This window comes from Hyperolius riggenbachi, chromosome 5 (genome assembly GCF_040937935.1).
Source record: "Hyperolius riggenbachi isolate aHypRig1 chromosome 5, aHypRig1.pri, whole genome shotgun sequence".
NCBI classification, from domain to species: Eukaryota; Metazoa; Chordata; class Amphibia; order Anura; family Hyperoliidae; genus Hyperolius; species Hyperolius riggenbachi.
Window position 1 is genome coordinate 435734851 of NC_090650.1, and position 72089 is coordinate 435806939.

The window sequence follows — 72089 nt, forward strand, 5'->3', positions numbered from 1 at the left end:
AAGGCAATGGGATTGGCTTACAGTGATGACAGGGTCACGAGCCAATGAAATTAGTGGTCTGAAGTGTTCTGCGCAGGAGCGCATCCACAGAACACTCCGGACCACGTCAGCGGAGGCGCAGTAGATGCTGACCTTGCAATCTGTAACGGAGGGGACCCTGTGCCACCGGCGGGGAGCGGAGCTGCTGCGAGGGACATAGCGGCTGCCAGGTGCTGCAGGAAGCCCCCGGTAAGTAATTTTTATTATTATTATTTTTCTCAGAGCTTCACTTTAAAGAACAACTATCAATAAGCAAGTCTTCTAAAACTACAATGTACAAGTAATGTCTAAGTATTTTTTAATAGCTGTGCAAGCATGTTCCTACTTTTCATGTTCAAAATCGGAGCTAAAATCTGTACTTTGGTTTCTGTAGAATTTAGGTTACCCAGCAAGCTCATGGTGAACCAGAACTCCCAGGAGTGTGTAAGGGGCCAAAAACCTACTTACTAAAATGCTATGCAAAACAGAAGTTTGTTTTCCAAAAACAGAAGGTATTTGTGATAATTCAGGTTGGAGTGAGCTCTGAGGTCTCCCACAATGCACCACTGCTGAATATGCAAATTATCCCTTTGTTGTACTTGCATGCTAGCCACACCTCCACAACCGCTGGAATGCAACCAGCCCTCACTGTTTCCCCCAGACTCTCACTAAAGCTGCACACACAGCACATCTCTGGGTAAAGGCAGCATTACTTATGCCAGTTGTGTATTAGTGCATCCCGCATTATCCAAGTAATGTGCGTGTTGCTAGTGTCACATGTGCTGTGCAACTGGTGTAAGTCACGGTGAATTTACTGTGCTCTTCATACACACAGCAATGTTACCTCTGCATAATGAATACACCCTAATGTGCTTGTCTGTCACTTATTTGTCGGTATTGTTTAATGACCCAGCGTGGGGGTGGAAATCCTGAGGGGCACCAAAGTCAAGTCTTGCTCAGGGCCGGCCCTGCCCATGTCTATACTGATCTCCTACAATGTAACGCCTCCTACAATTTGTGCAATGCCCAATGGGCATCATCTGCCATAAACCAGGGAAGTGTATGAGGAATAACCCCCCCCCCCCATGTCCAGGGAAAGGGATCCATAGTAAGGTAACCTGGAGGTGGAGGAAAGGTCCGGCCTGATGTGTGTTGTGGTTCTCCACTGCTTCTTCAGGGTCCACAATCCACTGATTGCAGCAGGCTGGCATCTCTACAAGTATCTACTAGGAATACTTTGGAATGGCCGTGTTTAGCATAGCTCCCAACTGTCCCTCTTTTGGAACAAAATTCCCCCCCCCCCCCCCCTTTTTTTCTTCATTTGTCCCTCTGTAACAATCTTACCTTCCGGCGGCAGATCCTCCGACGAGGTCCGGGCGAGCGGCGGGACGCCGCCCGCAGCCGACATCTTCTGGCGGCATCCCCGGCATCATCCCTTTGCCGGTGTCTCCCGGCTCGCACGCGACCCGAAGGTCGCATCACGCACGCACGAGTGGGAGCGAGCCTTATAGGCCCAGAAGGAGGGTCAGGGAGGATGGTAAAAGAAGTCACAAGTGACGTCACTGATTGAGGGTGGTTTCCGGAGGTTTTGGAAATGTAGTTAAGGTCAGTGAATTCATTCACTCACTGGCCTTGATACTAATCAGTTCGCTGGTTCTTGGCCCTACCTATCTTCTGAGCTACATCATATATGGTGGTACTCGCCATATATATGTACTCCAGTTAGTCAGTCGTTATTAGTTTCATTGATAGCTGTAAATTGTAGTTTACTAGGAAATCACATCTATTGTATATTTATCTGTGTACTGACTTTTGCCTGCCTTTTGACTCCGCTATTGCCTGTCGATTCTGTACCTCAGTCATCTGATTCCTGTTACCGACAGACCTTGACTCTGCTCTTGTCTGATCCCTGTAATATGACTGACATCTGATACCCGTTACTGACCCGGCTGCTATGGACTATGATTAGCCTTACCACTTTGTACCTCGAGATTTACTTGTGCACAAGTATAGACTGGTCTAGACCTTATTATTGTATTGTATATTCCTGTGTCTGTTCTCGTCACGCACCAGCGTGACACCCTCTTTCCTGATCGATGTACAGATCTGTGATAATATGTCTTTAACTGACTTTAACCACTTGCCGACCGCCCACTACCTATGGGCGGCGGCAAAGTGGACCCCCCAAGGACCGCAATACGCCGATCGGCAGTGGCTCCTGCAGGACTAGCTGGCCGGAGATCACACGCTGGGATATGCGCACATCCGCCGGCAATAAGCTCCGCCCACCCGTGACGTCAACCCGACGGCCGTTTGGAAGCGCCGGCGGGTTGTTAACCCCCGATCTGCTGCATAGTAAGTGTATAATACGCTTTGTAATGTATAAAAAGCATATTATACAGACTGCCTCCTGCCCTGGTTGTCCCAGTGATCGAGGGACCACCAGGAGGAAGCCCCCCTAGTAAGCACCCAAACACACTGATTCTGCCCCCCCTGCCCCCTGATCGCCCACAGCACCCCTCAGACCCCCCCTGATCACCCCCTCAGACCCTTGTTTGCACCCAATCACCCCTTCTTCTATGAACTCCCCATACTCCTAACAGAATACCTTGGGGTGTGTTCTTTCTAAAATGGGGTCACTTGTGGGGTTCCTATACTGCCCTGGCATTTTAGGGGCCCTAAACCGTGAGGAGTAGTCTAGAAACCAAATGCCTCAAAATGACCTATGAAATCCTAAAGGTACTCATAGGTCGTTGGGCCCCTTAGCGCACCTAGGCTGCAAAAAAGTGTCACACATGTGGTATTGTCGTACTCAGGAGAAGTAGTATAATGTGTTTTGGGGTGTATTTTTACACATACCCATGCTGGTTGGGAGAAATGCCTCTGTAAATGGACAATTGTTTGTAAAAAAAAATAAAAAAAATCTAATTTACAGAGCAGCAATAGGGGGCGATATTGTGGCTGGGAACGCAAATAATCACTCGCGTTCCCAGCCTGTTGGGTCCTGACGGCGAAACCGGAAGTTGCCGCCGGCGGGACGGGAGGATCGCAGAGACACGGCGAGGGCACCAATCGGCTGCAGGGGGCTGAGGGAAGTCCTAGGTGAGTAAAACTCATTTTTTTTTAGGAGGCTTAAGGATCACTTTAAGGGTTGTAAAGACTGTGGTCCTTATGTGGTTAAACTTTATTTCCATCAATTAAATTGATATATTTCTTATTTTTCAAATGTTACAATTTAAGAAAAACTAATGATAATAGAAAAGACCAGTGTGGTTTGAATGATGAAACGACATGTTTTGATTCTGAATTCTTTGTGATCTGCATGGTCAGGAGTGTTAGGGGCGTGGTTAAAGGTGTGACAGGGGCGTGTCCTAAAGTGTCCCTCTTTCTTATTTAAAAAATGTGGGAGGTATGTGTTTAGCATTAGTTCATCAAGCTGAATTTGCTTTTGCTGTTAGTCCTTGCAAGAGCTGAACTAAATTGTCGTGTTTCAGTAAATGCAGTTTCCCTTTAGGATATTGATTGCACATTTTCAAACCATTTCTAACTGCAACTGTGTTGGGGAGGGGGCTGTAAGGGGGCTGTAAGGTTCAGGACATTTTCTGTTCCTTGGTGTATGTTTGCACCACACCCTGTACAAGAAATGAGACACCTTCTAGTTTCTGCACTTCTCAGACTTTCACTCTCATTTCTCTCCTCGGCTGTCAGGAATGGCGTCTGCTGATCTGAGGAAGGAGCTGGACTGTTCCATCTGTCTGAGCATTTATACAGATCCTGTGACCCTGAGATGTGGACACAACTTCTGCCGGCTCTGTATAGATCAGGTGTTGGATACACAGGAGGGGGCTGGAGTTTATTCCTGTCCTGAATGCAGAGAAGAGTTTCAGGAACGGCCAGCACTGCAGAGGAACATAACATTGTGTAACATTGTGGAGAATTTCCGCTCTGCTCAGCCAGATCAGGAAGAGACTGGAGTCTTCTGTACTTACTGTATTCACTCTCCTGTACCGGCTGTTATGTCCTGTCTGCATTGTGAAGCTTCTCTGTGTGACAATCACCTGAGAGTCCACAGCAAGTCACCAGAACACGTCTTGTGTGACCCCACCACTTCCCTGGAGAACAGGAAATGCTCCGTCCATAGAGAACTGTATAAATATTACTGCACTGTGGACTCTGCCTGTATTTGTGTGTCCTGCAGTTTGGCTGGAGACCACCAGGGACACAAGGTGGATACGCTGGATGAGGCCTCCGAGACGAAGAAACAGAAACTAAGAAATGATCTGCAGGAACTGATCACTAAGGCAGAGGAGACTGAGAGAGAAGTCCAGAGTCTGCAGGAGAACAAAAGAAACGTCCATGAAAAGTCATCTGGTGTAACAGAGAGAGTCACTGGCCTGTTTAGAGACCTCAGGAGACAGCTGGACGACCTGGAGAAGAGAGTCCTGAGAGAGGTCTCCAGGCAGGAGGAGCAGCTTTCTCTGGCATTGGCTGATTTCATTCAGCAGCTGGAAATAAAGAAGGCCGAGCTGTCCAGGAAGATGTGTCACATTGAGGAGCTGTGTAACATGACTGACCCACTGCCTGTCTTACAGGAATCACACACAGGTGACTTGTGTGACACTGAGGAGGGGGATAAGGAGGACAGAGAGAGACATGATGGGCGGGATCTGGATGTGGCTCTCATCTCACACACATTACACACAGGGCTATCTGATATAACAGCCGGGGTAACTGGAGGCTGCATCATACAGGAAGCTACAGACATATCACTGGATATAAACACAGCTTGTAATTGTCTACATATATCAGATGACTCTAAACAACACACCTGAATTTTACGATTTACACACAAGATGAAGCCTTATGGAGAGATAAGAATTAAAATTTAACTTTTAATAAGATATCTAAAAAGAGCTACATATACATTACTACCTATGATTGACAATGTGATACAATCGGGTTGGCGGATACGTGGTTGCTGGCCATGAGGACCGTCCTACCAATCTCCCAATGTATGACTAATTATATACCCCACACCAATACCCTACATGTTTCGTTTCATAAAGTTGAAACTTCGTCAGGAGTGATTGCTATCTAAAGTGCAAGAGTGCAAAGTGCTAAAATAATATAGACATATTGATAAATCACAAAGTATACATAATAGTAGGTAATATGGCCGCAGGCAGCAGCCAAGAAGAGTATGACCGTCCAGGCTGCCCTTTTATAGTGTATTGTTGGTCGCAATGGATGCTGGGGGAGGAGGTGTCCGGATACGCCCACCTACCGCCCATCAGGGACCTTACCATTGGTCACTGATATGGTCTATCAAAAGATTGGCCAATAAGAAGGCACATCCCAGTCCACCATTATATTGTATAGAAGGTGAAAGAGGTAAATTACAGTGCCTATTTTTCTTGGCCAGGTTCCTCTCAATACATCCTATAGCCCATTGTCCATGACGTCGTCCCTACATACACTCCCCGGCCAAGAAGAAGTAAAAACGGGTCCCTCCGTAAATAGCGTCATCTGATTGGTTGTAAAGTTTGTTAGAAGGTAGTGCCCGGTGCGCCAATCAGAACGCATCTGCTGCGGGACTCGGCCAATCAGAAGGCGCCTTGCACACTCGCCGGCTCCACCTAGCCTACCGTACGTCTCCGAGCAGTGCATAAATTAAATGACGCCATGCCGCCGAGCGGCCACAGCTACGCATATGCTTGGAGCGTGGTTACCCGGGCAACCTATAAACATAAACAAAGGAAACCAGGAAGCGCTAACAATGAGGACATCCACGGATTCCTGGCTAAAGTATAAAGCATCTACCAGGGGATAGCGTGACAGGAGTGTTATATCACTCAGTCCTCTTTGAAAATACAATGTATATAGTAATCATGGTTAACAATCTACCATAATGCTTATAAGCCTCAACGATACATGAAAGATGCGCAGGGTATATTCATCACCTGCCATTGTAAAACATATATAAGCAAATTGACTATGAGGATACTGCACTCTCTGATTCTAGAATAGAAATTAACACGCTATCCTTAGTATTTTAATATATATATAGATGCACAAAGGGGGAGGGAAAGGGATTTGATCATGCCATAGGGATAATACACTATTAACAAGGGACTGATAATCCTGACTTAGTCATACCATTCACAAAAGAGGTCTCCAAAAAATCCAAAGCAGGACCTGATTATAAGGGGAAGGCACGTAGAGATACAAAAAAACAACCCTGTATGGTAGATAGGTCATATAAAGGGAGCAAAGGTAAACCCTTCATTTAGGCCACCCGGATTCAGGGTGCCCAATCTATAGATCCATCTGGCCTCTAATTGTCTCAATTTTTGGTCCAGATTACCTCCTCTCGGACCCATTTTCCATCTCTGTATGACCCAGAATTTCAGACTATTGGTGTTCCCCTCATGTTTTTCAACAAAGTGTTTTGCTACTGAGGTTTTACGTTTATGGTGAATATCACCCAGATGTTCCATTATTCTGGTTTTAACCATCCTCGTAGTTTCACCTATGTAAAGGAGGGGGCAGGGGCACTGTATTGCATACACCACCCCTTCTGTATCGCAATTGAAAAAATCGTACAACTCGAAGATACGTCCATCCTTGGGGGCAATAAATTCCTTACATTTGTGCACATTTGTGCATACTTTGCATTTACCACATTTGAACATTCCTTTCAAAGGACTGCTCAGCCATGTTTTTTTCATCATCGGTCCAACATTCTCCCCCTTAACAGGTAAAAAGGAGTGCATTAGACTATCACCCAGATTTTTCCCCCTTCTATAGGTGATTAGTGGGGAACGCGGTAGGTATGTATTCAGTTGTGGGTCTAGTTTAAGAATTGACCAATGCCTCTCAATGATCTTTTTGATATTGCTGGACTGATTAGAGAACGTACTGATCAATCTCGGTTTGCCCCCTCCTGTCGTTAAGTCTCTCTTTTTGGGAACCAATAAATCTTTTCTCTCCACACTCATTGCCTTCCCGTATGCTTCAGATATTACTGCTTGTGGATAACCACGATTAGTGAATCTTTGAACCAAAGTTTGACACTCATCCTCAAAATATGACTGATTGGAGCAATTTCTGCGGGCCCTGAGGAACTGTCCCTTGGGAATCCCTCTTTTGAGGGGTTCAGGATAAAAGCTTTCCCACGTTAGAAGCGAATTTGTTGCTGTTGGTTTTCGGTATATCTTGGTCTCAAGGCTACCACATTCATTCTTGATGATTTGTACGTCAAGAAAATTGATTGTATGTTTGTCTATTTCGTGGGTAAAAAACATTCCAATTTCATTGGAGTTAAGATGGTCCACAAAGTCCACGAAAAGATCCCTGGGGCCGTCCCAAAGGATGAAGATATCATCTATAAAACGGCCCCAAAAGATGACATGGGATGTGTATACAGCAAATTCCTCCCCAAACACTAGGGTGTCCTCCCACCACCCCAGGAATAAGTTTGCGTAGGAGGGGGCACAGGCCGTCCCCATAGCGCAGCCTCTCTCTTGTAGATAGTATTTGTTTTGAAATAGAAAATAATTGTGGGTAAGAATAAACTTAATTAACACCAAGATCAGGGAGGAATGGTCCCTCATATGAATACTCCTTGTCTTCAAGAAATATTCAATAGCTCTCAAACCAAGATCATGACTTATGTTGTTATATAATGATTCTACATCGAGACTTGCCAACCACACGTTTTCTGTGACTTGAACATCATTCAATTTGTTCAATAGATCCATAGTGTCCCTCAGATAGGAGGGGAGACTTTCAACAAAAGGCCTTAGGAAGAAATCAATGTATCTGCTAGTTTGTTCTGTTAAGCAGTTATTCCCTGATACAATAGGGCGTCCGGGTGGTGTACTTAAGCTCTTGTGGACCTTTGGTAGTGCATAAAACGTGGCCGTTGTGGGGGACTTATTGATCAAACAATCAAAGTCATTTTTATCCAGAATTCCCCTCACTTTGGCCTCTTTTAACAAATTTTCGAGTTCTTTCGCAAAGGATTCTGTGGGGTTGTTTTCAAGTTTTCTATATTGTTTCTTATATGACAATATTGTTGTACACATTTTAATGTAATTTTTTTGAGACATTAACACAACATTACCTCCTTTATCAGATTTTTTAATGACAAGGTTTTCATTTTTCATTAATTTTTCCAAGGCTAATTGCTCGCCCCTATTTATATTTTTTCGTCTGTTGTTTTGTCCCTCCTTTGCTAATTCTTCCAAATCTCTCACCACAGTGTCCACAAAAGTCTGAATGGTAGCATAGCCACTAATACTGGGGCAAAATTTACTTTTCATTGTCAGGTTACTTTTTTGTGCTCCCAGATTAACTTCGCCTGTTCTATTTTCTTCCATTAGGTCATTAAGAATACTCATTGTACTTTCATCTATTTCTTCCCTCCTCTTCATCTGCATAGTGGGGGAATTCATGAATTTGTGTACTGCCATTTTTCTGGCAAATAAGTTAACATCTTTCACTGTCTCAAATAAATCAAAATCTGGTGTGGGAACGAAAGTCAGGCCCTTGGAAAGAACAGAAATCTCATCATGATCTAGCTCATAGTCAGTCAAATTAATGATTTGCATTTTATCAGTGTTGTCAATAGATTCATTTACCACTCCTCCTCCCTCCGTTTCCAATGGGGTGTCTTGTATCCCCATTTTGCTCGATTTCTCAGCTGTCTTGGGGTCCCTGGGGTTGAAGGATTTTGTCCAACTGGTTTTCCCCTTCCCCTGCCCCGTGGTTTCTTTGGTTTCACTGGTGGCTCCCCTGACTGTGCACCTTTATTTGATTCTGTTTCTGATTCAGTTTCAGTGTCACACCCAGAGGAGTCGGGGTTTCCTTGTGGAGGTTCAGCAGCTGGTGTCTTTTTCCAGCTGTAGACCTTTCCACTTTTGAAATCCCGACAGTCACGAATATATTTCTTATGTTTTTTAATTTTTATAGTTTCTTTGTGACTCAACACTTTCTTTTGTAGTTTGTCTTCTAACTTCTTATAATCTGGGTGCTCTTTAAAACTCGTTACTTTAGTGTGTTCAGCTGTTGGAATGCTCTCAAAACAAAACAAACTCTAGAACTGATGACTTTTTTAAGAGATTATGAAATTAAACATCTCGAAAAAGTCAATGATAAACTAGCAGCTGAACACACTAAAGTAACGAGTTTTAAAGAGCACCCAGATTATAAGAAGTTAGAAGACAAACTACAAAAGAAAGTGTTGAGTCACAAAGAAACTATAAAAATTAAAAAACATAAGAAATATATTCGTGACTGTCGGGATTTCAAAAGTGGAAAGGTCTACAGCTGGAAAAAGACACCAGCTGCTGAACCTCCACAAGGAAACCCCGACTCCTCTGGGTGTGACACTGAAACTGAATCAGAAACAGAATCAAATAAAGGTGCACAGTCAGGGGAGCCACCAGTGAAACCAAAGAAACCACGGGGCAGGGGAAGGGGAAAACCAGTTGGACAAAATCCTTCAACCCCAGGGACCCCAAGACAGCTGAGAAATCGAGCAAAATGGGGATACAAGACACCCCATTGGAAACGGAGGGAGGAGGAGTGGTAAATGAATCTATTGACAACACTGATAAAATGCAAATCATTAATTTGACTGACTATGAGCTAGATCATGATGAGATTTCTGTTCTTTCCAAGGGCCTGACTTTCGTTCCCACACCAGATTTTGATTTATTTGAGACAGTGAAAGATGTTAACTTATTTGCCAGAAAAATGGCAGTACACAAATTCATGAATTCCCCCACTATGCAGATGAAGAGGAGGGAAGAAATAGATGAAAGTACAATGAGTATTCTTAATGACCTAATGGAAGAAAATAGAACAGGCGAAGTTAATCTGGGAGCACAAAAAAGTAACCTGACAATGAAAAGTAAATTTTGCCCCAGTATTAGTGGCTATGCTACCATTCAGACTTTTGTGGACACTGTGGTGAGAAATTTGGAAGAATTAGCAAAGGAGGGACAAAACAACAGACGAAAAAATATAAATAGGGGCGAGCAATTAGCCTTGGAAAAATTAATGAAAAATGAAAACCTTGTCATTAAAAAATCTGATAAAGGAGGTAATGTTGTGTTAATGTCTCGAGAAAATTACATTAAAATGTGTACAACAATATTGTCAGATAAGAAACAATATAGAAAACTTGAAAACAACCCCACAGAATCCTTTGCGAAAGAACTCGAAAATTTGTTAAAAGAGGCCAAAGTGAGGGGAATTCTGGATAAAAATGACTTTGATTGTTTGATCAATAAGTCCCCCACAACGGCCACGTTTTATGCACTACCAAAGGTCCACAAGAGCTTAAGTACACCACCCGGACGCCCTATTGTATCAGGGAATAACTGCTTAACAGAACAAACTAGCAGATACATTGATTTCTTCCTAAGGCCTTTTGTTGAAAGTCTCCCCTCCTATCTGAGGGACACTATGGATCTATTGAACAAATTGAATGATGTTCAAGTCACAGAAAACGTGTGGTTGGCAAGTCTCGATGTAGAATCATTATATAACAACATAAGTCATGATCTTGGTTTGAGAGCTATTGAATATTTCTTGAAGACAAGGAGTATTCATATGAGGGACCATTCCTCCCTGATCTTGGTGTTAATTAAGTTTATTCTTACCCACAATTATTTTCTATTTCAAAACAAATACTATCTACAAGAGAGAGGCTGCGCTATGGGGACGGCCTGTGCCCCCTCCTACGCAAACTTATTCCTGGGGTGGTGGGAGGACACCCTAGTGTTTGGGGAGGAATTTGCTGTATACACATCCCATGTCATCTTTTGGGGCCGTTTTATAGATGATATCTTCATCCTTTGGGACGGCCCCAGGGATCTTTTCGTGGACTTTGTGGACCATCTTAACTCCAATGAAATTGGAATGTTTTTTACCCACGAAATAGACAAACATACAATCAATTTTCTTGACGTACAAATCATCAAGAATGAATGTGGTAGCCTTGAGACCAAGATATACCGAAAACCAACAGCAACAAATTCGCTTCTAACGTGGGAAAGCTTTCATCCTGAACCCCTCAAAAGAGGGATTCCCAAGGGACAGTTCCTCAGGGCCCGCAGAAATTGCTCCAATCAGTCATATTTTGAGGATGAGTGTCAAACTTTGGTTCAAAGATTCACTAATCGTGGTTATCCACAAGCAGTAATATCTGAAGCATACGGGAAGGCAATGAGTGTGGAGAGGAAAGATTTATTGGTTCCCAAAAAAGAGAGACTTAACGACAGGAGGGGGCAAACCGAGATTGATCAGTACGTTCTCTAATCAGTCCAGCAATATCAAAAAGATCATTGAGAGGCATTGGTCAATTCTTAAACTAGACCCACAACTGAATACATACCTACCGCGTTCCCCACTAATCACCTATAGAAGGGGGAAAAATCTGGGTGATAGTCTAATGCACTCCTTTTTACCTGTTAAGGGGGAGAATGTTGGACCGATGATGAAAAAAACATGGCTGAGCAGTCCTTTGAAAGGAATGTTCAAATGTGGTAAATGCAAAGTATGCACAAATGTGCACAAATGTAAGGAATTTATTCTTCGAGTTGTACGATTTTTTCAATTGCGATACAGAAGGGGTGGTGTATGCAATACAGTGCCCCTGCCCCCTCCTTTACATAGGTGAAACTACGAGGATGGTTAAAACCAGAATAATGGAACATCTGGGTGATATTCACCATAAACGTAAAACCTCAGTAGCAAAACACTTTGTTGAAAAACATGAGGGGAACACCAATAGTCTGAAATTCTGGGTCATACAGAGATGGAAAATGGGTCCGAGAGGAGGTAATCTGGACCAAAAATTGAGACAATTAGAGGCCAGATGGATCTATAGATTGGGCACCCTGAATCCGGGTGGCCTAAATGAAGGGTTTACCTTTGCTCCCTTTATATGACCTATCTACCATACAGGGTTGTTTTTTTGTATCTCTACGTGCCTTCCCCTTATAATCAGGTCCTGCTTTGGATTTTTTGGAGACCTCTTTTGTGAATGGTATGACTAAGTCAGGATTATCAGTCCCTTGTTAATAGTGTATTATCCCTATGGCATGATCAAATCCCTTTCCCCCCCCCTTTGTGCATCTATATATATATTAAAATACTAAGGATAGCGTGTTAATTTCTATTCTAGAATCAGAGAGTGCAGTATCCTCATAGTCAATTTGCTTATATATGTTTTACAATGGCAGGTGATGAATATACCCTGCGCATCTTTCATGTATCGTTGAGGCTTATAAGCATTATGGTAGATTGTTAACCATGATTACTATATACATTGTATTTTCAAAGAGGACTGAGTGATATAACACTCCTGTCACGCTATCCCCTGGTAGATGCTTTATACTTTAGCCAGGAATCCGTGGATGTCCTCATTGTTAGCGCTTCCTGGTTTCCTTTGTTTATGTTTATAGGTTGCCCGGGTAACCACGCTCCAAGCATATGCGTAGCTGTGGCCGCTCGGCGGCATGGCGTCATTTAATTTATGCACTGCTCGGAGACGTACGGTAGGCTAGGTGGAGCCGGCGAGTGTGCAAGGCGCCTTCTGATTGGCCGAGTCCCGCAGCAGATGCGTTCTGATTGGCGCACCGGGCACTACCTTCTAACAAACTTTACAACCAATCAGATGACGCTATTTACGGAGGGACCCGTTTTTACTTCTTCTTGGCCGGGGAGTGTATGTAGGGACGACGTCATGGACAATGGGCTATAGGATGTATTGAGAGGAACCTGGCCAAGAAAAATAGGCACTGTAATTTACCTCTTTCACCTTCTATACAATATAATGGTGGACTGGGATGTGCCTTCTGATTGGCCAATCTTTTGATAGACCATATCAGTGACCAATGGTAAGGTCCCTGATGGGCGGTAGGTGGGCGTATCCGGACACCTCCTCCCCCAGCATCCATTGCGACCAACAATACACTATAAAAGGGCAGCCTGGACGGTCATACTCTTCTTGGCTGCTGCCTGCGGCCATATTACCTACTATTATGTATACTTTGTGATTTATCAATATGTCTATATTATTTTAGCACTTTGCACTCTTGCACTTTAGATAGCAATCACTCCTGACGAAGTTTCAACTTTATGAAACGAAACATGTAGGGTATTGGTGTGGGGTATATAATTAGTCATACATTGGGAGATTGGTAGGACGGTCCTCATGGCCAGCAACCACGTATCCGCCAACCCGATTGTATCACATTGTCAATCATAGGTAGTAATGTATATGTAGCTCTTTTTAGATATCTTATTAAAAGTTAAATTTTAATTCTTATCTCTCCATAAGGCTTCATCTTGTGTATATATCAGATGACATGAAAAGTATATCCTGGTCAGATATCAGCCAGAATCGCCCAGAAACAGCAGAGAGATTTCAGTTATACTATCAGGTGATAAGCAGACAGAGTTTCTCCTCAGGGCGACATTACTGGGAAGTGGATGTCAGTAAATCAGAGGTGTGGGGTGTAGGAATGTGTTACCCCAGTATAGACAGGAGGGGAGAGCAGTCAGGGATTGGAGATAATAACAAGTCCTGGTGTTTGTTCAGGCATAATAATCAGTTTGGAGTGCTACACGATAGGAAAGGTATCCGGTTACCTGACAATGTCTCCAGTAATAGAGTCGGAATATATCTGGATTATGAGGCTGGGCGGCTGTCCTTTTATGATCTGTGTGACCCGATCAGACACCTCCACACACCTTCACTGCAAACTTCACTGAGCCCCTCCATGCTGCATTATGGGTAGTAGAAGGTTTTATAAAGATATGTGGGAAGAGAAGCAACCAGGAGATGAGATAATATAATGCAGGGCACAGTGGCGTAGCTAAGGAGCTGTGGGCCCCGATGCAAGTTTTACATGGGGCCCCCCAAGCACTCTATACATAACAATTGATACGGCATGCCAAAACCTGCCAATGGCAACTACAGTGTCAGAGGTGCAAGAAGAGGCTGGGAAACAGTTTGTTAGTGATTACTATTCACAGCATCTATAGAAATGATTATTATGAGCACAGGACCAATAGAGAGGTAATAATGTAGATGAGGGAGAGCCCTTCGGGGCCCCTCTGGCCCAAGGGCCCCGATGCGGTCGCTACCTCTGCACCCCCTATTGCTACGCCCCTGGCAGGGCAGCTAATATAACCTTTATTCATGTATTATATCTGCTGCATTTACAACAGGCTCTATTAGGGCTGGTGCACGCCGGAAGAGCTTTTCTAAGTGTTTTGTGATTTTAAAAGCTCCTGCTAATGTTAGGGTGACCAGATATCCTCCAAAAGGAGGACATGTCCTCTTTTTTATCATGGTTTCCTCTGTCCTCCAGACACTCCAAAAGTTCATTACAATGTCCTCCTTTCACAGAATCAGAAACAGAGTTGACTGCATTTTACTTATTACATATGTGATATACATATGTGATATGAGATACAAATGAGATATTCTGAGATTGAGCAGACTTCGGCTTCCGTTACCAGGTTATCAATATTTATAACCTTAAGAAGTGGGAGCGTGGCAACACTGTTTATATTCTAGTTCCATCCGAGAGCGCAACTAACCAATTTTTGTAAAATGTCAAATGAAGAAGAAACAGAAATGTCTAACAGAGAAGTTGCAAGTTTTCTGATTGTCACAATACAAAATGTCCATGTTCTGAGGCAGGACGAAAAGAAACTGTCACGTATGGCATTGGTACTAACCAGAGATGGATTAAGATGTAATGGGGCCCTGGGCAAGTTGGTTAGATTTGCCACCCCTTTGTGGTGCCTTTGGTAAGCTGAAGTGGAGAGAGGTCAAAGAAGGAAGCAGGTGGGCCTCTTGACACCCTTTAGGTCCTGTTTCCACTACACGCAGAATGGATGCAGAAAAACTGACTCCAATGAATTCCTATGAGCCTGTTTCCACTAAACACAATTTTTCTGATGCAGATTTTCCCATAGACATTCATTGGAGTCAGTTTTTTCTGCATCCATTCTGCGTGTAGTGGAAACAGGCCCTTAGACCCCCGGCACTTGCCTAGGTTGCCTGGTGTATGATCCTGCTCTGATGGTTACCGTGGAGTTGGAGTTATTTGGTCATACAGTATTTGTTCTCCTTTCTAGCGGTCTCTGTCCTCCTTTTTAGCCGACCCCATCTGGTCACCCTAGCTAATGTTATCCTATGTGTGTGTTCACACTGGAGCAATGTGATTTTGTAAAAATCCCCCACAGCATTGCATTAGCAAGAGCTTATAAAATCTCTAGTGTTTAAAAAGCGCTTCCAGTGTGCTCCAGCCCTTACTGTACAGCAACCACGAGATCTGAACATCTGTCTTTTTTGCTCTAAATAGCGAAGAGAAGGGAAGCCTTTATCCAGTTTATATTGCTGTCGGTGATACCATAGAAAGGATTTCTCTCCACTTCCTGTCTCACAGACCTCACAGGAAGTGAGAGCAAATTCCCCAGAAAAGGGTGGAAATCTCTCCTCAGACAGATGTCACGTGTCCCCATATCCTCCTCTGTGCGGCAAATTATTCCTGCAGCAAGATGGGTGTTTCTAGACAAACTTACCATGGCAACAGTACTCCAAACAGAGCACACAGAGTACAGTTGCCATGGTTGCACAGAGGAGTAAATAGAGTTGCTATTAGTATTTGGAAATTGTTAGCCGGCTGCAGAGTGAATAATCATTTGTAGTAACATTAAATTGCAGAGAGACTTGTGCAGCACTTCTCTATATTTTTGGTAATTTATAAGAAAAGTGGAATTTTCAGTAAGGGCTGGTGCACACCGAGCGGCTTTTTGGGCGTTTTCAGATCCGCTTGCGGCTGCGGATCTGCTTGGTCAATGTATCTCAATGGGGTGGTGCACACCAGAGCGGCAGGCGTTTTGCAGAAACGAAAAATGCCTGGGTGAGGCATTTTTTGGATTGCGGGTGCGTTTCTGCCTCAATGTTAAGTATAGGAAAAACGCAAACCGCTCTGAAAAACGGCACTTCAGAGCGGTTTGCCAGGCGGTTTTTGTTACAGTAGCTGTTCAGTAACAGCTTTACTGTAACAATACAGGAAATCTACTACACCAAAACCGCTAGACAAAACCGCAAAACGCTAGCTGAAACGCTACAAAAAAAGAAGAAAAAGCGTTTCAAAATCTGCTAGCATTTTGCGGATCTGCTAGCGGGTTTTGGTGTGCACCAGCCCAAAGGGAACGTTTATAATGAGAGAGGGACAGAGGCTCCTGTAATACAGATGATTGGTGGGGGTCTATTTCCACTAGCATGCGTTGGGATTCACATGCGGTTTAATGCATTTTTAAATTGCCATATGTGTTTTCATGCAAAAATTTACATATGCAATTTGAAAACTGCCTAGCAACAAGACGACAGGCAAAAGGAAATGGTGTTGTGCATTGTGGGTAAATTCACATTCGCAACGCGAATTTTAAGCATTTGTAATGTGAATTATATGCGGCACATTGACTTACATTAGACACGATTCGCATCCAGATCCCACCCGCAGGTGGAAAATGCAGCTTACCATCCAGATTTTTTACGCACCGCATAACGTACAAAAATTTGCATTGAATGGAAATCGCTCCCTTCACTAACGTGCTGCATTTTGGATGCGGAAATTTGCATGTGGGATCCGCGTGTTGTGGAAATAGGCCCTGAAGCTGAAGGGGGGGATCCAGATTTGTCCTCCCATTGTCTGACCTGTACATGACAGCTGCAATGTGATTGGCTGATAACAGCAACACAGGAAGTCTTTACAGACCCATTGTCTATAGAACATCTGCAGTAACTGTGATGTTATATATTGTAGGAGAAAGTCAATCACTGCCACACATTGGAGGCCTGAGAAGGACACAACATACAGATGTGCAGATTAGATTGTCAGATACGTCTCTCATACAGGACGAGTTCAGCCACAGATATTTTATATGCATTTCATAGAATGTTCTATGGATAAACATTTTACAAAATATAAAAGTAAAATGCTGCTGCACCAGTCTATAGCTTCTCAGTGACCAAGAGCTGCCTGATCACTTCTCCACGCCTCCCGCCCATGTCTGAGATGTTATATGTATGTAATATCGCTTTATTTTAATAACAGGATGAAGAAATTAATATAAAAACAACTGTCGTTTTTGCTAAAGAAACAGGCAAGGTATTTGCAACACCAGTTTTATAGCTCCTCCTCCTCTCCTCAGTGACTAACAGCTGCCTGCTCACTTCCCCACTCCTCCCACCCGTGTCTAATGCCACACCTCCCAACTAGAGACTGACAACCATGATAGGCTATCAGGCAGCAGGGAGGCGTGGCTTTAGCTGACAGAGCAATCACTCTCCCTCCTTGCATGCCCATGTGACTAAATGGGGAGTGTTTCAGTGTGACTGGGAGTGAGCAGGCAGCTGGAGGTCACTGAGGAGGGGATGAGGATCTATGAGTTGGTGCAGCAAGTCATTTATACATTGATTTATGTATAATATAAGATAATGCTGTATGATATGTATAGAAGCTGCAGAGTCACCACGTCACATCTAGAGGCTGTTGTCACCTTCTGGCCCAGAGCAGTTGTCACATCTCAGCTCTGTCCCTATTGCTTCAGCCACAACTTCATCACCGCTTATAGCTGCTACAGGTGACCATACACTGGCAGATGGCCGCCCGACGTGTCCAACAGACTGATCCCTCCCTGATAGAGATCTGATCATAGAGGGATCTGTTCCTGCCACACACTGCACAATCTATGGAACTGCCGCAGCAGGGCCTGCTGACCGCCCCCCCCCCCCCCAGGTCTCCCCATCTAATAGTGATCCCCTGGGGTCCCCTGCAGGGCGCTCACAGCAGAGCGTACTCAGCTGTCTGATGGCCCCTCCCTCTAGTGTTCCTCTGCCTTCATCCCTGCCGGGGGCGCCTGTCCTCTGTGACCCTGCTTGTCCTCTGGGACCTTGCACTCTGTAGGGGCCCAGGGATCACTATTTTTTATGGGAGACCTGTGGGGTCCATCAGGCAAACTTAGATGCACACTTCCCCCCCCCCCCCCCCCCTCCGGCTAAAGCAATCAATAATTATGATTGATGTTAGATGAACATCATTCAAAACTATGATAATTTGGGGGAGGTAATCAGGTGTATGAATCCAATGGGAGGATCAGTGTATGGACACCTTAAAGTGACACTGAAGCGTATGTGTAGTACGGATAATTAATAGAACATAGTAGCAAAGTAAAGAGTCAAAAATTTTATTTTCGGTTATATAGCTTTTTTTCTACAACATTGCGTCATTCTGTCATACTTACAGTTTACAAACCACACTCTGTAGTTTAACCACTTGAGGACCGCAGTGTTCAACCCCCCTAAAGACCAGGCCTTTTTGTTGTTAATTGGCCACTGCAGCTTTAAGGCCAAGCTGCAGGGCTGCACAACACAGCACACAAGGGATTCCCCTCCCCCTTTTCTCCCCACCAACAGAACTCTCTGTTGGTGGGGTCTGATCGCCCCTCCCCTGTGTTTATTTATTTTTTAATAAATATTTATGTTAGCGTGTTTTTTTTTTTTGCTATACCTCGCTTTTGTTTATATTTGTAAACCCCTCCCTCCCCCCCCAGCCAGCAAATCCTGCAATCGTCTGTCATAGGCTTCTGCCTATGAGAGCTAATTGCCCTCTTGTCCCCCAGGGGGACAGCCGTGTCACATGGCTGTCCCCAGTACAGCGCTGCTGCTGATCGCAGCGCTGTACTAACAGAAAAGACAGCGGTTTCGCCGCCCAACAGTCTTCCGAGTGGCAATCGCCGCTCGGAGACTGAAGAAGGGGCGGACCTCCGCCCCCCGAGCAGGAGATGCGCGCACAGCTTGCGCGCGATCTCATGCAAATCAGAGCCCCAGGACTTGACACCAAGTGGCGTTAGGCGGTCCTGGGGCTGCTGCCCATTGGCGTGGGGCAGTCTTTAGGTAGTTAAATGATGAAACAGAGCAGAGGTAATGACCCTGAATTTCCTGGCAGAAAAACTTTAAACAAGAAAAAGAGAGTGACAGGTTGAGATAAGTGCTTCAGAAAACAGCACTGTAGCTTGTGGGAGAGCTCAGAGAAGCTATTTTGCATACATAGCTGAAGTTTCTTAACTCTTCCTGTACTGGAAATAATATGAGACTCCTATCTGTCCTACTAATGTTCTGTTTCTTAGCTGTACTACACATACATATCATTATATCATAAGTTTATTTTCATTTCAGATTCCCTTTAATGAAAGTATATAATGACTATACTATACAGGTTACAATGTCTTTGTGGGATTTTTTATCACAAACTATTTTGCTTTATTATCATTTTCAGGGGCAAAAGAAGGGGAAAAATCAATTTCTCAGTTTTTTACCTATTATAATTGTAAAATAAATAGACGACTGTGGACAGTGGCGTAGCTAAGAGCATTGGGCCCCAGTGCAAGTTTTACATTGGGCCCCCAAGCATTTTATACATAATGCAAATGGTGCAACCAAACCTGCCAAGGACATCCATAGCATGAGAGGTTTAAAGGGGTTCTGTGGGGGTTAAAAAAACCAAAAGCGTCACTTACCTGGGGCTTCTACCGGCCCCCTGCAGCTATTATGTCCCACGCCGTCACTGAAGCTGCCTCCGTTCGTTGCGGCCGGTAGTGCGCTATTCATTTAACTAGACAAATAGCATTGCGGCTGCGCGGCCGCGTGCGTCCTCGCTCCAGCGCACGTCATCGGGAGCTTACTGCACAAGCGCAGTATGAAGTTTTCTTGTACTGCACCTGACCAGTAAGCTCCCTTTGACGCGCGCAGGAGCGAGGACGCACGTGGCCGTGTAGCCGCAGTACTATTCGTCTAGTCAGATGAATAATTAGCAGGTTACTGGCAGCGATGAACGGAGGCGGCTTCTGTGACGGCGTGGGACATAATAGCTGCAGGGGGCCGGTAGAAGCCCAAGGTAAGTGACGTTTTTTTTTTCTTGTAACCCCCACAGAAACCTTCTGTAGGAGGGGAACGGTTTGCTAATTATTACCACTATTCAAAGCACAGAAGTGATCATTACCAGTGGAGCACCATTGAAGAGGTAATACTGCAGCTGGGTGAGCGCCCCTAGTGGCCCCCTCTGGTACAAGGTCCCCGGTGCGGTCGCACCCTCTGCATCCACTACCGCTATGCCACTGACTGTGGATAAAACTACATTTGTTGTATTTGGCTGTTTTCTCCTGATTATCACAGCACATAAATCATGGAGCTGCTGCAATGTATGGTGATGGGATCTGATTTACAAATAAAGGAATATTTTTTTCTGCTTTGTGTATTTTTTGTACATTTTTTCCTATCTTGTAGGGGGTGTGGTCTGAAATGGGCGTGGTCATAAAAAGGAATACTTGCAATAAAAAGGCGCCTGGAAGAAAGGACGCAGGGGATTGCTGCTAGTGTTCACTATGTGTTTACTATTACTAGTTTACTGTGGCTAAACCTAATCCTATTCTCACACAGAACCCTCCGTCTGCCAATGCCTAACCATAACCCCCCCCCCCCCCCCGGTGGTGCCTAACCCTAAGCTCCTTCCTTGGTGGTGCCTAACCCTCCCTTGTGGTGCCTAACCCTCCCTGTTTGTGGATAACCCTAAGACCCTTCTGTTGATGCCTGGCCCTAAGCCTCCTTCCTTGGTGGTACCTAACCTAACACCCCCCCCCCCCTTCCCCGCAGCTGCTGGAGAGATACATAGAGGGCGCACTTCTCCTGCTTAGCTGGCCGCGACTGACGTCAGTGACGGGACCCGGTTCCTGAAGCTGTGGGCAGCGGAGGACGGCGGCGTGGGAGCGATCCAGGCGGATGGGGCTGGGGGAACCCTCAGGTATGTATAAAATATTTTACATTTTGTCAGCTCTGAGTCCCTTTAAGTATCTCTCCTTTATCTATTAACATGGCTTCTAGTTCTGTAGGTTTATGTGACCCCAATATGGGCCATTTGTAATCTATGTAGTGAGACAACGGAGTGTATCTGAATTGTTCTGTGTTTTAATACAGAAAATGCCACTTTTTTCTACTATGCCTGGATAACGTAATATGACCAGTAATATGACCAGTAATATGACCAGTAATATGACCTGTAATATGACCATAACAAGAAACCTCACAGCTATTTTGGGGAAAAATGTGGCCGATTGATCAGGCTAAGCTTGCATGCAAATTATATGCAGCAATGGTAACCTAAATGGCGTAATCTCTTACCCAGCTCTGTATGGGTGAAACAGTTGCTGTCATAATATTTTACTATTAAAGTGTAAAATACTGATATCAACTTTTTCCATACCAGCAGTCTCTGCCCCCTTAAGGACCACAGACTGCTGGCACGGTAAAACGGCGCTTTCCGATGAATCACCACAATCACCTGTCGCCCCCGCTGGTCACGCCGTTCTATCTCCGCCACAGGTTTCTCTCTCTGCCGTCTCTATGACAGCAGAGTGCTGTGCGCTGGTCAGGAGCTGCTTTCATTGGTTCCTGACCCTGTCAATCAATGTACGGCAATGGGATTGGCTTACAGTGATAACAGGGTCAGGAGCTAATTAAATCAGTGGTCTGAAGTGTTCTGCGCAGGAGCAGAACTACTGCGCCTCCACAGAACACTCCGGACCACGTCAGCGGAGGCACAGTAGATGCTGACCTTGCAATCTGTAACGTAGGGGACCCTGTGCCACCGGCGGGGAGCGGAGCTGCTGTGAGGGACATAGCGGCTGCCAGGTGCTGCAGGAAGCCCCGGGTAAGTCATTTTTATTATTATTATTTTTCTCGGACCTTCACTTTAAAGAACAACTATCAATAAGCAAGTCTTCTAAAACTACAATGTACAAGTAATGTCTAAGTATTTTGAATAGCTGTGTAAGCATGTTCCTACTTTTCATGTTCAAAATCGGAGCCAAAATCTGTACTTTGGTTTCTGTAGAATTTAGGTTACCCAGCAAGCTCATGGTGAACCAGAACTCCCAGGAGTGTGTAAGGGGCCAAAAACCTTCTTACTAAAATGTTATGCAAAACAGAAGTTTGTTTTCCAAAAACAGAAGGTATTTGTGATAATTCAGGTTGGAGTGAGCTCTGAGGTCTCCTACAATGCATCACTGCTGAATATGCAAATTATCCCTTTGTTGTGCCTGTTAGCTAGCTACACCTCCACAACCGCTGGAATGCAACCAGCCCTCACTCTTTCCCCCAGACTGTCACTAAAGCTGCACACACAGCACATCTCCGGGTAAAGGCAGCATAACTTACCGTATATACTCGCATATAAGCCGACCCGCATATAAGCCGACCCCCCAACTTTTCCCTGAAAAAACAGGGAAAAATGATTGACCCCCATATAAGCCGGGGGTAGGAAATGCTGGATTGGTGCAGCCCCCCAGTGTGTCCCAGTATAGCTAGTATAGTGCCCAGTATAGGTAGGTAGTGTCCAGTATAGCTAGTAAAGTGCCCAGTATTGCCAGTATAGTGCCCAGTATAGCCAGTATAGCGCCCAGTATGGGTAGGTAGTGCCTCAGTTTAGCTAGTATAGTGCCCAGTTTAGCTAGTATAGTGCCCCAGTATGGCTAGTAAAGTGCCCAGTTTAGTTAGTATAGTGCCAAGTTTAGCCAGTATAGTGCCCAGTTTAGCTAGTATAGTGCCCAGTTTAGCCAGTATAGTGCCCAGTTTAGCCAGTATAGTGCCCAGTTTAGCTAGTATAGTGCCCAGTTTAGCTAGTATAGTGCCCAGTTTAGCTAGTATAGTGCCCAGTTTAGCTAGTAAAGTGCCCAGTTTAGCCAGTATAGTGCCCAGTTTAGCTAGTAAAGTGCCCAGTTTAGCCAGTATAGTGCCCAGTTTAGCTAGTATAGTGCCCAGTTTAGCCAGTATAGTGCCCAGTTTAGCCAGTATAGTGCCAGTTTAGCCAGTATAGTGCCCAGTTTAGTGCCCAGCATAGGTAGGTAGTGCTCCGCCCCCCCGCCCCCCGCTGCTGCTATTACCTGTTTAGGAAGCGGCCGCTTCCTAATCCGCGTTCCTCTTCTTAAGTTTCTTCTCAGAGTATCACAGCAGCGCGCCCGGCGCTGCTGCTGTGACGATGTAGAGTGCAGGAAAGAGCGCGGCTCCCTATAGCGGCGATCTGTATCGCCGTTGCCAAGGGAACCGCTCTTTCCTGCCCCCTGCATCGTCACAGCAGCAGCGCCGGGCGCGCTGCTGTGATACTCTGAGAAGACACTTAAGAAGAGGAACGCGGATTAGGAAGCGGCCGCTGCCTAAACAGGTATTAGCAGCGGCAGCCGCGGGGGGAGCGGGGCGCGGACCACCCGCCCACCCACCCACCCACCCACCACTAGACCACCAGGGAAGACTCGCATACAAGCCGACCCCCCAACTTTTGACCCCCATTTTGGGGGTCAAAAATTCGGCTTGTATGCGAGTATATACGGTATGCCAGTTGTGTATTCGTGCAGCAGCATTATCTAAGTAATGTGCGTGCTGCTAGTGTCACATGTGCTGTGCAACTGGTGTAAGTAATGGTGAATTTACTGTGCTCTTCATACACACAGCAATGTTACCTCTGCATAATGAATACACCCTAATGTGCTTGTCTGTCACTTATTTGTCGGTATTGTTTAATGACCCAGCGTGGGGGTGGAAATCCTGAGGGGCACCAAAGTCAAGTCTTGCTCAGGGCCGGCCCTGCCCATGTTTATACTGATCTCCCCAATGTAACTCCTCCTACAAGCTGTGCAATGCCCAATGGGCATCATCTGCCATAAACCAGGGAAGTGTATGAGGAATAACCCCCCAGATCCAGGGAAAGGGATCCATAGTAAGGTAACCTGGAGGTGGAGGAGAAGTCCGGCCTGATGTGTGTTGTGGTTCTCCACTGCTTCTTCAGGGTCCACAATCCACTGATTGCAGCAGGCTGGCATCTCTAGCAGTATCTACTAGGAATTCTTTGGAATGGCCATGTTTAGCATAGCTCCCAACTGTCCCTCTTTTGGAACCAACCCCCCCCCCCCTTTTTTTCTCATTTGTCCCTCAATCTTACCTTCCGGTGGCAGATCCTCCGGCGAGGACCGGGCGAGCGGCGGGTCGCCGTAGCCGATATCTTCTGGCAGCATCCCCGGCATCATCCCTTTGCCGGTGTCCTCCGGCTCGCGCGCGACCCGAAGGTCGCATCATGCACGCCCGAGTGATTGAGGGTGGTTTCCGGAGGTTTTGCAGATGTACTTAAAGAGACACTGAAGCGAAAAAAAAATGATGATATTATGATTTGTATGTGTAGTACAGCTAAGAAATAAAACATTAAGATCACATACATCAGTCTAATTGTTTCCAGTACAGGAAGAGTTGAGAAACTCCAGTTGTTATCTCTATGCAAAAAAGCTATTAAGCTCTCCGACTAACTTAGTCGTGGAGAGGGCTGTTATCTGACTTTTATTATCTCAACTGTAATTGAACTGTTTACTTTTCCTCTGCTAGAGGAGAGGTCATTACTTCACAGACTGCTCTGAAAGACTCATTTTGAATGCTGAGTGTTGTGTAATCTGCACATATTAGAGAATGATGCAATGTTAGAAAAAACACTACATACCTGAAAATAAAAATATGAGAATATTTTCTTTGCTGCTAATCTTCTAGTAATTATTCATAGTACACAACCAATTCATTATATCATATTTTTTTTTTTCGCTTCAGTGTCTCTTTAAGGCCAGTGAATTAATTCACTCACTGGCCTTGATACTAATCAGTTCGCTGGTTCTTGGCCCTAGCTAGCTTCTGAGCTACATCATATATGGTGGTACTCGCCATATATATGTACTGCAGTTAGTCAGTCGTTGTTGATCATTGATAGCTGTAAATTGTAATTTACTAGGAAATCACATCTATTGTATATTTATCTGTGTACCGACTTTTGCCTGCCTTTTGACTCCGCTATTCAGAGCCGGGACAAGGTCCTCCAGCACCCAAGGCTGAGACACCAAAGTGCGCCCCTCCATCCCTCCCACCCCAGCTGTCACACACTGATTGCTATTACACTAAGAGGCCCCTCCCCCATCCCTCCCACCCCAGCCATCACACACTGATTGCTATTAGACTAAGAGCGCCACAGGGCCCACAACCTCCCCAACACCTTAATATCTAGTTATATGGCTTGCAGTCACTGCCATGTATACCCTTTTCTTATTTCTTTCTGCTTTAAACACAATTAGGAATGACAGCTGAATGAATTCTGCGCCCCCTCCTACACTGCGCCCTGAGGCTGGAGCCTCTCCAGCCTATGCCTCGGCCCGGCCCTGCCGCTATTGCCTGTCGATTTTGTATCTCAGTCATCTGATTCCTGTTACCGTCTCGGCCTGACCTTGACTCTGCTCTTGTCTGATCCCTGTAATACGACATCTGATACCCGTTACTGACCCGGCTGCTATTGACTACGATTAGCCTTACGACTTTGTACCTCGAGATTTACTTGTGCACAAGTATAGACTGGTCTAGAGTAGACCTTATTATTGTATTGTATATTCCTGTGTCTGTTCTCGTCACGCACTAGCGTGACACCCTCTTTCCTGATCGATGTACAGATCTGTGATAATATGTCTTTAATTGACTTTAACCACTTGCCGACCGCCCACTACCTATGGGCGGCGGCAAAATGGACCCCTCAAGGACTGCATTACGCCGATCGGCAGTGGCTCCTGCGGGACTAGCTGGCCGGGAATCTCACGCTGGGATGTGCGCACATCCGCCGGCAATAGGCTCCGCACACCCGTGACGTCAACCCGCCGGCCGTTTGGAAGCGCCGGCGGGTTGTTAACCCCCGATCTGCCGCATAGTAAGTGTATAATACGCTTTGTAATGTATAAAAAGCATATTATACAGGCTGCCTTCTGCCCTGGTGGTCCCAGTGAACGATGGACCACCAGGAGGAAGCCCCCCTAGTAAGCACCCAAACACACTGATTCTGCCCCCTGATCACCCACAGCACCCCTCAGACCCCCCCTGATCACCCCCTCAGACCCTTGTTTGCACCCAATCACCCCTTCTTCTATGAACTCCCCATACTCCTAACAGAATACCTTGGGGTGTGTTCTTTCTAAAATGGGGTCACTTGTGGGGTTCCTATACTGCCCTGGCATTTTAGGGGCCCTAAACCGTGAGGAGTAGTCAAAATGACCTGTGAAATCCTAAAGGTACTCATAGGTCGTTGGGCCCTAGCGCACCTAGGCTGCAAAAAAGTGTCACACGTGGTATTGCCGTACTCAGGAGAAGTAGTATAATGTGTTTTGGGGTGTATTTTTTACATATACCCATGCTGGTTGGGAGAAATACCTCTGTAAATGGACAATTGTTTGTAAAAAAATTAAAAAAAAATCTAATTTACAGAGCAGCAATAGGGGGCGATATTGTGGCTGGGAACGCAAATAATCACTCGCTGTAAGACCTGTCAGAATATCCACTCACGAATCAGCCCCAATGCCCCAATCTATCTCCACACGCTTCACTCTATATGGCGCGTCCCCGCTTGAACAGGAGGTGAGGAGACAACACCTACCCGACTTCGGTTACACCCAGGCCTTAAGTGTGCAAAGTATTGGGGCTGAATGCAGGGTGAGTGAATAAGCCTCCAGGCCAAACAGGATAAGAGGTAACACAGTCCAGCACAATCAAAGGTCATACACAGTAGATCAGAATATCGCGGTACAGAAGGAACAAACGGTATCAGGGTAAGAGTCCAGGCAGAGGTCGGTACAGGCGGCGTTCAAAGAGTAGTATATTCCAAGCAAGGGTCAGTTCAGGCGGCAATCAAAGAGTAGTTATTTCCAGGCAAGGGTCAGTTCAGGCGGCAGTCAAAGAGTAGTTGATATCCAGGCAAGTCGGTACACAGAAAATCCACAGTAGTAATCACACCCAGCAAGCATAAGCTAAAGCTATCACGGGCAATGTGCTAGTGAGGAAGTAAGATTTAAATACACTCACTCACCCAATCAGTGGCCGGCCACTCACACAACAACCAATTAATATGCAGCAATCCCCTGCCTAAGTGTCAGCTGTATCTCCAGCTGACACAACCAACAGCAGCCCTCTATCATGTCAGCTGACTGGCAGTGTCAGCTGACTACAGGATACGTCTTCTGAGCGTATAGGACAGGCGCTTGCCTCTATGCGTCCGTCCCCGCTCGTTACCTGAATGCGCGCGCACACCCCTGTTGCCATAGACGCTGGGGTTGCTGTGCGCGCGAGAGGACGGCGCGGACCCGGAAGTGCCAGAGTCCGCATGACTACCAGCGGAGACGGCAGCGTCGCGGGATCCCTGAGGTAAGTCCCTGACACTCGCGTTCCCAGCCTGTCAGGTCCTGATGGCGAAACCGGAAGTTGCCGCCGGCGGGGACGGGAGGATCGCAGAGACACGGCGAGGGCACCAATCGGCTGCAGGGGGCTGAGGGAAGCCCTAGGTGAGTAAAACTCATTTTTTTTTTAGGAGGCTTAAAGAGACACTGAAGCGAAAAAAAAATTATGATATTATGATTTGTATGTGTAGCACAGCTAAGAAAAAAAACATTAAGATCAGATACATCAGTCTAATTGTTTCCAGTACAGGAAGAGTTGAGAAACTCCAGTTGTTATCTCTATGCAAACAAGCCATTAAGCTCTCCGACTAAGTTAGTCGTGGAGAGGGCTGTTATCTGACTTTTATTATCTCAACTGTAAGTGAACTGTTTACTTTTTCTCTGCTAGAGGAGAGGTCATTACTTCACAGACTGCTCTGAAAGACTCATTTTGAATGCTGAGTGTTGTGTAATCTGCACATATTATAGAATGATGCAATGTTAGAAAAAACACTATATACCTGAAAATAAAAGTATGAGAATATTTTCTTTGCTGCTAATCTTCTAGTAATTATTCATAGTACACAACCAATTCACTATATCATATTTTTTTTTTCGCTTCAGTGTCTCTTTAAGGATCACTTTAAGGGTTGTAAAGACTGTGGTCCTTATGTGGTTAAACTTTATTTCCATCAATCAAATTGATATATTTCTTATTTTTCAAATGTTAAAATGTAAGAAAAACTAATGATAATAGAAAAGACCAGTGTGGTTTGAATGATGAAACTACATGTTTTGATTCTGAATTCTTTGTGATCTGCATGGTCAGGAGTGTGAGGGGCGTGGTTCAAGGTGTGACAGGGGCGGGTCACACCTTTAAAGGACTTACGAGGCCAGATTTAAAAAAAAAAACATAAAAAAAGTTAGATACCTGTGCGTGTTTGCAAGGCACGGAGGACGCCGTCCGCGCCCTCCGTGCCGTTCCGCCTGGTCCCCGCTGCTTAATATGCCCCCGAATGACCCCCGACCGCACGGCCCGGGTCGGGCTCTCTAGCCTTCACAAAGATGGCGGCCGGTGCTGGCCGCAGCTGCGCAGTCCGCATAGCCGCGAGTGCGGCTGCGCAGCTCTAAGGCCACCTCCCCGATCCACGCTACTGTTACGTGGATCGGGGGGTTGGCCTTAGAGCTGCGCAGCCGCACTCGCGGCTATGCGGACTGCGCAGCCGCGGCCAGCTCTGGCGGCCATCTTGGTACAGGCTGGGGAGCACGACCCGGGCCGCGCGGTCGGAGACCGTTCGGGGGCATATTAAGCAGCGGGGACCAGGCGGAACGGCACGGAGGGCGCGGACGGCGTCCTCCGTGCCTTGCAAACACGCACAGGTATCTAACTTTTTTAATGTTTTTTTTGAAAATCTGGCCTCGTAAGTCCTTTAATAAGAAAGTGGCCCTCTTTCTTATTTCAAAAATTTGGGAGGTATGTGTTTAGCATTAGTTCATCAAGCTGAATTTGTTTTTGCTGTCAGTCCTTGCGAGAGCTGAACTAAATTGTCGTGTTTCAGTAAATGCAGAGTGTCCCTTTAGGATATTGATTGCACATTTTCAAACCATTTTTAACTGCAACTGTGTTGGGAAGGGGGCTGTAAGGTTTAGGAAGCTTTCTGCTCTGCAGTTTAGTGTGTTTGTTATACAAAGAGGCTGGGAGGTTCTCTCCACCACACCCTGTACAGGAATGTGAGACTCCCTCTAGTTTCTGCACTTCTCAGACTTTCACTTTCATTTCTCTCCTCTGCTGTCAGGAATGGCGTCTGCTGATCTGAGGAAGGAGCTGGACTGTTCCATCTGTCTGAGCATTTATACAGATCCTGTGACCCTGAGATGTGGACACAACTTCTGCCGGCTCTGTATAGATCAGGTGTTGGATACACAGGAGGCGGCTGGAGTTTATTCCTGTCCTGAATGCAGAGAAAAGTTTCAGGAACGGCCGGCACTGCAGAGGAACATGACCCGGATAGGTCCCATAGGTAACCCCTTCCCCCTGAATACATGAGGCTGCGACAAATGTCTGGAATACCAAGGCCACAGCTTTTATTAAACATTATACTCTGGTTACATTCCATAGTAAATAAGTGTTAGTACACAATAACTATTATTCCCTAAAATAACAATTTCTTTTACATAACCAGCTTCCTTTTCTTCTTATCTCGGCAACATTACTCATATCGTTGAAGAGTCCCCTGACAAGGCCGGCATCACCAAGTAGCCGCAAGCCATGGTACATCTCAGCTCTGCGGGTAACTTCATTCAGTCCTTGTTGTACTTATGCCTCCAAGTAGGCCTTGCAAAGGACCCGCCTGCTGCTGTGACTAAATGAACCTCTCTGCTGATTTTTTACGCCAGGATCCCAGCTCACTCCAAAGGGGAGGGTGGGTGTTGTTCTCTTGAGGTGAAAGGAAGTCCCTTTGTTCTCCCTGTCAAGAACCGGCCCGCGGCACGCCTGCGTATACGGTTCCCGACTGCGGGTTTGACCAGATCAAGCGGGGGACAGCCTTATTCAAGCTACAAACAAGGCTGTGACCCCTAAAACACTTCCCACTGCCACCACTAGCTGTCGCTAGACACGTCAACTTAGCTGTCGAGGGCTAAACACGCAATCTGCGTTTTCGTATTTGGGTCAGCTTTGCGCTTAGGCCGAATACGAGAACGCCAAGCACCCACACACACAGTACAGTTGTACAGTAACACAGCACAATCAGACATTGATTTGTAATGCAAGTTACACTGTCGTGCAGCAAAACCACTAACAGTCGTTCCGAACAATACTGTTAGACTTCCCACTCGGCTGTCGAGCGCAGAAGTGATCCCATACACACAATGCAATTGCAATTTCATATGGTAGTGTTGCTCAAGCATACAATTAGGCACGGACTTATACACAGCTACACTGCAGTCTCCTCTAGACTATGAGTGTTAGTTTAGTACGGCAGAAGTCAAGCTTATTAAATAATAATTTAATATTCCAGAAAAACATGGAACAATGCAGAACAGAATATATACAAAAGATTACAAAAAACAAAGTAAAAAAATTACAAAATTAAGAGTTACAAAGATACACACAAAAGCAATTTGCTTACCCAAATACACAGGGATCAAGATAAACGAATCTTGGACTTGGGTTCTGTGGATGGACACCCTTCTGATTGGATCAGGAGCCCCTTAGCTTCGGCCGGGAGTCCAGCCGCAGCTACCGTCAGAAGAGGACTGATTTGAGATAGCTGTCCCCTGGTTTTTATAATGAAATATTCGCCTCGAGGCTGTAAGCCTGTGTGGACGGGGGGAGACTAGATTTAATTACATCTTCAGTCATAATTGGATTTCCAGAGATCTAACATCCACAAAAAATGTACTATAGCCCACATACATGAAAAGACTTCCTCAGTCCATGTTACTGGTGACACCCCATTGTTGACCCTATTTCCTAGCTGATCAAAGATAAGAATAAAGTTTGCACCTCCACCAATAATTTAATTTCCTCACAGTGAAATAGTGTTTCTTCACCAAAAGTTGACATGTACTTTTCCTGAATAGGCTTGCTTTGTGTATTGAGACAATGGGCCATCTCCTGAGTTCAAAAAGCCAGGCAGATAATCCCATTAGCAGGGAACCACTTTCAGAGGAACTGCATACAGAAACTCAAAGTACTTCATATGGTCAAGACAATACCCACTTCCTTGCCCCAAGCAATCAAAGGCAACAGCTCCCTTCTAGCAGACCTACCTGGAACACAGGCAGAAAAATGAAAGAATATGTTCCTGTTATCCTTATATCATCAGCCTCATAACTAGCCGCTATATCATGACACTCCCAATTGTAATTAACAAAGGCTAGCAGCTTTCTGCCCACCTTTGTTTGTCACCTTGACCCCAGTTAACCTATCAAAAATGCCTGGGGTCACCTTTCGCCCGTCCAGGTCATGTGCTCCTGTCACTTATCCCTGCCCAGCTCTGGAGCTCTCTTGACCCGGATAGGTCCCATAGGTAATCCCTTCCCCCTGAATACATGCGGCTGCGACAAATGTCTGGAATACCAAGGCCGCAGCTTCTCAACATCTCAGCTCTGCGGGTAACTTCATTCAGTCCTTGTTATACTTATGCCTCCAAGTAGGCCTTGCAAAGGACCCGCCACCGCATTCTGGGAGTTGAAGCCTAAACCCCGAATGCCCCGCCATACACTGAGGGCAGCTTCCGTAGCCTCCCTCAGCCCGAAAAGGAATACGTCATTACCAATGTCGTTCAGATGGACACCATCGTGTCTGAAGAAAGAAGAGTCCTTTTCCAGTAATCTGTGTCGGACGGACACCCCACCTCTCTTGCACACGAACTTAGCAATGGCTTTGTTCACCTTCCAGCGGGCTCTGTTAATTTTTGCGTAAGGGACTGGGGGGCGCCAACGCATTCTAGGTATCATCTCAGACCAGACCACTAGCACCCTGGGGAATAGCTCCCGCACCCGCACCATAAAGTATTTTATATCTGCCATCAAGTGGTACGTGGAGAGCCAGCCTAAATCATTCCCCCCTATATGCAGTATCAGCACGTCTGGGGGGCCCCATAGACGCGTCAGCCTGAAGAATTTTAGTTTCATTCGTTCTATGGTGAGGCCAGGATACCCAAACCAGTGCGCCTCCACGTCCTCGGTACCCAAACTCAAGTTCCTCCCCCAGTTGCGTTGTACTGCCCTTCGCTCTGCCCACACCAAGTAGGAGTGCCCCAATATCCATACTCTGCATCTGGGTTTGGATGTACCTGCAAAGGCAACAATTGAATAACTTAACAGGAAAATGGTAATCCCTCCTTTGCGACGGACGCATGGCGTGACGTCAGCCGACCCGTAGGTCAGCTGAGCTGCCTCCTTGCCGTATAAAGGCCGTGACGGTGCGCGCGCACGTGTCACAACAACCCTATGGGCAGCTGACAAACCTGTCCTCGGCATACTAGACGCCGGAGGCACGGGTGACACAGTGGGCAGCGGAATGGAGGCAGCTGCGGAGAACGCCAGACTACCCGCAGCTGCTTCCTCCATGTTCCCTACAGATACACTGGGCAGCGGAATGGAGGCAGCTGCGGAGGATGTCAGACTACCCGCAGCTGCTTCCTCCATGTTCCCTACAGATACACTGGGCAGCGGAATGGAGGCAGCTGCGGAGGATGTCAGACTACCCGCAGCTGCTTCCTCCATGTTCCTTACAGTGTCCCTCTTTCTTATTTCAAAAATGTGGGAGCTATGTGTTTAGCATTATTTCAGCAAGCTGAATTTGTTTTTGCTGTTAGTCCTTGCTAGAGCTGAACTAAATTATCGTGTTTCAGTAAATGCAGTTTCCCTTTAGGATATCGATTCCACATTTTTCAAACCATTTCTAGCTGCAACTGTGTTGGGGAGGGGGCTGTAAGATTTAGGATATTTTCTGTTCCTTGGTGCATGTTTCCCATACAGAGAGGCTGGGAGGTTCTCTCCACCACACCCTGTACAGGAAATATGAGTCACCCTCTAGTTTCTGCAGGTCTCAGACTTTCACTTTCATTTCTCTCCTCTGCTGTTAAGAATGGCGTCTGCTGATCTGAGGAAGGAGCTAGACTGTTCCATCTGTCTGAGCATTTATACAGATCCTGTGACCCTGAGATGTGGACACAACTTCTGCCGGCTCTGTATAGATCAGGTGTTGGATACACAGAAGGGAGCTGGAGTTTATTCCTGTCCTGAATGCAGAGAAGAGTTTCAGGAACGGCCGGCACTGCAGAGGAACATAACATTGTGTAACATTGTGGAGAGTTTCCGCTCTGCTCAGCCAGATCAGGAAGAGACTGGAGTCTTCTGTACTTACTGTATTCACTCTCCTGTAGCGGCTGTTATGTCCTGTCTGATGTGTGATGCTTCTCTGTGTGACAATCACCTGAGAGTCCACAGCAAGTCACCAGAACACGTCTTGTGTGACCCCACCACTTCCCTGGAGAACAGGAAATGCTCCATCCATACAGAACTGTATAAATATTACTGTACTGTGGACTCTGCCTGTATCTGTGTGTCCTGCAGGCTGGATGGAGACCACCAGGGACACAAGGTGGAGACGCTGGATGAGGCCTCAGAAAAGAAGAAACAGAAGATAAGAAATGATCTGCAGGAACTGATCACTAAGACAGAGGAGACTGAGAAAGAAGTCCAGAGGCTGCAGGAGAACAAAAGAAAAGTCCATAAAAAGTCATCTGGTGTAACAGAGAGAGTCACTGGCCTGTTTAGAGACCTCAGGAGACAGCTGGACGACCTGGAGAAGAGAGTCCTGAGAGAGGTCTCCAGGCAGGAGGAGCAGCTTTCTCTGGCATTGGCTGATTTCATTCAGCAGCTGGAAATAAAGAAGGCTGAGCTGTCCAGGAAGATGTGTCACATTGAGGAGCTGTGTAACATGACTGACCCACTGACTGTCTTACAGGAATCACACACAGGTGACTTGTGTGACACTGAGGAGGGGGATAAGGAGGACAGAGAGAGACATGATGGGCGGGATCTGGATGTGGCTCTCATCTCACACACATTACACACAGGGTTATCTGATATAATAGCCGGGGTAACTGGAGGCTGCATCATACAGGAAGCTACAGACATATTACTGGATATAAACACAGCTCATAATAATCTACATATATCAGATGACATGCAAATTGTATCCAGGTCAGATATCAGCCAGAATCGCCCACAAACACCAGAGAGATTTCAGAGATACCCTCAGGTGATCAGCAGACAGAGTTTCTCCTCAGGGCGACATTACTGGGAAGTGGATGTCAGTAAATCAGAGAGGTGGGGTGCAGGAATGTGTTACCCCAGTATAGCCAGGAAGGGAGAGCAGTCACCGATTGGAGATAATAACAAGTCCTGGTGTTTGCTCAGGTATAATAATCAGTGTTATGTGGGACATGACAATACAGAGATCCTGTTACCTGACAATGTCTCCAGTAATAGAGTCGGGATATATCTGGATTATGAGGCTGGGCGGCTGTCCTTTTATGATCTGTGTGTCCCGATCAGACACCTCCACACCTTTACTGCAAACTTCACCTCTGAGCCCCTCCATGCTGCATTATGGGTAGGAGAAGGTTCTATAAAGATATGCGGGGAGAGAAGCAACCAGAAGATGTGAGATAATATAATGCAGGGCTGCTAATATACACTTTATTCATTTATTATATCTGCTGCATTTAAAAACAGATTATATTCAGCATATCTACAAGATTACCTATACATCTCCTGACAACTTGTTTTGCTCTGAATAGTGAAGAGAAGGGGAGCCTTTATCCAGTTTATATTTCTGTCTGTGACCCCATAGAGAGGATTTCTCACCACTTCCTGTCTCACAGACCTCACAGGAAGTCAGAGCAAATTCCCCAGAAAAGGGTGGAAATCCCACCTCAGACAGATGTTGCTGGAATAAGTGTCCCCATATCCTCCTCTGTGCAGGGAAATACTCAAGCAGCAAGATGTATGTTTCTAGACAGTCTTACCATGGCGACAGTACTCCAAACACAGCACACAGGGTATAGTTGCCATGGTTACCCAGAAGAGTAAATTGAGTTACTGTCAGTATAGGAAATTGTTAGCCGGCTGCCGAGTAAATAATAATGTTTAGTAACACTTAAATTGCAGAGAGACTTGTGCAGCACTTCTCTATATTTATGGTGATTTATAAGAAAAGCGGAATTTCCCAGTAAGGGAACATTTATAATGAGAGGGACAGAGGCTCATGTAATAGAGATGATTGGTGAAGCTGAAGGGGGGATCCAGATTTGTCCTCCCATTGGGCCTGATTCACAAAGCGGTGCTAACAGTTAGCACCCTGGTGAAAAGCCCTTTATCATGCCTAAACTCAGTTTAGGCATGATAAGTTTAGGTGTGATAAGTTTAGGTGTGATAAGTTTAGGCATGATAAGTTTAGGCATGATAAGTTTAAGCGCCAACTGCGTTAGCACCGCAGTGCACAGCTGATCAAAAGTTTTACGCTAGCAAAGTCTGGTGTACTTCGTATAAAGTTTAATGGCGCTGCTTTGCGTGCGGGACTTTGCAAGTGATCTTAACTTATCTAAACTTAGCATGCCTAAACTTATCACACTTAAACTTATCATGCCTAAACTTATCACACCTAAACTGGCTTTTCACCAGAGTGGTGCAATGGTTATCATGCCTAAAGTCTCTAACTGGGTTAGCACCGCTTTGTGAATCGAGCCCATTGTCTGACCTGTACATGACAGCTGCAATGTGATTGGCTGATAACAGCAACACAGAAAGTCTTTACAGATCCATTGTCTATAGAACATCTGCAGTAAATGTGATGTTATATATTGTAGGAGAAAGTCGATCACTGCCACACATTGGAGGCCTGAGGAGACACAGCATACAGATGTGCAGATTAGATTGTCAGATACGTCTCTCATACAGGATGTCACATGAGTTCAGCCACAAATATTTAATATGCATTTCATAGAATATTCTGTAGATAAACTTTTTGCAAAATGTTTATAGCTTCTGAGCGACCAAGAGCTGCCTGATCACTTCTCCTCTCCTCCCGCCCATGTCTGATATGTTATATGTATGTAATGAAGCTTTATTTTAATAACAGGATAAATAAATGAATATAAAAACAAGTGTAGTTTTTGCTAAAGAAACAGACAAGGTATTTGTGACACCAGTGTATAGCTCCTCCTCCTCTGACTAACAGCTGCCTGCTCACTTCCCCACTCCTCCCACCCGTGTCTAATGTCACATCTCCCTACTAGAGACTGACAACCATGATAGGCTATCATGCAGCAGGGAGGCGTGGCTTCAGCTGACAGAGCAATCACTCTCCCTCCTGCATGTTCATGTGCCTAAAGGGGGAGTGTCAGTGTGACTGGGAGTGAGCAGGCAGCTAGAGGTCACTGAGGAGGAGATGAGGATCGATGAGTTGGTGCAGCAAGTCATTTATACATTGATTTATGTATAATATAAGATATTGCTGTATGATGTGTATAGAAGCTGCAGAGTCACCACGTCACATCTAGAGGCTGTTGTCACCTTCTGGCCCAGAGAAGTTGTCACATCTCAGCTCTGTCCCTATCTCTTCAGCCACAACTTCATCACCACTTATAGCTGCTACAGGTGGCCATACACTGGCAGATGGCCGCCCGACATGTCCAACAGACAGATCCCTCCCTGATAGAGATCTGATCATAGAGGGATCTGTTCCTGCCACACACTGTACAATCTATGGAACCGCCGCAGCAGGGCCAGCTGACCGCCCCCCCCCCAGGTCTCCCCATCTAATAGTGATCCCCTGGGGTCCCCTGCAGGGTGCTTACAGCAGAGCGCACTCACCTGTCTGCTTGCCCTTCCATCTAGTGTTCCTCTGCCTTCATCCCTGCTGGGGGGCCTGTCCTCTGTGACCCCGCCAGGGGGGCCTGTCCTCTGTGACCCTGCCAGGGGGGCCTGTCCTCTGTGTCCCCACAAGGGGGGCCTGTCCTCTGTGTCCCCGCCAGGGGGGCCTGTCCTCTGTGTCCCCGCCAGGGGAGCCTGTCCTCTGTGTCCCCGCCAGGGGGGCCTGTCCTCTGTGTCCCCGCCAGGGGGGCCTGTCCTCTGTGTCCCCGCCAGGGGGGCCTGTCCTCTGTGTCCCCGCCAGGGGGGCCTGTCCTCTGTGTCCCCGCCAGGGGGGCCTGTCCTCTGTGAACCCACCAGGGCGCCTGTACTCTGTGACACCGCTGAGGCATCTGTCCTCTGTGACCCCACCAGGGCACTTGTCCTCTGTGACCCTGCTGGATGCTTGTCCTCTTTGAAGCACCGGGGCGCCTGTCCTCTGTGACCCCGCCGAGATGCTTGTCCTCTGTGACCCCGCCAGGGTGCCTGTCCTGTGTGACCCTGCCGGGGAGCTTGTCCTTCTGGGACCTGCCAAGGTGCCTGTCTTTTGTAACCCTGCCAGGCTGCCTGTCCTCTGTGACCCCACTGGGGGGGGGCCTGACCTCTGTGACCCCACCAGGGGGCCTGTCTTCTGTGACCCAGCCAGGGTGCCTATACTCTGTGATCCCGCCAAAGCAATCTATAATTTCAATTGATGTCAGATGGATATTGTTCAAAATTACAATCATTTAGGGGATTTAAAGGAATACTAGCAATTCACATATTTTTTCAATTGACACAGGAATTGTTTGGGAAGTGCTGCTAAGTACTGGTGTATACATTTTAGTAGCAACTTCTTTGTTTACTGTTAGCAAAATACATTCAAGGTTTACTGACGCCAAAACTGACGGCTGACTGAGCCATGAAGAGAGGGGAAATTCCCCTCACACTTGATCAGTTAACTCTATGTGTAGCTCTGTGTGTGACAGAGAGAGACAGGACACAGGAGCTGCAGCTGTTGGGAGCTCTGTTTCTGACTGACTGTCTGAAGAGAGCAGAGGAAATGTAACTAATTGTCACAGCTTTTCATACTGTTTTTGCTTTCAGAGTTTGATATGTTTGATATTTGCTTTCTGTAGTCTGTTATGCAACTCTGGCTGTGCATTGAAGCAGACACCCCTTCTGCAATTGATTTGTCCCAATATAGCTAAATCCTACCCTCAATAAATTACAGCTTTTGCCTCTGATATTTAACATGAAAAGTAGGAAAATGTTTACACAGCTACTTAGACATTATTTGTACATTGTCATTTTAGAACACTTGGGTATCGATAGTATTCCTTTAAAGTGAATGGGAACCGATAATTAAATAAAAAAGTCCGATACTCACCTAAGGAGAGGGAGGCTCTGGGTCCCATAGAGCATTCCCTCTCCTCTCCAGTCCCCGCTGTTGCGCCGGCTCCTCCGTAGCAGTATTCAATCGTTTCGGTCAAATACCGCTGTTTGCCCGCCGAAGGGAGGCTTCGGAAATGCTTTGAGTGCTCCCGAGGACGGGCCGCTCTACACTGCGCACTCGCGAGCACCCTCTATGACGCACTCGCACGTGCGCAGTATGGAGACACCTGTCTTCGGGAGGACTCGGCTCCCGAAGACTTCCGAAGTCCCCGTGGCGGCGGGTGCGAATGGAGGAGCCAGCGCAGCACCGAGGGCACCGGGAGAGGAGAGGGATGGCTCAACAGGATTCGAGCCTTCCCTCTCCTTAGGTGAGTATCTGACTTTTTTATTTAATTATGGATTCCCATTGGCTTTAATCACAATGTCTGAATCTACCGGGAGAATTGATCAGTGTATGGGCACCTTAACTGAGGTATAGAATGGCTTTCCTACACAAGTTACAATTTTCTTTATGTGGGATTTTTATCACAAACTATTTTGCTTTTTTATCGTTTTCAGGAGCAAGAGAAGAAAAAATGGGATTTTTTTTTTCTAATTTTTTACCTATTATGATTATAAAATAAATAGACAGTAGACAGTGGTATAGCTAAGAGCTTTGGGCCCCAGTGCAAGTTTTACATTTGGGCCCCCCAAGCATTTTGTACATGATACTGCATAATACTGCTATTGAGGGAGGGCCCCTAGTGGGCCCCTCTGGTCCAGGGGCCCCAGTGCAGTCGCAATCTCTGTATCCCCTATTGCTACGCCACTGACTGTGGATAAAACTATGATTTGTATTTGGCTATTTTCTCCTGATTATCACAGCACATAAATCATGGAGCTGCTGCAATGTATGGTGATGGGATCTGATTTACAAATAAAGGAATATTTTTCTGCTCTAAGTATTTTTTGTACATGCTTTTTTCTATCTTGTAGGGGGTGTGGCCTGAAATGGGCATGGTCATAAAAGGGCATATATGCAAAAAAGTCGCAGGGGATTGCTGCTAGTAGAATATAGCTAAATCTAGTAATATTCTCCTGCTTGAGTCTGATAGTAAAATATTGGTATTGGTCATTTTTGCGTAATTTCGGGCCAACATTGGTGGTGAACAGCAAAGCCCCAATATATGCTATTGTCACCAAAATTGCATATGTTACGAAGAATAGTGGGTATTTTTTTTTTTCAAAAAGACCTTGTAGTTTTTGAGAAAATCGATATTTAAAAATGCAAAGAAAAATGGTTTTCAACCACATGGTTTTCAAAAACATTTTTCTTTGCATTTTTTTAAATTGATTTTTTGAAAAAACGACAAGGTCTTTTTTTTGCCTTCTTGTACCCCCTATTCTTCTTAACATATATAGCGATTTTGGTGGCAATAGCATGTATGGGAGCTTCGCTATTAACCGCTAAAGTCAGGACAATATTATGTGAAAATAACACAAATATTACGCGAAATTACAAATGATTACAATTACATGCAAAATTAATTCCGATTTTACCCAAAAATTCTGCATTAAGAGGCGTATTGGTGAACAATGATGCGTAATTACACATAGGTGTAATTTCTGCTCATCACTAAACCCCACCCCGTGCCTAAACCTTAACACCCCCCCCCCCCAAGAGCCACCATTTGCAGCAAACAAAGTAAATTTGGATGCCCGGAAATAGGCATCACCGTGTGCCTGAATTTCTTTTCTTTGCCGCAAATCATGACTTTTATAATAGGCATCTATGGCAGGGCCCTTTTTCCGTGAGGGCCCTGCGTAGGAATGGTCAATAAGATGCAAATATTATGACTTCACGTAGAATTATTTATGAATCTCTTTGTGGTAAAACTACATCTCTTATGCAAAAAAAAAAAAAAAAAATAGCTACTCACATATGGGGCTCGATTCACAAAAGTGTGATAAGTGCTATCACAGCAGTTATCACGCAAGCTGTCGCTCGCAGAGGTTTTCACACGAACAGTGTGACTTCAAGTGATAAGCAGAGGTTTGTGCGCGCTTGTTAACAATTGCCTGCATGGTAATTGAGAACGTCCCTAAGCACCTGACTCACTATCACACCCCTAGCAAGCCTCTGCTACCCAACATGCACTGCTTCTGCAATGGTCATGTGCACACAAGAGCCAATTATCATGTTTGTAGCCGCCGACATCATAAGTAATGGACGGGCATGGAGGACAGATGATAAACACAAGGGCCTCTTTTCCACGGACAGTTGATAGGCAGTGAAATGTGTCTCTCACGATAAAAGTCATGAAATGCGTCTCAAACTCTCACAACTGCTTGCTGCTACCTGGAAACTGCTCGATGCTGTCTGGTAACTGCTCACTGCTACCTGCTAACTGCTCATTGCTGCCTGGTAATTGCTTGCTGAGCACACAGTTCAACAACCTGTGGAAAAGAGACCTAATGGACAGGCATTGAGGAGACAGATGAAAAACACTAAGATGGTGGCGTCATTGGTTTAATTGCTTTAGGCAACACACGTAATCTGCTCAGTTAGGGCTTGTTCACACCTAGGGGCATTTTTGCTTTTTTTAAGCGCTGGCGTATTTCAAAATCTCCCTAGAAGCGCTTGTGCAATGATTCCTTATGAGAGAGGTCACATCTGAGCAGTTTGAATCCGATCCGCTTGCCAAAGCGCTGCCTGCAGTGGTGGGCCAAAATTGCGCATCGAAGTTCACAATTACGCATCGTAATCGTAATACGAAATTTCAGAGAAAATCGTCATTAATTTCGTATGTAAAAGTAGTATTTCAAAATTTCGCGTAATTTCGTGCCTACTTTAGAGGTCAACAGCAAATCCCCCATGCATGCTATTGCTATCAAAATTGCTACATATGTTAAGCAAAATAGTGGGTATAAGTCACAAAAATAATTTTTCAAAAAGACCTTGTAGTTTTTGAGAAACTGGATTTTAAAAATGCAAAGAAAAATGTTTTTTAAACTTTCATTTTTCTAAGTTTAAAAAAAAACATTTTTTATTTGCATTTTTAGAATCGAGTTTCTAAAAAACTACAAGGTCTTTTTGCTAAATTCTTTTTTTGACTTGTACCCACGATTCTCCTTAACCCATTCAGGTTCCGTCGTTTTCACGTGAGAAATGTTCACCTCCCATTCATTAGCCTATAACTTTATCACTACTTATCACAATGCACTGATCTATATCTTGTTTTTTCCGCCACCAATTAGGCTTTCTTTGGGGGGTACATTTTGCTAAGAGCCACTTTACTGTAAATTCATTTTAACAGGAAGAATAAGAAAAAAATGGAAAAATTCATTATTTCTCAGTTTTAAGCCATTATAGTTTTAAAATAATACATGCCTCCATAATTAAAACTCACGTATTGTATTTGCCCATATGTCCCGGTTATTACACCGTTAAAATTATGTCCCTATCACAATGTATGGCGACAATATTTTATTTGGAAATAAAGGTGCATTTTTTCCATTTTGCATCTATCACTATTTACAAGTTTAAAATAAAAAAAATATAGAAATATTTCATCTTTACATTGATATTTAAAAAGTTTAGACCCTTAGGTAAATATTTACATGTTTTTTTTTTTTTTATTGTAATGGTTTTTTTTTTTTATAGTAAACATTTTATTTGGGTAGTTTTGGGAGGGTGGGAGGTAAACAATAGATTTATAATGTAAATGTGTGTTAATTTGTATTTTTTTTTTTCTTACAGGTGTAGTATTACTTTTTGGCCACAAGATGGCGGCCATGAGTTTGTTTACATGACGTCACTCTAAGCGTAACACACGCTTAGAGTGACTCATCGGAGAGGGAACGGCCAGAAAAGGCGCAGCTTCCGAGAGAAGCTGTCACTTTTTCAGCGGGGGAGAGAAATCAATGATCGGGCACCATAGCCCGATACATTGATTCCCTGGCTACCAAATCCGCGGCCGGGAGTGCGCGTGCACGCGCGCGATTGGCCGCGGGAGCGCGCGGTAGCGCGCATGGTTCCTGGACGTAGAAACTACGTCCAGGAACCAAAATAGGTTAACATATGTAGCAATTTTGGTGTCAATAGCATGTATGGGGACTTTGCTATTCACTGCTAAAATCTGCAAGAAATTACGCGAAATTTCGCGAAATCTTATGCAAAATTCTGAATGACTACACAAAATCAAAATTTGCAAAACGTAATTACGTATAAGCGAAATCGTAATCTGTTTATTATGATCATCACTGGCTGCCTGTACCATTTTCTGAGCGTTTTGGCTCAATGAAAGGTATAGGGAAATAGCAAAGGGTTGAAACCATGCTTTGTAGAGCATTGTATTTATTCATTTCCAGGTGACACAGTTCACTCCCTGACTGAACAAAAAAACGAATCGTTATGTAAAAGCGCATAGAAAAGCACTTTTCAAAACGCAGGGAAAAGCGCTGAAAAAAAACCTCTCAATAAATCGCTCAGCGCTTGCGGTAGTGCTGGCAATTTATGATGTGCATGGCAAGAAAATGAGCAGCGCTACTTAAAAACAGATAAGTGCCTACTTGCAAGAGGGTGCAAGCCCCACTTGTGGGATATAATACACACCGAGCATACACATGACCTGTCTACCACTGGAGGAGGATGTTGGTTTCCTGTAACAGCTTGCATGCAACTTGTTAAGTACTCGTCCTTTCCACTGCAAAGAAGTCATCCCCCTATGGGAGGGGCCTAACACTAACTAAATCCTACCTATGCATAGCCTGGGTGCGCCACCAAGTAAAATTGAAAATTGCGCAAAAGGTGAATTTATGATGTGAACAAAGCTTTAGAGAAAGGGTGAATACATAATTACGGCTGCGGCTTCTAGTGGAAATGAGCCCTAACTGTTTGTATTTATAAATGGCACAGAGTGTGATAAACACCATTCATGTGAAGAGTCTAAAGTCATCTGGTTGCTGTGATAGGCCTCATTCACAATGCTCTGGATGTTGGTGTATTGCTGGGAACACACACTAGGCAGAAGTGCTTGCATTGCGGAAAACACAAGTCTACGGGCCGCATGTAAAAATGCATATGTGTGTGTTTTACAGTGTGCGTTTTTAAAATGGCCCAACTTGCTGCATAATTTTGAAAAGCGCATGTAAAACACACATAATGTACCGCAAGGGAGATACAGAAGGCTGCGTTAGGACATGCATTTTTTTTACACATTTTTACTATTGTTACTGTAATTCATTCCATGCATTAGAAAAAATTATAAAAAACACAATGCAAAACCCAAAAAGAAACGCGTCAAAAACGTAACGCAAACAAAAACGTACCGAAAAATTCCTCAATGATGTTGTCTCTCAGGGCTCTTTTGATCACTGAAATCAATATCTGACACCTCTGATAACTAGTTTGTCAGGTGAGCCCTATTAAAGGGAAAACTACTAAAGAAGGATTTTCCACATTATTAAACAGACCACCAATTTCAAGCAATATGAGAAAGAAAAATGATCTCTCTGCTGCCAAAAAGCATGAAATAAATAAATAAATAAAATGCTTTGGACAAGGTATGAAAACCTTTATATTTTACAAAAACTCAATTGTGCTCATGGTACCATTAAAAGATTTATGGCTGACTGAGAGCAGCACGAGTTTGTGCAGATAAAGGCAAAATGAAGACATTTTCTACCAAATACATTGGATTAAGAGAGCAGCTGCTAAAATGCCATTAAAAAGCAGCAAGCAGGTTTTAGAAGCTGCTGGTGCCTCTGGAGTCCTGTGTACATCAGGGTGCAGGATCCTCCAGAGGATTGCAGTAATGCATAAACCTTTTATTCAGCCACCCCTAACCAATGCTCACAAGCAGAAATGGCTGCAGTGGGCCCAGAACTACAAGAACAATCATTTTAAAACAGTCTTGTTTACTGAGTGCCATGCAACCTTGGATGGCTCAGATGGATGGAGTGGTAGATGGTTGGTGGACGGCCAACATGTCCCAACAAGGCTGAAACATCAGCAAGAAGGTGGCAAGGTCTTATTTTGGGCCAGCATCCTGAGGAGAGAGCTGGTCGGTCCCTTTAGGGTCCCTGAAGGCAGGGGTGTTACTAGCCCCAAAGATCAATGGCACGTGCCCCGGATCTATTCTGGGGGGCCCTGGATGTCCCCCAGGCAGAGTCAGCTGTGGTGCCTCAATAGTAGGCATGCTGGGAGCTGTGCGGTATTAATGGGGGGTTGTCTGGGTGCGGTGGTGCCCCTATATGGGCATACTAGGTGCTGTGGTTACATGCGGGGTGCTGTGATGCCTTTATGGGGGCATGCAGGGAACTGTGGTCCTTCCATGGGGGCATGCTGGGAGTTGTAGTGCCTGAATGGGAGACCCATGGGAGCATTGAAAGGGGGTCCACTACAAGGTCAGGGAAAGCTATGGTGGGACTGCCAGAGAACCTGGTGACAGGCCAGCCTGACCAGCAGAAAGCCAGACCAGCCAGCACAGAGGCCAGGTAACTCTGCTTAGTAATATTTAAGTGATGCTGCTTATTTACGTGATATGCTGCATTTTTTTTTTTGGGGGGGGGGGGGTGTAATAATGGAGAAGGGGCCTTATCCAACATTTTGCTGAATGGACCTACTTGGACCCAGGATTGCCACCTCATCCCTTTAAATTCCAACAAAACACAACATGACACAACCCTTTAAATAACAACACATCTAAGTTATACAGGTTCTTGGGCTACTGACACAATCAGTACCTAAACTGCATCTTACTAGCCATAAGGCATGTATAATTCATATGTGCCGCTATTTAAAGGGATGAGGTGGCAACCCTGCTTAGACCGCTGTTAAAGGACAACTGTAGTGAGAGGTATACAGAGGCTGCCATATTTATTTCCTGTTAAAGGGACACTTAAGTCAAAAATAAATAAATGAGTTTTACTCACCTGGGGCTTCCAATAGCCCCCTGCAGCTGTCCGGTGCCCTCGCCGTCTCCCTCCGCTCCTCCTGGCCCCGCCGGCAGCCACTTCCTGTTTCGGTGACAGGAGCTGACAGGCTGGGGACGAGAGTGATTCTTCGCGTTCCTGGCCACAATAGCGCCATCTATGCTGCTATAGCATATATCATATACCATATAGCAGCATAGAGGGTGCTAATGTGTCTGAGAACGCGAAGAATCACTCGCGTCCCCAGCCTGTCAGCTCCTGTCACCGAAACAGGAAGTGGCTGCCGGCGGGGCCAGGAGGATTGGAGGAGATGGCGAGGGCACCGGACAGCTGCAGGGGGCTATTAGAAGCCCTAGGTGAGTAAAACTCATTTTTTTTGTTTGACTTAAGTGTCCCTTTAAGCAATACCAGTTGCCTAGCAGCCCTGCTGATCTGTTTGGCTGCAGTAGTGTTTGAATAACACCAGAAACAAGCATGCAGCTAATCTCGTCAGATCTGACAATAATGTCAGAAACACCTGATCTGCTGCATGCTTGTTCAGGGGCTATGGCTAAAAGTATTAGAGGCAGGGGATCAGCAGGATAGCCAGGCAACTGGTATTGCTTAAAATAAGTAAATATGGCAGCCTCCATATCCCTCTCACTACAGTTGTTCTTTAAGTTCATGTACATTTGGCCCCACCCATGTCCACATCCACACCCATTTTCTGGCCAGAGTGCCCAAAAGTGCCCTGGATCTCTTGGGATCCTAGCAATGCCCCTGTCTGAAGACGTGAAAATTACCCCTGAAAAGTGTCTGGTGTTTCTGACTGACCACTTTCTTCCATGGCACAAAAAGAAGAACCGTGCTTTCCAAGATAAAACCATTTTCATGGATGAGAAGTCACCATCTCATGCTGCAAGGAATGCCTCAGGGATGAGCGAAAATGCAAATATTCTTTTCGCCGAATTTTTGCGAAAATAAGTACTATTTTCGTTTTAAAAGGCGAAAATTCGGCCGAATATTTTCGCATTAATTTTCACCTAAAGTCTGTTTTTTTCGCGTTTAATATCTAAGCCCCCTTACAAACTAGAATCACCAAATTTTCAGGGTATATTAAGGAGATATGTGGGTACAAGAGGAAACATTTTTTGCAAAAAGACCTTATAGTTTTTGAGAAAATCGATTTTAAAGCTTCAAAGGAAAAAAGTATACATTTAAATGCAGTAAATGACAGTTACTGTAGCAAACCTAGCGGTAGTGTAATTTTACTAATATCAAATGAAAGGGCCAAGTGCAAAGGGCCAAGTGTCAAATGCAAAGTGCAAAGTGCCAAGTGCAAAGCGTTAAATGCAAAGTGTCAAATGCAAAGTGCCAAATGCAAAGTGCCAAGTGCAAAGTGCCAAGTGCAACGTGTTAAATGCAAAGTGCAAAGTGCCAAGTGTCAAATGCAAAGTGCCAAGTGCAAAGTGTTAAATGCAAAGTGCCAAGTGCAAAGTGTTAAATGCAAAGTGCACTTTGCACTTGGCAGTTTGCATGGCACTTTGCACTTTGCATGGCCCTTTGCACTTTGCATGGCTCTTTGCACTTAGCCCTTTGCACTTAGCCCTTTGCCCTCAGCCCTTTGCACTTGGCCCTTTGCGCTTGCACTTGGCCCTTTGCGCTTGCACCTGGCACTTGGCCCTTTGCGCTTGCACTTGGCCCTTTGCGCTTGCACCTGGCACTTGGCCCTTGGCCCTTTGCGCTTGCACTTTTCCCTTTGCGCTTGCACTTGGACCTTTGCGCTGGCACTTGGCCCTTTGCACTTGGCAGTTTGCACTTGGCCCATGGCACTTGCACTTGGCCCTTTATTTTGATATTACTAAATTTACACTACCGCTAGGTTTGCTACAGTAACTGTCATTTACTGCATTTAAATGTAAACTTTTTTCCTTTGAAACTTTAAAATCAATTTTCTCAAAAACCATAAGGTCTTTTTGCAAAATGGCCCTTTGCACTTTGCATGGCCCTTTGCACTTAACCCTTTGCACTTAGCCCTTTGCACTTGGCCCTTTGCGCTTGCACTTTGCCCTTTGTGCTGGCACTTGGCCCTTTGCACTGGCACTTGGCCCTTTGCGCTGGCACTTGGCCCTTTGCGCTGGCACTTGGCCCTTTGCACTGACACTTGGCCCTTTGCGCTGGCAGCTTGCCCTTGGCCCTTTGTGCTGGCACTTGGCCCTTGGCCCTTTGCACTTGGCAGTTTGCACTTGGCCCATGGCACTTGCACTTGGCCCTTTGCACTTGGCCCTTTACACTATACACTAATAAATTTACACTACTGCTAGGTTTGCTACAGTAACTGGCATTTACTACATTTAAATGTAAACCTTTTTCCTTTGAAACTTTAAAATCGATTTTCTCAAAAACTATAAGGTCTTTTTGCAAATTTTTTTTTCCTCTTGTACCCACATATCTCCATATCTCGAAATTTCGCCCTTTGAAACGAAAATAGTACTTATTTTCGCGAAAATTCGGCAAAATCGAAAACAGGATTTTCGATGCGAAAATGACTTTGGCGAAAATTCGCAAGCAACACTGGAATGCCTCTGCATCATTGGCTGCTTTTAGCATAAAAGGATAGAAACTGATGGTGTGGCCTCCATTCTCCCCCCTGACCTCAATCCTATTGAGAACCTTTGGAGCATCTTCAAACAAGAGATCCACGAGGGTGGGGAGGCAGTTTACATCCAAACAGCAGCTCTGGGAGGCTATTATGACATCCTGCAAAGAAATTCAAGCAGAAGCTCTCCTAAAATGCACAAGTTTTATGAATGCAAGAATTGTGAAGCTGCTCTCAAATAGGGGGTCCTATATAACTTAACCCGTTAAGATGTTTTTGCTTGAAATAGCTTTTGATTTCAGTAAATATGACCTCCTTATGCTGCAAATTCAACAAATCACCATTTTCAGATCTTTACAATCTATAAAATGTTTTGAAACTCTGTTGTGCGTAAAAATTTGGAACAGAGCATTTTAAGTTTTTTATTTTTGAAAAACAAAGTTTAGGAGGTTTGTTCAGTGACATATACTCTAATGGTTGACGACTTAAAAATGATGGGTCTTTAAAGAGAACCTGACACATAATTTACTACAGTAACCACATATTTACCTAAGGAGAGCGTAGGCTCTGGATCCTAATGAGGTTTTCCGTGCTGTCCTCTGGTCCCCCGTTGGCGGACCCTCCAGCTGATCGGCGCCGTGCTCTTCTTATGGCACAAGCGCGGCCGCACTCATACAGGCGCAGTATGGCTAAGCTTGTGCCTGGAGAAGAGTGCGGCAACAATCAGATTACCCACATGCCCTGGATCCAGAGGCTTCCAGGACCGGATTTCTGGAAAGGCCTAAAAGGCCTGAGCCTTGGGCGGCTGCAACCCAAAGGGGCACCTGATCATGAAAGAGGGGTTGCTACATATGAAAGAGGAGGCTGAAATGGGGAAGAACACATACAAAGGGAAACTGATGCACAAGGGAGCTTCATGAAACAAAGGGCCTGCTGTACATGGATGATACACATGAAAGAGGGGGCTGCACATGGAATGGGAGGGGCTGCTGTACATGGATGATACACATGGAAGAGGTGGTTGCACATGGAATAGGAGGGGCTTGCTGTATATAGATGTTACACATGAAAGAGGTGGCTGCACATGGAATAGGAGGGGCTTGCTGTACATAGATGTTACACATGGAAGAGAGGGCTGCACATGGAATGGGAGGGGCTGCTGTATATGGATGATACACATGGAATAGGGGGTTGCACTTGGAATGGGAGGGGGGCTGCTGTACATGGATGATGCCCATGGAAGAGGGGGCTGCACATGGAATGGGAGGGGCTACAGGACATGGATGATGCCCATGGAAGAGGGGGCTGCACATGGAATGGGAGGGGCTACAGGACATGAATGATACAAATGGAAGAGGGGGCTGCACATGGAATGGGAGGGGCTACAGGACATGAATGATACAAATGGAAGAGGGGGCTGCACATGGAATGGGAGGGGCTACAGGACATGAATGATACAAATGGAAGAGGGGGCTGCACATGGAATGGGAGGGGCTACAGGACATGAATGATACAAATGGAAAAGGGGGCTGCACATTGAATGGGAGGGGCTATAGGACATGAATGATACCAATGGAAGAGGGGGCTGCACATGGAATGGATACTTGACCTAGGGGCACGAAAAGTGTAAATCTGGCCCTGGAGGCTTCTTAGGTAAGTACAGGTAGTCCCTGGTTAACAAATGAGATAGGGACTGTAGGTTCGTTCTTAACCTGAATCTTTTCTTAAAGGAGTCATCAGGGGATATAATGAAAATAAGTGACACTTACCCGGGGCTTCGTCCAGCCCCAAGCTCCCAGCATGTCCCTCGCTGCATCTCCGCGGTGAGTCGTTCGCCTGTGAAGCTTCCCGCTCCCCGGCAATGATGTTAGGCCAGCCTGGAGGTTGGCCTGCACTGCACCTGAGCGAGCGGCGCTGTCAATCACCGCCACGTGGACCGGAATGTAGTTCTGCGCAGGTGCAGAACTACTGCACCTGCGCAGTACACTCCGAACCACATGGCGGTGATTGACAGCGCCGCTCGCTCAGGTGCAGTGCAGGCCAACCTCCAGGTCATCCTGACGTCATCGCCGGGGAGCGGGAAGCTTCACAGGCGAATGGCTGACAGCGAAGATGCTGCAAGGGACATGCTGGGAGCTTGGGGCTGGACGAAGCCCCGGGTAAGTAGCACTTATTTTCGTTATATACCCTGATGACTCCTTTAAGTCAAAACATTGTGCCATCTCTGTCCCCTGTACCTCCTCTGTGCCTCCAGTGTCCCCTCTGTACCTCCTCTGTGCCCCCTGTGCCTCTAGTGTCCCCTCTGTGTCCCCTCTGCCCTCTGTACCTCCTCTGTGCCTCCAGTGTCCCCTCTGTGTCACCTCTGTACCTCCTCTGTGCCACCCTGTGCCTCCAGTGTCCTCCTCTGTGTCACCTCTGCCCTCTGTGCCTGCTTATACAAGTTTAAAAGCCATTTTTTCTTAGAATTTTTTAAAATCGATTTTCTCAAAAACTACAAGTCCAATTTGAATTTTTTTCGGACTTGTTCCCATGGAAACACAGAATCCATGCCGTTCGTATCGGCGGGTCGTTCCTAAGTCGGGCGTTCCTAAGTCGGGGACTACCTGTATGCGATTTTTTTAAGTTATATACATCTCGGGTCAGGGGAGTAACTGGAATCACTGGGCCCCCCTGCAAAACTCCCCTCCTGCTGAGGGTAGACCGGCGCTGTACAAAAGACCCTGCTGAACACTGAATATGGACTGTCTACAAATCTTTGTCTGCAAAACTTCATATGATTCCTTATCAGTGGCTGAGCAGATGCAGTCATTAGAAGAATTGTGCAGAGAGCAGAACGTTTTTTTTCTCTCTGTGGCCTTAGTTGTCAGTCTTTCAGGGGAGGGCCCCTTGTGGCTTCTGGGCCCCCCTGCGGCTGCATCCCTTGCAGGGTCTATTGTTACGCCCCTGTCTCGGGTACACTTTGCTGCTGTGACTTTTGTATTTTGGTCTGCTTCCTTTATTCAACTTTTACTCTACTTTAATGAGAAGCCCGAACCTGTAACCAGTGAACGCTGTGATAATTATAATTATCCAAACTATATAACCAATGAATAACAAAGCATTATTAGAATTATTAGGTTCAATCCCAGGCTGTTGCCAATTAGCTCTGAAAATCTCAGGACGGGTCCAGCTAATCACATCTTTAGAATTCACAAGAACAGAACGGCACAGACTGCAATCAGCAAATTAGAACAGCTCACAGCTCGGGCCCTGACAGCCGAACGCACTCCAGTCCCGCGCAGAGGAAAGCTGTGAAATGCCCGCTTCAAATCAAAAATCTTATATTTAACTTGTTGACACTTCGCTGCGGCATCATTTAAATACAGTTAAAATTAGAGCCAACGTGGGAAAATATTATACCGTTTAACAGCTAATTCCCCCGAGAAATCAAACGTGGAGTGATAGGGAAATATTTAAATTAAATATTTTATGAAAAAAATTAGCAGTGTATTTAATTACCGCTAGAGATGAGGGAAGAGAAGCAGTCCTGCTACATTCATCTTGTAGGGATAAAGGCAGGGGGGTAACAATAGCAACTGTGGCCCCCCCAGAAGGTGGGGGGGGGAGGGGCTATGGGGGCATGCTCCACCCAACCTTACAGAGTATTAGTAAATGCCTGATCCCAATGCCTCGTGTCTCCTCTCCTTCCTGGCAGCAGTCCACTCTGTGCTGTATACACAGGTCACGAACAGTGGTGCTCATCCGGATATCCGGGTAACCCGGATATCCAACCTTTTTTTCGCTAATCACCTGGATTCGGATTCCGGATACCTGGGCCCAAATCCAGATAGCAATCCGTGGATATTTGGTCGCATACCCGGATATCCGCGGATATCCGGCAGATATCCGGATCCGAATACTGTAACTAAGGAGATGACATCATTGAGCCAATCAGAGGGCTCCCAGCAGAAGCCCTAGCAACCAATAACATAAGGGAACCCTGGCCAGCCCCACCTGACCTCATTGAGCCAATCAGAGGCTCCCAGCCTAAGTCCTGGCACCCAATCACAGAAAGAACCCTGGCCAGGCCCCCCGTATAAGAAGGGCTGCCATGATGAGAAATCCCGTCCTTGCTTGTGAATGCTCACTGAGAGACATGCTCCAGTGCTGCTGGCCTAGCTAGTGTTGTATACAGTGGTAAACCTAAAGCTGTTCAGTGATTAACCCCTTCACTATCACTACACTATTGTTTTATTGTTAATTAGGCAGCAGCTAGCTTGATTTCATTCAGTGAGTGACAGTCAGAGTGTGTGCTGCAGGCCTGTGTCTGTGTGTGTGCTGTGCACAGACCAGGCAAGCTGCTGCCTGCTGGCCAGCTAGCCTTAGCTACAGTATAGGTTAGGTTAGGGATTAGGGAATAGGATTACAGTGTTATTGTGTAGTTAGTACTGTAGTACTGCAGTCAGTGCTAGTAGTTGTTAGAGTAGTAGTACTACTGTGTTCGCTTTCTACAGAACTGCTGTGCTGTGAGCAGTGCCAGCGTGACAGTTAGTGTGCACTAGTGTCTTCTCTGCTGTCTGTCACTTGGCACGTGTCACATGTGTCACGTGACACGTGCCAAGTGCAAAGTGCCACATGCCAAGTGCCAACTGCCAAGTGCCACGTGCAAAGTGCCACATGCCAAGTGCCACTGCCAAGTGCCACACGCAAAGTGCCACGTGCCAAGTGCAAAGTGCCACACGCAAAGTGCCACACGCAAAGTGCCACATGCCAAGTGCCACGTGCCACTGCCAAGTGCCATGTGCCACTGCCAAGTGCAAAGTGCCACATGCCAAGTGCCACGTGCAAAGTGTCAAGTGCAAAGTGCCAAGTGCAAAGTGCCACTGCCAAGTGCCACATGCCCAGTGCCCAGTGCAAAGTGCCCAGTGCCACATGCCACGTGCCAAGTGCCACTGCCAAGTGCCACGTCCGGCATGCTCCTGGCAGACGTTACACTTTCTGCTGCTGCATTGCCCTGCTCCTGCTGCCTTTGCTGCTCCCACCGCCAGGGTGCCACAGGCCACTGCTGCTGTGCTGATACCACCTATATTTAACGCAAAACACAACTGCTGCGTAATTTTTTGGAGGTGTCTGGCTGAAATGTTTTGGCTGAAAACTGCCATGTCCCAGTTGTGCGGTTGGACTTTGGACACAAGGGGCTTGATTCACTAACCGGCGCTAAGCCTTACCTGAGGTTAGTGTGCCTTATCTGAGGTTAGTGTGCCTTACCTGAGGTTAGTGTGCCTTATCTGAGGTTAGTGTGCCTTATCTGAGGTTAGTGTGCCTTATCTGAGGTTAGGGTGCCTTATCTGAGGTTAGTGTGCCTTATCTGAGGTTAGTGTGCCTTATCCGAGGTTAGTGTGCCTTATCTGAGGTTAGTGTGCCTTATCTGAACTTAGTGCCCCTTAAGTAGCTTTGTGCACACTAAAAGATGCACAAAGCTACATCGCGCACTGCACGATAACATCGCACCCGCTATACTGTACATGATGCGACCTTAAGGTAGCATAGGATGTGACCTAAACGGCGCGTCAGTGCACCGTTATCGTCGCATCCTATGCGGCCTTATAGTTGCATCATATACAGTATAGTGAGTGCGACGGTATCGTCACACCGCGCACAAAGATCGACGCATTACGCTGTGCGCGGATAGTGTGCGATGTAGCTTTGTGCATCTTTTAGTGTGCACAAAGCTACTTAAGGCGCACTAACCTCAGATAAGGCACACTAACCTCAGATAAGGCACACTAACTCAAATAAGGCACACTAACCTCAGATAAGGCACACTAACCTCAGATAAGGCACACTAACCTCAGATAAGGTTAGCGCTGTAGTTTGTGCCCACTAAGTGATAACGCACACTAACCGGCTCAGTGCCGTTTAGTGAATCAAGGCCAATGTGGGCTGCATGACCGCTGTCTGGAACCTAGTCCTGATGTTAATTGACAGCCATTTTTTTTTGGGGGGGGGGGGATTTTAAGTCCCCACATCATCAATTAGTGTTTCCCTTTTAAAAAAAAAAATATGCTACATGCCTCATTTACCCTAAAACACATTTTTAAAGCAATTTAAAGGCCAATTCCAGTTTTTCTATCCAGATATCCGAATCCGCATTGATACCCCGGATACTGAGGTCGGATATCCGATTAGGATTCGGATCAGAAAAGTTTGAACTTGGATATCCGACCCGTATCGGATATCTGAGTATCCGGTTCTGAATCCAATCCGGATATTGAAAAGGGGTATCCGAGCATCACTGGTCACGAATTCTGATCATGTGACATCATGTGTGCAGCAGATTGAGAGGCTGGTGAGAGGAAGAGGAGACATAAGGCACCGGGATTAGGTAAGTATGCGTACGTTAAAAAAGGGCGCCGGGAAAAAAGGGCGCAGGGTTTTAAAAGATAATCACGAATAACGTTTAAAAAAAATTGTGTTATATTTCGTTTAAAAATAATGTTTTATAAAGTTATAAATCATTAAATAATGTGTATAAAATCTGCAATTTTAAAAACGTTAATCTTCCCTGTTTAAAAATTGAAATTTATAATAACGTTTTATAAAACATTAATAAGAATTTTACTAAAGCTATACCTAACCCTACTCTCACACAGAACCCTCCCTGTACCTATCCCTAACCCCTAGACCCCCCTGTTGGTGCCTAACCCTAAGACCCCCCTGTTGGTGCCTAACCCTAAGACCCCCCTGGTGGTGCCTAAACCTAAGACCCCCCTGTTGGTGCCTAACCCTAAGACCCCCCTGTTGGTGCCTAACCCTAAGACCCCCCTGTTGGTGCCTAACCCTAAGACCCCCTGTTGGTGCCTAACCCTAAGACCCCCCTGTTGGTGCCTAACCCTAAGACCCCCCTGTTGGTGCCTAAACCTAAGACCCCCCTGTGATAAGCATTAATAACGTTTAAAAAAATTATGGTGCGGTTTTTCGTTTAAAAATGAAAAAAAAAAAATTGTACGGTTTTTCGTTTAAAAGTAATGTTTTTAAAAATATTGTACTGTTTTTCGTTTAAAAATAATGTTTTAAAAATTATAAATCATTAAATAATGTGTAATCATGAGAAACAGTTATAAAACATTAAAAGTCTCCGGGCGCCGCTTTTAAAACGTTATTTTTCTCCGGCGCCCTTTTTTCCTGTTGGGCGCCGATTTAAACGATATTTATTATGGGAGTGAATGGCGGCGCCCTTTTTGTCCACCTGCCTCATGCGCCCAAATTTCCTGCTTCCAGGTAAGTATAGTCACATAACACTGCTGTGTTAATACTGGGATCTGCATCATTGACTCTGCTGGGGCGGGGGATAATTTTTTGCTGGATGGCGTCTATCAAAAAAAAGGTGCATGGAAATTTGGGCACCCAGTATTGGCGATAGTAAAATATCGATATTATATACTGATATTTTACCATATCTAAACCTAAACCTACTCTCACACAGAACCCTCCCCTCCGATGCCTAAACCCGCGCCCCGCACAAACCTCCTACCTAACGCCTAACCCTAAACCCCCCCTCCCCCCCCACACACACACTTCTTACCTGACACCTAACCCCCCCCCCAGCACAAACACCTACCTGACGCCTAACCCTAAACCCCCCCCTACCCCCCCCCCCACACACGCAAACTTCTTACCTGACACCTAACCCCCCCTCCTCTGCACAAACACCTACCTGACGCCTAAACCCACCCTCCATTAATCAGGTACTGGGGTGCCCAAGTTGCCCCTCAATGCCCATATTTCTATTTGCTCACTCCCAGCCAGCAACCTGCTATTTTTTCCTAGTCTACAGACAATCTGTCAGCCAATCAAGTGTCATGGTATACATCTGTGTCTGCAGTACCAAATCTAGCAGGAATTGCATGGATTCAGCAAAACAAAAAAAGTGAGCGGTTCAGTCGGACATAATCATAGACTATGGCCTCAATTCACTAAGATCATGCTGGAGATAATAAGGCAAGAGAAAACTTACCTCCACATAAGAGAGAATTATCTTACCTCTTCACTCCTTAGGTTACCTCCTCTGTAGTTAATTTACCTCCTCTGTAGTTATTTTCACATGCAGTTAATAAACAGCCTGTCTAACTCTGGAGTTATTTTAAGGATTGAAGAGTTAACTTAAAGACAGAAGAGTTAACTTTAGGTTTGCCTGAGGTAAAATGTTTCCTGAACACTACATGCCTTATCACCATGGTAACAACTCTAGAAGAGTTATTAAAGACAAAAGCTTAGTGAATTGAGGCCAATGTCACTAGATGGGGGCACCATGTGCAGGTATACCTCTCATATTGCCCCCCCCCCCCTCCCTAACTAACCCCTTACCCGATATTGCATACTGGAAGGTGCAAAAACAGAAATTTAAAAACACAAACACTGGTGCACATGACCGACAGGGACCCCGAGCTCTGGGCAGCTTCTTCAGGTCAATAAAAGTGCTTGTCAATGTAGAGTAAAGAGCAGGGGGCAGAATGAACTTATTGTTTTGAATCTGAATAATATTTATAAGGGAAGTAAAGGGGGGGAGGGACTTTATTAGGTTTGACGGGGTAATTGTAGTTAGCTTGAGAAAGGGGGGAGTTATAATAAGTTTGGAGTTAGTAATAATAGTATTTAGCATGAAAATCGAAGGGGGGGGGGGGATTATATTAGGTTTGGAGGGTTTATACTATTTAGCATTGGAAGGGGGGTATAAAAGGTTTGAAGGGGGAAATAGTATTTAGCGAGAAAATCGAAGAGGGTGTTATATTAGGTTTGTAGGGGTAATACTTTTAAGCATTGGAGGGGGGGGGGGGGGTTATTTTAGGTTTTGGAGGGGTAATAGTATTTGGTGTGAAAACCGAAAAGGGGGTATATTAGGTTTGGAGAGGTAATACTATTTAGCATGGGGGGGGGGGGGGGTATTTTAGGTTTTGGAGGGGTAATAGTGGCTGGATTGTGTAATGGTTAAGGGCTCTGCCTCTGACACAGGAGACCTGGGTTCTAATCTCGGCTCTGCCTGTTCAGTAAGCCAGCACCTATTCAGTAGGAGACCTTAGGCAAGTCTCCCTAACACTGCTACTGCCTATAGAGCGCGCCCTAGTGGCTGCTGCTCTGGCCTAACACTGCTACTGCCTATAGAGCGCGCCCTAGTGGCTGCAGCTCTGGCGCTTTGAGTCCACCAGGAGAAAAGCGCGATATAAATGTTATTTGTCTTGTCTAATAGTATTTACTGTGAAATCGAAAAGGTGGTTTATATTAGGTTTGGAGGGATAATAATATTTAGCATTTGAAGTGGGGGTATAACAGGTTTGGAGGTGGTAATACTAATTAGTGTGAAAATCAAAGAAGAGGTGAGAGTAGGTTTGGAGGGGTAATACTATTTAGCATGAAAATCAAAGAAGGGGCTCTATTAAGTTTGGAGGGCTATTACTATTTGGTAAGGGAAGAAAAGGAGGGGGCAATATTAGATTTGGAGGGGTAATACTATAAAGCATGGGAGGGGTGGTGAGGTCATGCCAGGATATGCTTGATATGAACAGGGAAAGAACAATATCACGTTTGGTTGGGTAGACAGAATGCAATAAAGCAGTGGTTACAACCGTCAATAAATCATGAAAGCTGCTCCAGGGAGGAAAGGTGTAAAGATGTGACATGAAGCGGACATAAACCCCTTTTACATATACATCATGTAGGCCTCTCCAGCATCGAGCTCAGCGATTGCCTTAAATCTCCGGCTGAAGTTTGTGAGAGTGACTCCGGCGTAGCTCGCTGGTCGCGGTGGTGACAGACACAAAATGAAATCAATTTTTCACACTTAGCGCAGCCGAGACACTCCGTCTGATCTCCACGGCCTTCCAGCCTCCGAAGGTGAATGTTCTGGAGAGTCTCTCACAGTTTCTGCAATGTCACAGATTATGTATGATACAGTAGAGCCCACCAGATCCCCACCTTGTTCTCTGCTCTCCCCATTCTTCCTCCACCTCGGCCCTCTCTCATGCTTTATGAATGTTCTGGAGAGTCTCTCACATTTTCTGCAATGTCACAGATTATATATGGTATAGTGGAGCACACCCGATCCTGCCTTGTTCTTCGCTCTCCCTGCTCTTCTTCCGCCCCGCCCTCTCTTACACTTTATGAATGTTCTAGAGAGTCTCTCACAGTTTCTGCAATGTCACAGATTATGTATGATATAGTAGAGCTCATCGGATCCCGCTCTGTTCTCCGCTCTTCCTCTGCCTCGGGTCTTCTCTGACAGCGTAGACACTCCGTCAGATCTCCGCGGCCTTCCAGCCTCTGAAGGTGAATGTTCTGGAGAGTCTCTCACAGTTTCTGCAATGTCACAGATTATATATGATAGAGTGGAGCCCACCAGATCCCGCCTTGTTCTCCGCTCTCCCTGCTCATCCTCTGCCCCGCCCTTCTCTCATGCTTCATGAATGTTCTAGAGAGTCTCTCACAGTTTCTGCAATGTCACAGATAATATATGATAGAGTGGAGCTCACCTGATCCCGCTCTTTGTTCTCCGCTATTTCCACTCTTCCTCCACCCCGCCCTTCTCTCATACTTTATGAATGTTCTGGAGAGTCTCTCACAGTTTCTGCAATGCCACAGATTATCTATATATATAAAAGTGTGTGCGCGTGTGTGTGTCGATCGCTCGAAAACACCTTGACCGATTTGAATGAAACTTGGTATACAGATCCCTTACTACCTGGGATGATATGTTCTGGGGGTCTCGCGACCCCCCTGCACACCTGGGCGGAGCTACAAACACCCAATCAGATTTCACACATTCATGTCAATGGAAAAAATGTAAAAGGCTAGCAGAGGCTTCAGACTTGCTGCAGTCAGTCATTGGGTGACTGGGGTCCAAATTCACTAAAGGGGTGGGGCCACAAACAGCCAATCAGATTTCTTTGCTGGATAAACTGCTTCCATTCACACATTTTTGATGCCAGGAACCTGAAAGCTCACAAGCTTGGTCATTGAGTGACTGTGTGACAAGGTTACAAAAAGTGGGCAGAGCCAAAAACAAATTTTACTGGGAAAATATAAACTGCAGCCATTCTTACACTGTTAATGGCAGGGTTCTCAAACTTTGCACAGTTGGTCACTGAGTGTCTGGGTTTAACATTCAGTAAAGTGGGCAGTCAAAATTCAACTTTTGATTTTCAAAGGGAATATTTAAACTGCTACCATTCTTAATCAACAAATAATATGTGGAGCGCTGGCACTTACTGTAAACGTATTGTCTCTTTATTTAGCATAAAATATAATCAGTTGACCTTATAAAAATCGCATATACAAATTCCCATATACAAGATCAGTTCTCCAACCATTCATACACCCATCCACTCTGAGAGCATGCTGATGAGCCCTATATAGGTGCACCTAAAAATAGCATATACTAAAAATTCAAAAATCTGTAAAATCAAGATAAAAAATAAAAAATTACAAAATGGTACCTATATCATAAACGGAGAAACTTCCCAAATATTGCTGTGCAGCGGTCTTACATAGTCCTTCCCACTGCACACATCCGATTGTTATTTTCTGTTTTTTCAAGGTATACAATAACCATTCGCAATTGAATCTGTTAAATATCAGGCAGCTAACTTGCTCTATAAGAAGGCATGCAGCCTATATGCTTACGGATAGGATGATGTAGTCCTTAATCCACATCTGTGTGTTATGGCGAGTGACAAGTACAGTCCAGAATTCCCGCAGCCGTTGTCCAGGAGGAAGAGGGGAACTAGAGTTGGTATCCCCGTTCACACCCACCCGCCGTGAGATTAAAGCCAGGCGGGGATAGCGGGTCCCGCTCAGAATACCGCTCCTCACTCCTTGTACTCCGCAATAGCCTCCAATAGTACTTCCTGGATCCAAGTTCAGAACAGAGACGTCACTTCCGTGCGTCTCTCTGCTTCTTCCTGCGTTCCAACCCGCAGTGGTCCGGTTTTACTTAGAAACCTTCGGCAACTTCAGGAAGGGCAGTACAAAGAGCAGCTTATTCCAATAGATCTCATGGGGCGCCCCAATTAGACCTCATTAACATGTTTCGACACAAGGACGTGTGTCTTCATCAGAATGATTTGGAATTGTCCTGAAACCTCGACACCGGCCATATATAGCTCCCAAACTCCTCCCCACTCCTTTCCTTAAAGATACAGTATTTTCCTTGGGACTTTGCCTGAACGTTTCTTTTTCGTTAGTTTTTTTGTTGTTGTTTATTTTTGTTAATTTATTCCAGATGTCCTCATAGAGCAGTAGTGTATAATATGTAATATTACTCAGCTACACCCCCGCTATATAGCAAACAGGTTCCTATTCTATAATTCATTAATCAAAGATCATAAAATTATCATAAAATTATAAAACTATGAAACTATGTGTGTACGTATACACACACACCCTCATAGCACACATATTCTCCAATTCCCAGCAGCATCATCAGCATCTCTTGCTCATCAGCATACCCTCCAGTATCATTGCGTCTTCATACATTCTAACCTCATTTAAAAAATCCAAAAAGCTCCATCTCTTCATTTAGGCCCCCTGGGTGCCAGGGTGTCCAGGTTAAATATCCACCTACTCTCCACCCTGGACATCCTGGCAATATAGTCCCCTCCCCTCGGGTCCCTTGGGACTAATTCCACCCCAAAAAAGACAATATCCTTTACCTGGCATCCATTCTTATACTGTTAATAGCAGATGCCTAAAACCTGGTACAGTTGGTCACTGGGTGACTGGGGTTCAAATTCAGAAAGGGGCGGAGCCACACACCGCCAATCAGATATACAAAGTATTGATACCAAGGACCCCAAAGCTGATAAACTTGGTAATTAAGTGACTATATGACAAGGTTAGAAAAAGTGGGCGGTGCCAGACACTTAATTTTTTACATGGCAGGGTTCCCAAATTTGACAGAATTGGCCACTGGGTGACTGGGATTATTATTCAGACATGTGGGTGGAGCCTACAACAGCCAATCAAAATTCACCTATTGATTTTCATGGGGAATATTTACATTGCTACCATTCTTACACTGTTAATGGCAGAGGCCTCAAACCTGATACAGTCAGTACTTGGGTGACTGGGGACCAAATTCACTAAAGGGGGTGGAGCCACAAACAGCCAATCAGATTTGTTAGATTGATTTCAGCCATTCTGTTATTGGCAGGGTTCTCAAACTTGACACAGTTAGCCACTGGGTGACTAGGATTAATATTCAGGAAAGTGGGTGGAGCGTACAGCAGCCAATCAAAATTCATCTTTTGATTTTCAAGGGGAATATTTACATTGCTGCCATTTTTGCACTGTTAATGGTACGGATTATTATACAGATAAGTGGGTGGAGCCTAAAAAAAACCAATGAAAGTTCACCTGTTCATTGTCAAGGGGAATATTCAAATTGCTCAGTGCTGGTCGTAATGGAGAAAGCTACGCTTACGGATCATTACGCGTAATTTTACGCTATTACGCATTACGAAATTACGCTTACGGCATAGACAGTCAATTTTGGTACATGTCTATAATTACGCATAGCACTTACGCAATTACGCGTAAGTATACCGTAATTCATGTTATTACGTTACAGGTTTCCGCGTAAAATCCTACTAGCAATTAATGCGTAAGGTCATGCTGCCAAGCGGAAAAGTTGACGCATGGATCAATGTTAGGTAGCCGCCGACTTTAAGGGTTAATAGCAAAGCCCCCTTAAATGCTAAGAGCCTCAAATTTGGAGAATATATTAAGGAGATCAGAAGGAATAAGAGGAAAAATTTTTTTTTCAAAAAGACCTTATAGTTTTTGAGAAAATCGATGTTAAAGTTTCAAAGGAAAAATATATACATTTAAAAACCCGCCGACTTTAACGGTTAATAGCAAAGCCTGCTTAAAATTTAGGAACACCAAATTCACAGGGTATATTAAGGGGATCAGTGGGAATAAGAGGAAAATTTTTTTTTTCAAAAAGACCTTATAGTTTTTGAGAAAATCGATTTTTAAGTTTCAAGGGCGAAAATGTCTTTTAAATGCGGAAAATGTCAGTTTTTTTTGCACAGGTAACAATAGTGTTTTATTTTCATAGATTCCCCCAAGTGGGAAGAGTTTTACTTACTTCGTTCTGAGTGTGGGAAATATAAAAAAAAAACGACGTGGGGTCCCCCCTCCCAGACCTCTTTAACCCCTTGTCCCCCATGCAGACTGGGATAGCCAGAATGCGGAGCACCGGCCGCGTGGGGCTCCGCACCCTGACTATACCAGCCCGCATGGTCCATGGATTGGGGGGTCTCGGAAGGGGAGGGGCAGCCAAGCTTTCCCCTCCCCCTCCGAGCCCTTGTCCAATCTAAGGACAAGGGGCTCTTCTCCACCTCCGATGGGCGGTGGAGGTGGAGGCCGCGATTTCCTGGGGAGGGGTTCATGGTGGCATCTGGGAGTCCCCTTTAAAAAGGGGTCCCCCAGATGCCCACCCCCATCCCAGGAGAAATGAGTATAGAGGTACCTGTAGTACCCCTTACCCATTTCCTTTAAGAGTTAAAAGTAAATAAACACACAAACACATAGAAAAAGTATTTTAATTGAACAAAAAACATAACCACGAAAAAAGTCATTTAATATTCTTAATTAACCATTAATACTTACCTGTCCCTTTAAAAGCCAGTTCCCACGCAATATCCTCGGAAATATACTAATCAGTTACAATGTAACAAAGTTATTACAATGTAACAACTTTGTTACTTTGTAACACCACCGCACCCGACGTCACTCGACGCTCACCCGCCGGCCGCCGCATACACGCTAGTCCCCGCCGGCTCCCGCCGTCCACTCCGCCCACACCTGTCACTCATATACATGCTGGCACCCATGGGTGCCAGCATGTATATAGGTGACATGTGGGAGAGGCGGGGAGGGCAGCGGAGCCGGCGGGGACTTAGCGTCCCTTCACCCGACAGAGCGCTGAGCTATATTAGCTCAGAGCTCTCGAAAGCATCTTTGTATTTGGGCTCCAAGGAGCCCCATTGGTCCTTAGCAGACCAATGGGGTTCCTTCAAATCAGAAGGAACCCCATTGGTCTGCTAAGGACCAATGGGGCTCCTTGGAGCCCAAATACAAAGATGCTTAGAGAGCTCTGAGCTATAGCTCAGAGCTCTGTCGGGTCCTGCAGCACAGACGCGGTGGCGGCGGCGGTGAGTGACGTCGGGTGCGGCGTAGTTACAATGTAACAAAGTTGTTACATTGTAATAACTTTGTTACATTGTAACTGATTAGTATATTTCCGAGGATATTGCGTGGGAACTGGCTTTTAAAGGGACAGGTAAGTATTAATGGTTAATTAAGAATATTAAAGGACTTTTTTCGTGGTTATGTTTTTTGTTCAATTAAAATACTTTTTCTATGTGTTTGTGTGTTTATTTACTTTTAACTCTTAAAGGAAATGGGTAAGGGGTACTACAAGTACCTCTATACTCATTTCTCCTGGGAGGGGGGTGGGCATCTGGGGGACCCCTTTTTAAAGGGGACTCCCAGATGCCACCATGAACCCCTCCCCAGGAAATCGCGGCCTCCACCTCCACCGCCCATCGGAGGTGGAGAAGAGCCCCTTGTCCTTGGATTGGACAAGGGCTCGGAGGGGGAGGGGAAAGCTTGGCTGCCCCTCCCCTTCCGAGACCCCCCAATCCATGGACCATGCGGGCTGGTATAGTCAGGGTGCGGAGCCCCACGCGGCCGGTGCTCCGCATTCTGGCTATCCCAGTCTGCATGGGGGACAAGGGGTTAAAGAGGTCTGGGAGGGGGGACCCCACGTCGTTTTTTTTTTATATTTCCCACACTCAGAACGAAGTAAGTAAAACTCTTCCCACTTGGGGGAATCTATGAAAATAAAACACTATTGTTACCTGTGCAAAAAAAACTGACATTTTCCGCATTTAAAAGACATTTTCGCCCTTGAAACTTAAAAATCGATTTTCTCAAAAACTATAAGGTCTTTTTGAAAAAAAAATTTTTCCTCTTATTCCCACTGATCCCCTTAATATACCCTGTGAATTTGGTGTTCCTAAATTTTAAGCAGGCTTTGCTATTAACCGTTAAAGTCGGCGGGTTTTTAAATGTATATATTTTTCCTTTGAAACTTTAACATCGATTTTCTTAAAAACTATAAGGTCTTTTTGAAAAAAAAATTTTTCCTCTTATTCCTTCTGATCTCCTTAATATATTCTCCAAATTTGAGGCTCTTGGCACTTAAGGGGGCTTTGCTATTAACCCTTAAAGTCGGCGGCTTTTTTATATTATACGGGAGCGTAATATTACGCGATTACGGCAGACTGTGTAATTTCAATGGGAGTTTACTGTCTTACGCGTAATTTGTTACGCGTAAAACGTAACCCTACGGTCTACGCGTAATTAATTACGCGTAATACCTTAACCTTACACGTAACGCTTACGGTGCATTTGTAGTGAATTACGATGCGTAATTACGCTAATGCGTAATTTCGGCCCAGCACTGAAATTGCTGCCATTCTTGCACTGTTAATGGCACAAGCCTCAAACCTGATACAGTTGGTCATTGGGTCACTGGGGTTCAAATTCAGAAAAGAGGATAGAGCCCCAAACAGTCAATCAGATGTTTTTACTTTCACTGGGAAAATACAAATTATTGATGCCAAGGACCCAAAGCTCACAAACTTGGTCATTGAGTGACTGTGTGTCCAGGTTACAAAAAGTGGGCGGAGCCAAAAACAAATTTCACTGGGAAAATGTAAACTGCAGCCCTTCTTTACTGTTAATGGCAGGGTTTCCAAACTTTGCCCAGATGGTCACTGGGTGACTGAGAGTAATATTCAGGGAAGTGGGTGGAGCCTATAATAGCCAATCAAAATTCACCTGTTGATTTTCAAGGGGAATATTTTCCATTTTTACACTGGTAATAGCAGATGCCTCAAACCTGCGATAGTTGGTCATTGAGTGACTGGGGTTCAAATGCTGGAGAGGGGCGCAGCCACAAACAGCCAATCTGATTTGTTTAATTTCTATGGGAATATACAAATTATTGATGCCAAAGACCCCAAAGCTCTCGGGCATTAGGGTTAGAAAAAGTGGGCGGAGCCAAAACCGGTCAAATACATACACGGGCAGTTCTGGGTCATCAGTGGGTGGAGACAAATAAAAATTTCACTGGGAAAATGTATACTGCAGCCGTTCTTACACTGTTAATGGAAGGGTTCTCAAACTTTGCACAGTTGGTCACTGAGTGTCTGGGTTTTATATTCAGGAAAGTGGGTGGGGCCTACAAAAGTGAATCAAACTTCACCTATTGCTTCTCAAGGGGAATATTTAATTGCTGCCATTCTTGCACTGTTAATGGCACAGGCCTCAAACCTGGTACAGTTGGTCATTGGGTGACTGGGGTTCAAATTCAGAAAAGGGGTGGAGTCACAAACAGCCAATCAGATTTTTTTCATTTCAATGCAAATTATTGATGCCAAAGACCGCAAAGCTCACAAACTTGGTCATTGAGTAATTGTGTGTTAGGGTTAGAAAAAGTGGGCAGAGCCAACACTAGCCAAATACATTCCTGGGCAACGCCGGACAATCAGCTAGTATATGATATAGTGGAGCGCACCTGATCCCACCTGGTTCTTCGCTCTCCCAGCTCTTCCTCCGCCCTGCCCTTCTCTCACGCTTTATGAATGTTCTGGAGAGTCTCTCACAGTTTCTGCAATGTCACAGATTATGTATGATATAGTGTAGCCCACCAGATCCCGCCTTGTTCTACGCTCTCCCTGCTCTTCTTCTGCCCCACCCTTCTCTCATGCTTTATGAATGTTCTAGAGAGTCTCTCACAGTTTCTAATAAGGAGGGGGAACACCGAGAGTCCAATATAGTGTAGTATGCACTGTAACTTATGGGTATAGGAGGACAAGTATAATGTTATACTCACAATTCTGGGTTACCGTAACAGGCAACCACTTTGAAGGCAGATGAGGAGTATTAGACCTGTCCCCACTCAGGATTAAGACGCCGCTCTCTGTAGATCGGAAAAAGGCAACCAAGTCCCCTCCACCAGGGGTGGACACACTTATTGTACAGTTGTACAGAGGTGCCAAAAGTATAAAAGTAGGATATAATGTTTTAAAAGAGAACAATGGGGGGTTAGTGGTGGACTTACCTCCCCAAAAGAGACACAGAAAAATGTTGCTTAATTCAACAAAAGCAATTTATTTACATACTCCAGATAGATGCAACGCGTTTCGTGGGCACATCCCTCTTCATCAGGCAATAAAATTGGAGTACAATCGACTCATACGTTCTAAGTACAAGCTTAGCGCCTCTCACAGTTTCTGCAATGTCACAGATTATGTATGATTAGAGTGGATCTCACCAGATCCCGCCTTGTTCTCCGCTCACCCCGCTCTTCCTCTGCCCCGCCCTTCTCTCATGCTCTATGAATGTTCTAGAGAGTCTCTCACAGTTTCTGCAATGCCACAGATTATGTATGACAGAGTGGAGCTCACCTGATCCCGCTCTTTGTTCTCCGCTCTCCCCGCTCTTCATCCACCCCGCCCTTCTCTCATGCTTTATGAATGTTCTAGAGAGTCTCTCACAGTTTCTGCAATGCCACAGATTATGTATGACAGAGTGGAGCTCACCCGATCCCGCTCTTTTTTCTTCACTCTCCCCACTCTTTCTCTGCTTTATGAATTGTTCCGATGTGTTATAAATTAATGTGCATGGCACAGAGACAGACCGATTCATTCTGGGTAATTGATGGGCAGCGCGGCAATTACTGAGTGATTGTCACAGCATATAAACTACTCGCTTTGTATATACAAGGTGAATGTAATATATGGCAGCAGAATGCAGACCAAATAGATAGAAAGAGAGAGATAGATAGATAGATAGACACGTGGCACCATAAGCATGTGTGACGGTACACACACCACGTAATACAGCAATTGCAGTAACAGCGGACACGGGGGTGACGGAGGAGGAGGAGTCACACCAGCGGACAGGTGAGAATTTTCAGAGCACAGGGGACAGGAGCGTGACAAGGGGTGCAGGCGTGGCTGAGCCGCACATGCGCAGAAGGCCGCAACTGCCCGCATTACTGGGAGTCATAGCGGTAGAACAGAGGGGCCGAGGAGGATGGCAAGTGACTCAGCGCTGCTCATGGGGTTAGTAGTAGAGGAAGCCCCAGGTAAGTATGTAATACGATAGTGAACCATCTCATGTTCCCTTTAATTTCACCCTCGGTGTACTGTGATCGTTGAGGAACATGAGAGTTCCGATCTTAGAACTGAAGTTGCAGTGGTTTTCTTACTGTCTTTGAAAAGTCAATCCACAAATATATTTCAGTGTAGAAAGAATTAGACAAAAATGTGTCATTTGATTGACACTCCTTTAGTAAGTCCCTCAGATCAGTCCATTGAATGCCTATGAATACTATGGGTAATTAGTCCATATCTCAGCCATGACACATTGCTCTGACAAGAAGAGGACAGCCCAAATGAAAGCAGCAGAGACAGACATACTATCCCTGGGGGGAAAAAAACATATATAATTAGATAAATACTTGTTTTACTTACATAAAACATGTATTGTACTGTCCACGTTTTGATGTCAGTGAATTGTATATAGTAAATAAACAGAAAACTGTTCAAGCATTTTCCATCTTTACTACCGCTGACTGAAGCCAATCCTGATGTCATTTCCTCCCTTACTCTTTTTTCTTCTCCTTGAAACTGCACTGCACTGCCATATCTAGCTTGCTTTGTAAACACAAGTGAGCACAGCATAGATGGTATTTCAGCAGCTTCTACAGAGGAGTGAGGTGTCTTGCCCTTCTCAGCCTCATGTCACACTGAACTGCCCCCAGCAAGGAGCAGGACTATGGGAGGGGAGATAACAAACTTCCCTCTCCCCAATAATGTGCCAAATAGAGCCAGGCTGACTGAGACACAGTACAGCAGAAACATTTATGATTATATTGGAATGCTTGCAATGCAGGGTCAGGATGTAAACTGCATAATAAACACAGGACAGTGGACATTGATTTTATGGCTGGCTGACAATTCCGCTTTAGAGGCAAATCTGAATTATTTATTTGCGTGGGGTGGAAAAGAATGACAGGGTCACTTTAAACCTGCGCACATTAGTCTCCGCGACGGCTTGAGAAAGTGTTTGAAGTCCGGGGCTGACGTTCTCCGCCTCGCACCTCCCAGCGTGGTCCGTCAATATTTGTCAAATCTGCCAGATTCTAAATTATGCAAATAGGGAGGAAATTAGTTTAGGAAAGATCTGAAAAGTCTGGAGCAGCCGTGAGCCCCCCGAGACTTAATCCGTCTCTCCTTGTTCCGCGCCTCTCGTGAGCTTTATATTCATCAAGCAGCTTCTGGAATTAGCAAATCTCTTTCATTTGCTTTTAAGAAAATAAATCGTTTAACAGATGTCAGAACAGCTTAATGTGATCTATTAAAAACGAGGATGCAGCGCGCGCATATCTTAGCGCCCGGGATAAAACTTTTCCAAGTAAATCAGCAGTTGATTACGGCTTTATTTATCGATCAGAAATTATGTCACATATTTATTTTAGTGTCCTTTGTTGTTGTCGGCAACTCGGCATGTCCTGAGCATACATTTCTTTCCAGGAAAATCCAAAATTGGGAGATGAGTGAGTGCATCAGTGAATTGGCCAAGCGAGACACTGACGGGGTACATGAATTTCAGGTGCCATGGGAAATCGGGCGCAGGAACAGTGCCTATAGTAAAATATCTGTAAATTTACAGATACTCTACTATTTAAAGCGTTAATTTTCATTAGTAAAATATTGGTTATTGTTACCGATATTTTACTATAGCTAAGCCTATCCCTACTATACTACATGGTTACTGCTCTTGTTAGGGGTTGAACAAGGGTGAAATGATAACTGCCCATGCATAGGAAGTGGTGAGGTCCTCGCTAACATTTCATTGGGGAACCTCATGATTTGTAGTTATGCTACACTTGAAGTTCTGTCCCACTTAAAGCGGAATATAACCCTGCATTTCAACTTTGCTCTAAAATATTATTTACAGCATATTATATGCAAAAAGCATTTTTTTTTCTACTAGACCAGCATTGGAAGGGTTAAACACAGAGGTTTAAAGTTCCGTGGAGAGATATGCAGCAGTTCAGATAGATACATTCTATTTAGTTGAATGTATCTATTGATAAATGTTACACACTCTTTGGCTGTCCTCCAAGCTCCTTCTCAGTCAGAGAGATGAGTCACATTCAACACTTAGATACATTTATGTAAACAAAATGTATCTATTTCAGCTTCGGATGCGTCTGCAGAAATCTCCAGGAACTTTAAAGCCCTGTGTAACTCTTCCAATGCTGGTCTAGTAAAAAAAAAAATGCTGGTTGCATATAATATACTGTAAATAATGTTTTAGAGCAAAGTTGAAATGCAGGGTTATATTCCGCTTTAAAATGTTTTCTCACCACTTAATATGGTGGCATTTTTGAATTCATCTCCCTTTTTGTTCCAGTACTGTGCGAGCCAGGAGAGTGTTGTTGTGGCGCAGGCCTTCTCCACTTATCAGACTATCTAAAAGCTCGGTGAACTTCAGTGAGAAAGTTAGCAGAAACATCAGAAGTCCGTCTGACAAGCAGTGCCAACATATATTACCGGCCTACGCAGAGTAAAACTCACTGTTCTGATTGCTGGAAGCAAATACCTGCCTGAGATGCAAGTCCAGCCAGTTGTCATGCTGTGCACAGACTTGAAGTGAAGGATTTTTTTCCCCTGGATTGATTTACTTGTTCTGTGTGTCCATCAAAGCGAGGATGCTGTGGGGAAAGCAAATCGGATGGCCCTCCAGAAACCACCATCACCTCACAAAGGAATGAATTTCCTCATCCCAAAAATACAGAGAATGGGCAGCATCTGATGATAAAACAACTTTTCTATGGTCTCATCTTCTCATGGGGAGAACTTTTAAAGGGGGTTGTAGCATCCCCAAAAAATAAAAATGCAAAGGCAAAAATAGTGTCCCAAGAATATACATAAACTCTCTTTTTTCTAAAATACGTCCCTCTATGCCTCCTCCCCCCCCCCCCCCCACCTTTTTTTTTTTTTACCTAGTCTGCATTCCTTTTCCTACTGTAGGAATGAGTTTATCTGATTTTGGGGCCAGGCAGTTTGGCGCAGGGTGAGTAAAATGACGGCTCTCCCTGCTGCTGCTCAACTCCCTGGCGGGGTTAAATACTATTACCTCTCTCTGAGTTGTCGCAACTTGGCGAGAGATGTAATTCGGGATCTGGCAACCGCCGGCGCCCCGAATTACCGCCAGGTGGGGCGCGCAGCATAGCATTGCTGCTATGACTGCGCCCTGCTCCGGTGCTCGCCGACACACGCCGAAATGATCTGCTTCAGTAGGAACTGTGCAGTGACAGCAGGACTGTCAGAAGGGTTTTTTTTTAATTCTTTCCTTTTAGCTATGGTAACAGGAAGATTCCTATCTCAGATAAGTTAAAGGATACCCGAACTGACATGTGACATGATGAGACAGACATAGGTATGTACAGTGCCTAGCACACAAATAACTATGCTGTGTTCCTTTTTTTCTTTCTCTGCCTGAAAGAGTTAAATATCAGGTGTGTAAGTGGCTGATTCATTCCTGACTCAGGCAGGAAGTGACTCAAGTGTGACCCTTACTGATATGAAATTCCAACTATAAAACACTTTCCTAGCAGAAAATGGCTTCTGAGAGCAAGAAAGAGGTAAAAGGGGGAATTTTCTTATCAGTGAGGGTCACACTGTAGTCACTTCCTGTCTGAGTCAGGACTGAGTCAGCCACTTACTCAGCCACTTACATACCTGTTATTTAACTCTTTCAGGCAGAGAAAGAAAAAAGGAACACAGTATAGTTATTTGTGTGCTAGGCACTGTACATACACATGTCTAGCTCATCATGTCACATGTCACTTCGGGTATCCTTTAAGGACACCATGACCAGAAGGTAATTGATTCTCCCCCGCCCTTCGAAGAGTTTACACAGTGATGTAAGCCTGTTGTCTAGGTGATGTTTGCTGTGGGAGGGACAGTACGCAGTGGTTGTAGGGAGGGAAATTAACAGTGAGCTGAGCTGGAAAAAAGGAAAGGACAGAAGTGATGTCACTTTTGGCATCACAGAGAAACAGTAAAGATTGAAACCAGCAGAAATATTATCTTCCTTTTTTTCATATTACATTTTCTTAAATATGATAGTGTACACTTAAACAACAGCATAAGTAATCTAAAAAAGTATCTTCTTATTTGATGATTTTTTTTTTCTATTTTTTTTTTTTTGTATTTTTACAGTTAATTGGAAGTTTATTCCCACTTTTAGAGTGTCATTAGAGGGGGCACCAACAGAGGATTAATATTTGCAATTTAAACTCTTTTTGATTTTTTTTTCTTTTAGTCTATTGGGTTCTTAAAATTCTGAGGTTGATGTAGAGTTTTCCAGTATGCCCAGTCGATAAAAAGTGGCTGATAACATGTCGATCGACCAGCTTACTCGATTAAGCAGCATGCAAGATATCGGTCAATCGCACAGGAATCGGCTACTGTTCACATGTCATTCAATCAACTCTGAATCGGTTTTTGCATTCAGAGCATGGAGACACAACATCAGTCAGATTGATTGGTGATGAAAAATCGCATAGGATATCGCTTGTTGTGTATGGGTCACTAATCGATCGACTTTCAGTTAACCATACTGAAGTCGATTGCCCGATAAAGGTGATCGCTTTGTCAATTGAATCAGAATTGCTAGATGTATGGCTACCTTAGAACATGCTCAGTAGTCAGTGCTTGCCACCTTTAACATCTGTTGGTGAATTGTTACGAGACATCTTCAGATATGAGTGCTGTACAGACACCCTTTTCCATAGCTATAGCTATTGAGAGGGTAGGCCGGATGACAGGCAGCAAATGAACAAGTGGCGTTCAGTGGCATGAGGAGAAAAAGAAAAAAATGTACTCATTTGCCAAGCAAACCAATATTCCTAGTCTCCTAAACTCTTGCAGCTGCTCTACTGGCACATTGCTTGTCCTGAGGAGGCAGTTTGTATACCGTGAGGCATGCTATCCATGGTGCTCTCCCAAGGAACGGGGGAACTTTGACCAGTTGTCTTCATGAAGAAAGGCCATGCTTACCTTGTTTTTGAATGTTTCTGTAAGTATTTTATTGTGTCTTGTGTGCCTTCTCTTGTTTGGTTTACTTCTCTAGCCACCTCTGTAGGGGGTTTCAATTTTTTTAAGGTTTTAATCCATAATTAACATTTAATCTAGTTTTTGGAGATGCAACCACCTTTCACAAGTCCGAGTGGAGACAGTACTACCCCTCATGCAAACATACAGTAGTGGTTGACGTTTAG

General features: G+C 45.1%; 2 protein-coding genes and 1 long non-coding RNA gene across 3 annotated transcripts; all 3 read left to right on the forward strand.

The window, feature by feature from the left end:
- The first annotated feature begins 3728 nt into the window (after window positions 1–3728).
- LOC137517917 (E3 ubiquitin/ISG15 ligase TRIM25-like) lies at window positions 3729–13832 on the forward strand. The gene is made up of 2 exons (XM_068234995.1): window positions 3729–4812; window positions 13381–13832. Exons 1-2 carry the CDS (start codon window positions 3729–3731, stop codon window positions 13830–13832), a joined length of 1536 nt encoding a protein of 511 aa, XP_068091096.1.
- A 7344-nt stretch (window positions 13833–21176) lies between these two features.
- LOC137519235 (uncharacterized) lies at window positions 21177–29495 on the forward strand. The gene is made up of 2 exons (XR_011020988.1): window positions 21177–21821; window positions 29181–29495. It is a non-coding gene; the product is annotated as an uncharacterized lncRNA (long non-coding RNA).
- Window positions 29496–32980: 3485 nt separating this feature from the next.
- LOC137519233 (E3 ubiquitin/ISG15 ligase TRIM25-like) lies at window positions 32981–39128 on the forward strand. The gene has a single exon (XM_068238102.1). It carries the CDS (start codon window positions 32984–32986, stop codon window positions 34568–34570), a length of 1587 nt encoding a protein of 528 aa, XP_068094203.1. The 5' UTR covers window positions 32981–32983; the 3' UTR covers window positions 34571–39128.
- Window positions 39129–72089: the final 32961 nt, after the last annotated feature.

Coding starts and splice junctions, on each gene's coding strand:
- LOC137519233 (XM_068238102.1), top strand. CDS start 32,984: ATGGCGTCTGCTGATCTGAGGAAGGAGCTAGACTGTTCCATCTGTCTG.
- LOC137517917 (XM_068234995.1), top strand. CDS start 3,729: ATGGCGTCTGCTGATCTGAGGAAGGAGCTGGACTGTTCCATCTGTCTG. Junction 4,813..13,380: donor TATAAACACAGCTTGTAATT/GTCTACATATAT, acceptor TAAGGCTTCATC/TTGTGTATATATCAGATGAC.